The 72,089-nt window shown below is 44.6% G+C and overlaps 1 protein-coding gene across 3 annotated transcripts; it reads right to left on the bottom strand.

Moving 5' to 3' along the window:
* Positions 1 to 31,645: 31,645 nt before the first annotated feature.
* On the bottom strand, positions 31,646 to 61,190 carry GATA6 (GATA binding protein 6). Of its 3 annotated transcripts, none has more exons than XM_056138393.1 (7): positions 60,921 to 61,190; positions 58,387 to 59,555; positions 53,669 to 53,835; positions 50,056 to 50,181; positions 48,559 to 48,646; positions 48,362 to 48,465; positions 31,646 to 32,996 (listed from the first exon to the last, which is right to left on the bottom strand). In XM_056138393.1, the coding sequence occupies exons 2-7, from the start codon at positions 59,516 to 59,518 to the stop codon at positions 32,829 to 32,831; spliced, it is 1,785 nt and encodes a 594-aa protein (XP_055994368.1). In that variant the 5' UTR covers positions 59,519 to 59,555; positions 60,921 to 61,190; the 3' UTR covers positions 31,646 to 32,828. The 3 variants fall into 3 exon arrangements, with proteins under 3 accessions (XP_055994368.1, XP_055994369.1, XP_055994370.1); XM_056138394.1 differs by lacking the exon at positions 60,921 to 61,190 and adding an exon at positions 60,138 to 60,234; XM_056138395.1 differs by lacking the exon at positions 60,921 to 61,190 and adding an exon at positions 59,630 to 59,661.
* Between the last annotated feature and the right edge of the window lie 10,899 nt (positions 61,191 to 72,089).

Raw genomic sequence — 72,089 nt, 5'->3', positions numbered from 1 at the left:
ACAGACAACAGCACACAGAGCCTACAAAAACCAAAAGTAGAATTACCACTTGCTACAGCAATAACTCCACCTCTGCCTATCTGAAGGAATATATCCCTTATAAATAGCCCACAGAAATACTTGTACTTCAATGTTCATTTTAGCATGACATAAAACAGTTGAGACACAAAAACAACCCCAGAGTTCATCAAGGGATGAATATATGAAGAGTATGTGCTACAGAATGTAGAATATTACTAATTTATAGAAAAGGAAACCATGCCATTTGTAACAACTTGGATAAACCTTAAGGGCAGTAAATCCTGCTTGCTCAATAAAATAAGTCCTACAAGAGAAAGGTAACTCTTATAGAATCTTACTAAAAATTCAATTATAAGTAATCAAATTTGTAGAAACAAAGAATAGATTTGTGGCTCCTAAGGGTGGGGAACAGGAATAGGGAAATGGCTAAAAGAATAAAGGGTGAAAACACAGGTATAAGATTAGTCAATTCTGGAGCTGGGACATAGAGGATGGTGGCTCTAGTTAACAATACTACATTGTATACTGCAAAGTGGCTGAAAAAGTCCATTTTAAACATTACCAATTCACACTCAAAAATTGTGTGACATGACAGACATGAACTCACTTTACTTGATTATCATTTTGCAACATAGTCATGCACCAAGCACAAGGTTGTATACCATGAACTGACACAAAGTCACATGTCCACTCGATCTCCAGGAGCTGGGGGAAAGGATGTGAAAATATCTAGATGGCTGCATCGGCTCTACCACACAGAACCTTTCAGGCACCAGTAATTTCCTTTTTGAGCTCTCTGTAAGGATGGAAGCAGTCAGGTGGGAGATAGTACATGTTCACTGATCAGTAGTCTGTCTATCTGCATTCACTCATCATTACAAGAGCATGCATCTGCTTCTCTGTAAAAACATGCAGTCACCAGAAAAAGGAGCAGAATGTGGAAAGGGGACATGATGACAGTGGGGATACAAACAATGGAACTGTGGTGGTGGGAGCAGAAAGACCTGCATAGAAAGATGTGAAGCAATACTCCAGTAATGTTACAGTATTATAAACCAATGATAGATGGATAAAATTTAATTAAAAAAAAAAGTTGGGCCAGAGCAATAGTGCAGTGGATAGGGCACTTGTTTTGGATGTAGCTGACCTGGGTTTGATATCTAGTATCCCATGCAGTCCCCCAAGCACTACAAGGAGTAATTCCTGGGTGCAGAGCCAGGAGTAACCACTGAACATTGCTGGGTGTTGTAAGAAAATATTTCTTTTAAATAAAAAAGTAAAGCTAGGGGCTGGAGCAATAGCACAGCAGGTAGGGTGTTTGCCTTGCACACAGTCAACCCGGGTTTGATTCCCAGCATCCCATATGGTTCCTGAGCACCGCCAGGGGTAATCCCTGAGTGCAAAGCCAGGAATAATCCCTGTGCATCACCGGGTGTGACCCAAAAAGCAAAACAAAAAAACGAACAAAAAAAAAGTAAAGCTAAAACAGGTGAAATAATCCATGTAAGGCCACAAATCTTTGAAGGAGCAGAATAGTTACTGGGGGCCAGAAACTGCTCTTTGATGCCTAGAATATGTGTAACAGAACACAACACTTCAGGCTCAACTGCAAATAATTCCATAAGTGATAAAGCAACACAACGTCAAAAAACCACAAACCTCTGAGATTTGAGCTGCTTTTGAAATGTTCACAGATCCTTCTACACAGAGGCCCTTTGCATTTTGGTTGGGTTTGGTTTTGGGGTGTGGTAGGTGGTACATGGTGGTGGTGCTCAGGAATCACTCCCAGTAGTGCTCATGGGACCATGTGGTGTTTATGGGACCACTTGGTGCCTAGATCAAACCCAGGTCCGTCCCTGGCAAAGCCTGCACTCCAGAAATTTGAGCTCTCACTGTACCCCATATGTTTTCTATGATCTTTACTCTTTCCTTTGCTCTCTCTTTCTTTCCTCTCTCTGTCTCTGTCTCTCTGTCTCTCTGCCTCTCTCTCTCTTTCTTTCTCTGTCTCTCTGTCTCTCTCTCTCTCTCTCTCTCCTATTTCTGTCTGTTTTACATGTGCAAGCCACACAGGCCCAGAAGAATTAAGTAACAAATTCATCGTTGGGTACAGCAGGTGTTGACATTAGAAACTTCTTTTCATAAAATCTTTTCTGGGGGGAAGATGACACGCTTTTCAAGTAGGCTTCCTGTGAGCACACAATTTCTACCACATCTTCAATATCTGTGTGTGGCAAGAGCACATGAAAGGATAAATAAATTTCAAACCACCTCTAGGAGATGGAATCTGCAGACACATAAGCCAAGGTTCAGGTAAGTTGCTTTGTCAGCTACTTAAAACGCTTTATGGCACCACCAATTTGAAGAAATAATTGACTCAGAGGGGGTGGGATGCAGGCTTCCCACTTTTATTAAAATCTATTCATTCTCACATCCTCATGTCTTTCAGATCCTGACCCACTAAACTTCCGGCCTTGTCCATTTCAAAGGCTGCATTAAAAGCATTTGTTGAGTTCCACACTTAACCTAAATGGTTGAGAAGATGTGAGTCATGAATCTCTAACCGTGGCACATGGGACTTCTAAACGGCTCTCTCAGTTGCTGATTTGCTGGTATTTTAGACAAATGGCATCTACAAAATGGATCTAAATCCAGACCTTGCCTTCCCCGGGTCACAAAACAGACTGAGGAAAAGAATCCAATGAAGTGAAGAAAAACCAGCATTTGGACAAGAACTGAGTATTTAAACCGGGTAAAGGAATATTCCTGATAACCTATCAGTACCTGTATTGCAAACCACGATGCCCAAAGAAAAGAGAGAGAGAGAGAGAGAGAGAGAGAGAGAGAGAGAGAGAGTGAACAGAGACAGAGACAAAGAGAGACAGAGAGACTGAGACAGAGACAGAGAGACAGAGACAGAGACAGAGAAGTGTCTGCCATAGAGGCAGGCTGGGGCAGGATGTGATGGGAGGGAAACTAGGGACAATGGTGCTGGGAAGTGTACACTGGTGAAGGGATGGGTGTTGGAACACTGTATGACTGAAGCCTCATCATGAACAGCTTTGTAAGATTCTATCTCACAGTGACTCAATAAAAATTTTAAGAAGAAAGAAAGAAAGAGAGAGAAAGAGAGAGAGGAAGGAAGGAAGGAAGAAGAGAAGAGAAGAGAAGAGAAGAGAAGAGAAGAGAAGAGAAGAGAAGAGAAGAGAAGAGAAGAGAAGAGAAAAACCAGCAGAGAGCGAACCCAACATCCTTGCTGGAGTCTCAACCTCACAGTTGCCACAGAACAGTGCGATTAAGGTTGCCTGGCTCAGCACAGGGCCTGTGTGCATGGCTCGCCCACCCTGCTGTGTGGAGCCAGGGAGGGTACCCAGTCACACTCACTGCCAACACTGCAAGTCCAGCTCCCACACAGTCCTCGCCTCAGAAGAAACACTCAGCCAATAGTGTGAATATACTTACTGCCATAGTCCATGAGCTGAAACCCAAGAAAAATGATCCTCTTTATGTTTAGTGCATTTCACCACACTTCTAAGTTTAGAAAGAAAGCGTGGGACCAGGAGCCAGTACAGCATGATGGGCATGTGCCTGACCCAGGTTCGATTCTCAGACCCGCAGGCCCTCCCCCAAGCCCCAGCATTACTGAATGCAGCCCTGTAGGTCCTTCAGCCCTGCTGGTGTGGTTTCAGACATCCCCAGCACTGTAGAGTCCAGGAAGCAATGCATCCTCGGGCCTTTACACTGAACCAACTAGCATGCTTGGTCAAGAATCTCATAAATGAGGAAACTGAGGCAAAGAGATAAAGTCACTTTCTCAAAGTCACATGGTAGTAACAGTGGGTGTAATAGAGACCTGAAAGAAATAGTTAACTGATCTAATTGCATTAAGCCCATAGTTATATATTGGCAGGACACAAAATAGTTCTGTTCTGGTAGCGTTCAAGAACGTAGATCAGGAGACGTACATTGCTGAAGGTTCAGATGGGCATGTCACAATGCCTTCATGGCATTGCTGGCACTGCATAAAGGAATTAGAAGCTCCATCCCCCAAACCTACACAGCAAAATATTTTAGCTTAAATGCATCATGTGGACTTCAAAGGTGTCTAGAAGGAGAGAAGGCTGAACCCTCCTTGCCCCTCATTCAGCTGTTTCCTGAAACTATCTGGCCATGTGTGGCCTCAGGTATTGACTATTTCACCAATACAAAGTCCAGTGGGTTCTCTGGAATTTTAACTACTCAAGAAGGATACCCACAAGACAGAGGTTGATAAGAGACAATGAGGGCAGATCACAAGATACTCATAAAAAAAGTGGTGGTGGGGGGGATAAAGTTACACCAGAAATTACCCTATCAGAGAGATAGCACCACACTGGACAAATGCTGAGTTAAATTCTGACTTATTATCAAGCAACTGGGGGGGAGGAGGAGAGGTGGAAGGTGGCTAGAAGTGACACAGGGTCCCATGGTGGGGACTGGGAGGCACTGCAGTGGTGAAGGTGCTGAGACTGTACATCAAAACTATAAACATTAACACTATTGAAACCATGTTACCTAACCTACAATAAAATATTTTTAATTATTAACCTAAAAAATTAATAAAATTCTGACTCATCAACTTACAGATGGAAGGTCTTCACTGCTCTTGTTCCTACCTCTAAAAATGGAAGCAGACCTGCTGCTACTACACAAGTTGTCATGAGATTAAAGAAACATGTATCCACACTGCTGAACTACAGAGCAATACATAAATAGATCTCTGGGCATCCTGTGCAAAACATATAGAAAAGGAACAACCAGAAACAGCAGCAACACAGTTTAAATAAAGACTCTGCAATACAAGGTACCAATTTGTAGAAAAATCCTGCTCATTTGTATTTTATTTATTTTGGTTTTTGAGTCACACCTGGTGATGTTCAGGGATTACTCCTGGCTCTGCACTCAGGAATCACTCCTGGTGGTGCTCTGGGGACCATATGGGGTTTCAGGGATCAAACCCAGGTCAGTTGCATGTAAGGCAAGCGCTCTACCCACAGTGCTATCACTCCAACCCCACATCTGTGTTTTAAAATCTAATATGAAAAACCTTTCATCAGATAGAATTTTTTTATCCTACTTGTTATGTTTCTTTCATGAAAGATCTTAGCTAAATTATCAGGCAGGATGGGAATCTTTCACTTATATCTTAGATGACTATGTCCCAAAAGATACATTTTTACTCTTTGCTGATGTCACAGAGAATGGACGGTCCCACTGGCTTTATCCCATAGGAGATTTTCATACTTGAGAAGCCCTGTCTAAAGCCTGACATCTAGTCAGAAACTTCAAATATTAAGCTATAGAAATTGTCGGGGAGTTCCAGCCTCAAGGTTCAATGTCAGCGAAGAGTAATCCCAAAGCTGTGTGCATATCACTCCCTGTGGATGGTCCAAAATTCAACTTGGCAGGTCCTTGGAGTTCCAGTGAACAATGCTATCCTTTTTAGTGAACATTCTGTCCCGAGGGTTCTTCCCAAGAAGCCACACTCATTTATAGCACGGGCTCTACCTCCCCAGAACATCAACTCTCATCTTCAATTAGTAACACTTTGCAAAGACAACACTCCACCATTGCCAAGTGCCAGTACAACTCTCTGCTTTCCATGGCACATGTAAAGACAGAGCCTTTGCCTAGAGGACTTGTGATGTAATAGGACAAGAAATAATATTTAGATAAGACATACACTGGTGAAGCCGATAAGATTCAAAAGTATGCTGTTTCCCTCCCCTCGCCATCCCTCTGAGGGAAAAGCTTCAGGAAGGAGCCAAGAGTGCAGGTCCATTCAGAAGAGACCCAACCAAGATGAAAAGAAATGTGTGGAGGAATCCAGAAAGCCAACTTGGGCTGAGGAAAAACAAAAAGGAAGTAAGGGAGGAAAGAGAGGCAGAAGAGTATGCAGAACTAAGAGAGATTGTAAAGAAACTGAGAAAGCACTTCAGAGAACATCCATAGAAGAGTATGAACAGCACTGAGGGCCCCACACATACTCAAAGTGGGGACAGAAGCCAGGAATGGCATAGTCTCCCCAGCTCCAATAGAGGCTATTTCATAGAAGACTGAGCAGCATACGTGAAACGTTCCTGGCCACATTGGTTCACAGAAACCTGGAAATAACCTGAATGCCCAACAAAGGAACATACACTGAGGATTATAATCATGAGGAATACTGTGTAGACAGTGAATATCATCATTATGAAGACAATGCAAAAACACATATATTACTATACTACTACACATGTATGTATATTATACAGATAGTAATATTGCATATGTAGAACATAATTAGGTGAAAAGAAGCACAATACGAAATGAACATGTGACAACTGAGTTTCCTCAAGACTCATATGCATATAAGTCGACTCATATGCATATGAGTAGACAGAAACTGAAAATATGCCAATACAAAAAAAAATACTGCCATTACCTTAGAATGGGAGTGTTATGGGGCTTGGTGTTTTTTTGGTTTTTTTTTTTTTTCAGACATTTTAGCTTTTGTACTCTTTTTTAGCTTTCTTTTTTAGCCTTCTTATCCATTTAAAAAAATCTTTCATGTGGGGACAATGGAGTTATGACACGCGACCTCCTGGTACATGAAGAAGAAGGAGGGAAGAAGCAATCAGCTGACATCAAGCTGCTGGAGTCCAGTTACAAAGGCCTCGTGGGAAGTATCTGAAATGAGGAGGAGCATGAATGACTCCACGTATTTGTCAGGCACCCAGACCAAGTAAACAAGTTCTCACTTGACCCCATAGATTGGTTCTTAGAAACTAACTCTAAATAAGACTGCACCAAAGGAAACAAAATTTGCTCAGAAAAAAATTGACATAACAAGAATTAAGTTCCTAAAATAATGATTTCTGATCCCCAAAACATCCCTGAACTTGTGAAAAAAAAGACCCCAAAGACTTAGGTAAAAAAAAAAAAGAATAAAGTTTATGCTATGGTGTTTCGCTTAATGGAAACATCATCCAGTGTCAGCTTAGTGTCTCAGAAAGAGAGAGAAGGGATGAGGCATAGCTTTCCTTGACCTACAACCTACAGGGCTAGAACACAGTAGAGGGGTGCTAATTAGTCATTTCTCACATTTGCTAATGAATAAGCCACCTCCAGAATGACTGGAGGTGTGGAACACAGATCACTGCGGGGCCCCTGGGATGGGTTATTGACTTGAAATGGAAGCTGTGAAAGCTGAAAATGCTAAACAACCACTTGGACCATTTGCCTCAAATTCTGATGAACTATCTTGTCAGAAACACAGGAGCCCTGAAGGCATCAGGGTTTCACCCATTTCCTCTGAGTTCCAGAGCAGAGTTCAGCAGTCCCTAAATCAATCCCACCTATTGGGACAGTCCTTGTCTTCCTGGGCATTTTGTTTCATCAAACTGAGTCCTATAGAGAAAAACAGAAAAGACTTACTTAAGTGCCAGACTACAATAGCACAGTGAAATGATGGGGAGGAGAGTAGGAGGGATGGAGAAGAGACTTTCAACCATCTTTGACATATTGTTTTCCACCCTAATCCCGAATCTCCTGCGGAAGTGCTAACTGTGGGGAAATTGTGCAAAAGCAGGCACACACAGGTTTAATCTTCTCCCAGAATAGCTAACATGCAAAGCATCACCTATTTGCTGACTTATAATTTAAGCTGCATGAGTGGGACTCTGGAGCTCAGAAGACCAAAGATACACCTTGGGTGCAAAGCATGAGGAAGCATCTTCAGATGTCAGCCCTGCAACCCACATCGCCCACCAGCATGGAGCAGAGGCCAGCTACTGTACTCACCCATTGTTTCTTCATTCTCTGGTGGATAGGCAACACCCACCAGCTTCCTGAATTCTGTTCTTCACCCTGCCATTAACATACACTTTCAGGAAAGGCAAATGAGATTCAGAAATGAGTGGTTTTAAAAGCTTTAAATATATGCTAGTAAGATACTTACTGGTTGGTTGTTTAGGGGACACATTCAGCAGTGCTTGGGAATGACTCACAGATTGTCCCTTGAGTGGGCCACTCTTCATGGTACGTGGGATCAAATCTGGTGCTCCCATATGAAAAGCATCGGCTCCAGCCCTTTGAGTCATTTCCCAACCCACTAATAAATAATAGTATTAAATGAACCATGGGGTTTGAGCCATAGTATAGCAGGCAGGGCACTTGCCTTGCACATGGCTAACCCGTGTTCAATCTCCAGTACCACATATGGTCCATAGAACCTCATCAGGATTGATCCCTGAGCACAGTAAACTGCCTTGCAAGCATCCAACTTGGGTGTGATCCTCAGCATCCCATATCGATGCAGAGTATATGGTCCTGAGCTTGCTAGGAGTGATCCCTGAGTGCAGAGTCCAGTAGTTAGCCCTGAGCATAGCCAGGTATGGCCCCAAAACAAAAGCCAGAAACAAAATAAATAAACAAATGAACCCAAATAAAACACACACAAGAATGCATTTCAGGCATATGAACTGTCCCAAACTGAAGACACAGCTTGGGGAATCGCCTGAGCATCTGTAAACCAGGGTCCAGAGTTTAAACTCAGTGATCTTAGAGCCCTTAAAAGAGTCGCCATGATCTAGTGGAAGGACACAGCAGGAGGGCCAGAGAGATGGGGCAAATGGCTCCAGCACGTGCTTTGCATGTGGGATCCCCAAGTTTGACACCCCTACTTCAACACACACCACATGGTCACCCTAGTGTTGCTGGGTGTGACCCATAAACCAAAACAAAAGGACATTGGGGAATAGCCGAGAGGTCTCAGGAGAAGGAAGGAAGAGCAGAGCACTTCTGGGCAAGCAGGAGCCCACAGCATGAGCCCCAGGCTCTCGCTGCAGATGGGCATAGCCTGCCCCCTCCCACCAACTTCAGCCCGGGGCTGCTCACTGTCAGTGTTGCAGCCCTGAGTCACCCACACGTCAACACCCTGGGTTTCCCTTGGATCCTCTCCCACCGGTGTTGCCAGATAATGAGATCATGGCACTTGACAAACCTTCTTTCAAAAGCACCTTTTATCCAAATAAATGGAAAAAAAAGAATTTAGCGGGTTTTATCTTACTGATTGTTCCATTTTTGGCAAGACACAAAGCTCAAATTCAATTGTTGTTTTCGTTTAGGTTTTAAAGCAGTTTTAGGTTCACAGCAAAATGGAATGAGAAGTACAAAGACTTGGACAAGAGAAATAGTACAGCAGGTAAGGTGTTTGCCTTTCATGTGGCCAACCCTAGGTCAATTCCCAGCACCCCATATAGTCCCGTGAGTACCACCAGGAGTGACCCCTAATCCCAGAGATAGAAGTAAGCCCTGAGCATTAATTAGTCTTCAAGAAAAGAAACAGGCAAGAGAGTCACAAATTCACAAACCAAGTAAGCAAGGACTCTGCACTTCATTCTGCCTCATACTTAGTGTGACAGGGTTTTTTCCACCCATCAATGAGATAACACTTGATACACACATTAATGTGTGGGATGGGGTTTTTGGGAAAAAAAAATTATCTAGGGCCCAAAGCAGAGGCATGGCTCTATGGTTAAAATCATGTCTCCTAAGTTTTTGATCCCCAGCACCACAAATATAATGTTAATACATAAATTGTTTCAAAGTCATCCAAATAAGTGTTTCTTACATTTCCATGGAGCATATATTCTGAAGGTCTGTGAAATTCAAATTTTGCTTGAAACTGGAATGGAGCCCATCCAATCCAACAAGATTTTAGGTGAAGCCTGAATTGCCCAACATCAGACCACACTTTGAAAAGCAACACCAGAGTTTCAGGCTAAAGAGTTCAAGAAGCTGAGCTCATGATTTGCACATGGAAGTCTGGGTTCAATTCCCATACTGCATGGTTCCTCCAAGCAACACCAGGAGTGATGCCCCAGCACAGAGTCAGGAGTAGGCTTCAAGCACCTCTAAATATATCCCCACCCTCCCAAAAGAGCTCTAGCTTCAAGATGTCTGCAGATGAATGGAAATTTCCAAGGCAAGTTGAGTTGGGTCCCAATCATAGCCCTTTGGCTGACTAGCTTCCCAGAGAGTGGCTCCATTAGATGGGAAGATCGAACCAACCTTGTAGGTGTCAAGGAGATAAAGAATGCAAAGTTCAGTTCAAAGTTGACAGGCAAGGAACTGCTGGTAATTATTACTATTGTTCTTTTGTTTTGTTTTGGGGTAACACCCAGCAGTATCCTGGCTCTGTGCTTAGGAGTCACTCCTAAGTGACCTTAGAGTGGTGCTCTAGTGGCCATATGGTATGATTCTATGTATTAATATTTTCTTTTTTGTTATTTCTGATTTTTGATGTTTCTCCTTTACCCATTTAAAATAAAAAAGTATACTGACCATTTTTAGTCAAGAGTTTTATACACACACACACATTTTACATTTGAAAATTATTCACTTTTATTCTAAAAACACATTGTAAAACTAAATTAGCAAATGAGTTAAAAGAATCACGTAATCTAAAATTTCAGAATTTCAGGTACACTACAAAATTTTTCCTTCCACTCTGATTTTTATGAAAAATCAGGAAAAAGGGGGTCACCATCTACTCCCCTCTCACCCTCTCCTGGCTCCTCCAACCCTCCCATTCTTCTTGCTACACCTTTGATCTTCTCCCTGAAGTGTCCAATCTGGTCTTCAACATTTCCCAACTAGTATTACTGTATTCATTTTAATGTGAGTTTTTTTGGTTTTTTTTTCTTTTTTGGTTTTGGGTTTGTTTGTTTGTGTTTGTTTGTCACAGCCAGCTGTGTTCAAGTTTACTCTTGGCTCTGGGCTCAGGAATTACTCCTGACAGTGCTCAGGGGACCATATGTGGTGCCAGAGATCGAACCTGGGTCAGCCTCATGCAAGACAAGCGCCCTAGCTGTTGTATTATCTCTCTCATCCTTCAATTTAATTATTTCATATTAGACTTGGACAGAACTTTGAGTGATAGAAGCCCAATTTCTCTCACCTTAATTTGAAAATTAAGGCCCAAGAATATTAAGTGATTGCCAAAAGGAATCTGTGGAATCAGAAGTTGAGTTAACACGTGTTCAATTAACCTAACTAGGAAACTAGTGCATAAGCATCTTAGCTAAGCAAATTCAGATGGATATTATGAAGTACTAAGTGACAAAAACTTAAGAATAACCAATCACAAGTAGCAAGAAGAGAATGCAACTGCTTAAATCACAGCCAACCCATTTGCTTTTAAAGTCCCAGGCCCAGAAGTTCCTTTGGGTTCAGGACCAAAAAGCTCCACCTGGTGGAATAAGGTTTGGAGCCTGTGGAAAACTGAGCAGAGAAGGCCACTGTTCCAGGGTCTCATTCTATAAACATGAGTTGTATCAATATTTATGTTGACATAGGGCTGGAGTGATAGCACAGCAGGTAGGCCATTTGCCTTGCACGCAGTCAACCTGGGTTTGATTTCTCCGTCCCTCTCAGAGAGAGCCCAGCAATTTACCAAGAGTATCCCACCCATACAGCAGAGCCAGCCTGGCAAGCTCCCCATGATGTATTCGATATGCCAAAAACAGTAACAACAAGTCTCACAATGGAGATGTTACTGGTGCCCACTGGAGCAAATCGATGAACAGAGGACAGTGCTACAGTGCAACACTGATATTGCACCACATCCACCACCAAAAAAGCAATATCCGTCCACCACTGTGCCTTGGTCCCTTCTCACCTACCGTTACCCCACCCCACTTGGCTTTGAGAAGGGTCTGAGTATAACTTCATCTTCTCACATCAGAGCCTTCTGAATTCTGACTGAGAGAGGTAACAAAAGGCAGGGAAGCTAAAACTGGGTCCGGGTTCAGCCCAGGGGCAGGAACCCTAAAAGTTCTAGAAGCAGTGTTAAGCAAAGGCTAGAAAATGACAGGTTGACAGGTCCCCATGAACCATGATGCATGTGGGTCGCAGTATCCTCACAGTCTGCTTTTGAGTGATGAGAAGGGGTCAGATGCCTCTTGAGCTGAGAGGCAGGTAGACACTGGTGCTACTCCCACAGGCATCTCTGTCTAAAAGTGATCAAACGCACCTGCAACCAAGCACCCATCTAAGTGGTAGATCCCAAAGTCACTGTCACAGAATATAGAAAGTCACACTCCAACAGGAGAGAGCTCAGGAGTGATGGCACTTGCCTTGCATACAACTGACCCCAATTATACAGTCCCCTGAGCACTGCAAGGAGTGGTCCCTGAGGTGGTCCCTGAGCACACAGCCAGGAGAAAACTCTGAGCACCATCCACAGGTGTGGCCCAAACTGTCCACACCCACACCCAGAAAAATCCTTGTAGAAAAGATCAGACAAGGAAGACAGAGATCTGTGTGGTCAGTCTCAGTGTCTGCATATCCAAAGAAAAATCAGACTTGCAATCTACCCATCCATTCCCTCTCCTGAGAGGCCTGAAAGCAACATATACCATATATGTGCTGCAGAAAAGGGCATTTGTTGCTTCCTTATATCTGAAATCTTCCAAGTTTAGGCATATTGGAGTACCTACATGGATATTAGTCATAGAAGTAGGTAACCCCATGTGGATTCTCAGCCCACGTTTTTGTTTTGGTTTTGGCAGACAAACGTTGGGGGAAATTCTGAATGGTAGCTGGGTTGGCAGAGGGCGTTATGAGAAGGCTTGGGGAAGGGAAATCGTAAAGAATCCTTTAAATCAATAAAACCAATTCTTATCTGGAGAATGCCATTTTTTTAAAGGTAGTAATTTGACATAATTTAATATAAACATATGGCGAATACAGACATTTGGCTGTGGACTGAGTAGGCATAGATAACAAATTTGAACTCCCAACATGGGGTTCAAAGTTACTGTTAATGCTCTATTTTTTTTGTAGGGGGTAGGAAGTGTTGGGCTAGACCCAAAGGTAGTCAGGGTTTATTTCGGACTTTGTGTTCAGGAATCACTTCTAGTGGGACTTAGGAGACCATAAGTGGTGCCAATGATCAAACCAGGGTTGGCTGCAAGCCAAGCAAGCTCTTTAACTCCTGTACTATCTCTCTAGTCCAATGCTCTGTATCTTAAACATGTAGATACCTGGATATTTACATCATTGTTGTTATTTAATCAAGTATGTGCAAAAGATATGACTTTTTATTGGTATATTTTATTAAAATAAAAATACCAAATTTTGGGGGGCTGGAGTGGGTAGAGCATTTGCCTTGCATGTGGCCAATTCTGGTTCAATTCCCAGCATCCCATATGGTCTCCCAAGCACCACCAGGAGTAATTCCTGAGTGCATGAGCGAGGAGTAACCCCTGTGTATCACCAGGTATAACCCAAAAAGAAAAAAAATTAAAGTCTGCTTGGGGTCTAGGTGGATGGCTCAGTAGCAGAGCACGTGCTTTGTGGGCATAAGACCTTGAGTGCAATACTCAGCATCACCCCCTTTGCTGAGCACCATCCCCGGTGAGCACTGTAGTCAAGTGTGTGAGATCAATACATCGCACCAATAGCACAGAAAAGAGAAGGGGGAGGGGGAGGAGTAGAAACATTGAGTAATTTAATTCAGTTACAGGTCTTCTCTATTCCCCTTGCCTATTCTATCTAATGTCAACAGAAGGAGCCGTTTCTGGGTCCGGGTTGGGAGCATGTCTATGCTGGTCTATGGCTCCATCCTCTGGGTACCACATTGCTTCAGGTGGCTTCCCATTTCCAGACCCCACTTTTAGGTGAGCAGTGAACAGTCGAGAAGAGTTTGAACAGGACTTGGACCTGCTCAAATAGTGCTGAGTCTTCACCCTCCCTAAAGGAAGAGGCAGATCAGGTGAGGAGGAAAGTCTTTCACAAGACCAAACGTAGAGTCACCAGTCCACAACCAGCACGAATGGTGAGAAGAGTATGGCTAAGGAAACGCTCTCACACTCCTCCCTTCTCTCCATCAGTTCCAAAAGAGCTGCTTCGTTTGAGGCACAGGAAAGCACCTTTCCACTCTGGCAAAGAGGAAGGAGCACGCCCACAGACCCTATGCCCTTGGTTTCAAGCTTCACCAATTCCACAGGAAAGTGGAATTGGGAGAAGTGGTTGTGTGGTTCTGCCTAGTTCAAAGAAGACAACCCAAGGAAGAGAGGCAACTGAGGGCAGAATGACCCCCAGACCTGACTACAGTAAATGAGAAATATCAATAAAAATATAGTACATGGCACATGGGAGATAGTATAGGGGTGAGCGTGGTTGCCCTGAATGTGGTTGATCCTGGTTTGATTCCCAGACCGCACTATGATCCCCTGAACACTTCCAGGAATGATCCCTGAGTACAGAGGCAGAAACAAACCTTGAGCACCACTGGATGTGGCAAACAAAGACACAAACAAAGGTTATATGAATCTGGTCTCTCTGGTTCTCCAAATATCTTAGGATATTTTCAGGTTATGCCTGACTCTTGGTGACTGACACTAGAAAACACGCGATCTCAGAGAAAGGGACACTTCTGCAATTTTAAGGAAGTGGTATCAGAGAGATAGGTGCTTGCTTTGCATGTGGCCAGCCCGAGTTTGATCCCCAGCACTGCATGGTCTCCTCCTCCCCAGCACAAAGCTAGAAGTAGCCCTGGAGTACCCGCAGATGTGACCCCAAAACACAAAACAAAAATAAAACAAAGAATGTGGCGAAGTGACCCTCACCCACATTTATTATTTTGATTTGTTTGAGGGCTACACTCATTTATGCTCAGCGGTTACTCCTAGCTCTGCACTCAGAAATTACTCAGGGGACTCAGTGCTCAGGGGACCATATGGGATGCTGGGAATCCAACCTAGATTACCTGCAAGCAAACACCCGCCCTGCTGCACTATGGCTGCAGCCCCTCAACCACATTTAAAGAAAAGAATGATTTAAAACCTTATTTTCTTGGGAGAGCAGAAGAGTTGGAAAAAAATAGATTAGTGACCATGAACAACTATTAGGAACAAATTGAGTTTGTGGCAAACAAATAAACAAACAAAGGTTAGATGAATCTGGCCTCTCTGGCTCTCCAAATATCTTAGAATATTTTCAGGTTATTCCTGACTCTTGGTGACTGACACTAAAAAACATGCAATCAGAGAAAGGGGCACTTCTACAATTTTAAAGAAGTGGGATCAGAGAGATAGGTGCTTGCTTTGCATGTGGCCAACCCCAGTTTGATCCCCAGCACTGCATGGTCTACCCCTCCCCAGAACAAAGGACACTCCCTGAGCCTGTGCCGACCATATACCTGCAGGACAGTGAGGCTGCCTTGGTCTTCTGAGTGGCCTCACACGTCCCTGGCTCTTTTATCATGGAAAAGAGCTTTTCTCCTGTGAGCTACCCTTGGTGAGTTCATTATTTACCAATATTGATATCACTGCTGCTTTTCTAAATCTTTGATATAGCCCTTTTTGGGTGTTTGTTGTTGTTGTTGGTTGGTTGGGTTGTTTTTTATTTTATTTTATTTTATTTTATTTTTTGCTTTTTGGGTCACACCTAATGATTGTCATGGGTCACTCCTGGCTCTGCATCCCTGGCAGTGCTTGGGGGAGCATAGGAGATGCCAGGGATTGAACTTGGGTCAGCTGCGTGCAAGGCAAACACCCTACCTGCTGTACTATCTGGCCCCTGATCACTTGTATCACTTGTCATCCTGTTGATCATCTATTTGCTTGAGCGGGCACCAGTAATGTCTCCATTCGTCCCTGTGATGTGCTAGTGTAACCCAATGGCATCTGCTCGCTCCAGGAACACGAAGAGCCTCAAATCATTTGTTCAGAGTTTTGGCAAAGAAGTCTGACCATCTTGTAGGTGGGCGTCCTTTTGATGTCCTGTGGAATTTAGTCGGCCCCTGATATAGCCTTTTAATTATATATTTCCCATTAGCCAAGGTTATTAGAGACAAAGAGACAGGGATTAAACCAGGACTGGCCCAGGGGGATGACTCCAAGGAATGGGGCACACTCATTGTATGTGAGGCCCCTATGTTTAGTCCTGTGCACCATAAGATCCCCTGCATCCTACCAAGAGTGGTCTCAGAGCACTGCTGAATATGACCCCAAACAAAAACAATATCCACAAGAACAAGATCAAAACTAACTCACTTGAAGACCTTGGCACACATCTGCACTTTGATTCATCCCAAAACTGTTCTCAATGGAACACTTTTGTTTTGGTGTGTTTTGGTTTGGTTTGAGGGCCACAGACAGCAATAATTAAGAATTACTCCTGGATCTTACTTCTGGAGGTGCTTGGGGACCATATTGTGTACAAGGATCAAACCCAGGTCTGCTGAGTGCAATGTAAACACTCAACCCTCTGTACTATCACTCTGGACCCAAGGAACATCCTATTTTTAATGAGTTTCATTGGTAAGATATTTGAGGGGGAAAAAAACCCAAGACTTCCTGTCATGATTCATCACTTCTTCCTAGAATGGAAAAATTGCCAATTCCTAGAGTACAGACTATCTATTTTAAAAGCAAAAAACTCCCTGACCTCCCCTCCCCTTTCATATTTGCTCCTGTCACTTAGTAGCCACACCCTGATATGGTTAAAAAAAATCTAGGGGTTCAGATAAATTCTTTGACACCCTGAGATTGAGCCTCTGGCCTCACTTCCTAGTGGCCCTGCAGGTCACTGGACCTTCAGAAGCAATGACTGGAAAAGAAAGAAGCACATTTGCTTCAAGTTTTCTATGGCAAGCCTTATGCTTGGCAGTCCACATACTGCATCTCACCCAGTTTGCAGCCACCCTGTGAGAGCTCCTATTACTCCCATTTTACAAATAAATAAACTGTCAGTTGGGGGAATTTAAATATTATGACAAAACTTGCACAGCTGAAATATAAGAGTCAGAATTCATGTCCAGATCTTTACATTCAAAAGCCTTGGTTCTTTCTAGTCTCCTCTTCAAGAAAGCTAATACAGACTATCATTGTACCTCTCATTATACTTCAGATTCTGCTGTGAACACATATTTTTAATAAGACATATTTCTTTTTTTTAAAAAATGTTCATTTGTTTATGGGTTATACTTGGTTCTGCTGGGCCTTATTCCTGGCTTTGCACTCAGGGATTACTCCTAGCAGTGCTCAGAAGACTGTAAGAGGTGCTGGAGTCAAACCTGGGTCAGTCACATGGCTTACCTGCTACACAATCTCTCTTGCCCCTAAAATAGTTTTTAACCCAAAACTCATCTATGTAGCACTCACTACATAAATAACATTATCACAGTGATTAAAAAGGACAATCCACAAAATGTCAATTGTTGTTGTTGTTGTTGTTTGGGGGGCCATACCCAGTGTGCTCAGGAGTTACTCCTGGTTCTGCACTCAGGAATTATTCCAGATAATCCTCAGGAGGCCTGTATGGAATTCCAGGAATAGAACTCACATTGGCCATATGCAAGGCCAACACCCTACCCATTCCAAATCTTAATGATATTTGAAAATATGGAACCATCCCCAAAATACAATGCAATCATAGGCTATATGTTCCTTATAAATGTCTTCAAGTTTTACATCAAGGGAATGTGAAGGAAGAAGGAGCTCACAGAACATCAGAAACAGCAGCGGTGGGGTGGAGGGTGGGGCATAAAAGTAAGGGGTGGGGAGCTGTCATTCACTGTTGGAGGGAATATAAACTGGTTCAGCCTCTATGGAAAGAAGCCAAGATCTGTAAACAACCCAAGTACCTAAGGATAGATGAGCAGGTAAAGAAGTTGTGGGTGAAAAAGACTCTTCTACACTACTGGTGGGAATGTCTACTGGTCCAGCCTTTTTGGAAAACAATATGGATGTCTCTCAAAAAACTAGAAATCAAGCTCCCATTTGACCCAGCAAAACCACTTCTGGGAATATAACTCAGAGATGTAAAAAAGTGCAGTAGAAATGACATCTGCACTTGTATGTTTATTGCAGCAGTATTTACAATAGCCAGAATCTGGGGGGAGGGGAAGTGTGCCCAAGAACAGACAACTGGTTAAAGAAATTTTTGTACATATACACAATGGAATACTATGCAGCTGTTAGAAAAGATGAAACCATGAAATTTGCATATAAGTGGATCAACATGGAGAGTGTCATCCTAAGCAAAATGAGTCAGAAAGTGCAGGACAGATGCAGAATGACTGCACCCATTTGTGGAAGATCAAGTAACATAATAGAAGAATAACACCTAAGGATAGTAGAGATAAGGGCCAGGAGGATCACCTCACAGTTTGAAAGCCAATCTCGAGCTGAGGGAAAAGGCAGATGGGAGGGAGAAGAGACCACTAAGTAAATGATGGTTGAGGGATCACTCAGGATGGTAGATGTGTGCTGAAAGTAGACTATGGCTGTTTAATGCCTATATAGCAAACCGTAACACCCAAAAGAAGAGAGAGAGAGTAAGAAGAAATGTGTCTGTCACAGAGGCAGGGGGAGAGAAGGGGTAGGGTGGCAGGAGGGCACTGGTGGAGAGATGGGTACTCAAACATTGTTTTATTGAAATGTAATCACGAAAATTTGTGAGTCTGTAACTGTGTTTCATGGTGATTCACTAAAATAAGAAAATTTTTTAAAAAGAAGTTGTGGTATATATACACTATGAAATACTAGTCAGCAATAAGAAAAGATAAAATTTTGTCTTTTACTATAACATGGTTGGAAGTGGAGGGTATAATGCTAAGTGAAACAAGTTAAAGGGAGAAAGGCAAATACTGAATGGTCAATACCCAAATGGTCTCACTCATAGGTTGTATACAAAGAAACAGCAAGGGAACAAAAAGCAGTGAAAACAACTCCTTAAACTCTGACAACAGAACTGAGACTACCAAAATCAGGGACCTAGTGAACTGGAAGGAAAGGCTCCTCCGAAGAGTGAAGGAGGAAAACTGGCATTTTGGTGGCGGAAGTGTTGTATAACAGTGCACCACTAAGGCACAAAAATTTGTACACATAATTGCAAGCAAATTACCTCAATAATTTTTTTAAATAAAAGGTGACTCCCAATCAATGCTTAAGGGGCCTTGTAGTACATGAATCAAACCTGACATACCTGACATACCATCTCCCAATCCTTCAATAAAATTTATTTTTAAAGTGCAACATGAGACTATAATATACTTCAATAAAGTGTATGAAGAGACAGAGAAAGAAAGAAAGCACTCAATAGGCTGAAGCACATGCCTTATTCGCAGGGGATCTGGGTTTAATTTCCCAGGCTCCCAAGGATCTCCCAGTGCCTCAAGGGAAGCTAGGAGTAGCCCCTGAGTATCTCCAGGTATGGCCCAAAAAACCAGCAAATAGTGTGCCAAATGGGCTAGGCTATGGCACCGAGTTATTTAGTGCCAGCCTCTAGATATGAGTCTAGAAGTTGTCATGAAGTTATATTTTCAAGACATGATTAACATTTAAACAGTAGACTAAGTAAAACAGAATGTCCTTATAGCATAACTGGGTATCAGTCAATTACTGTTAGGCCCTATGAAGTAAAGACTGAGATTTCCCAAAGGAAAAATTCAGCCTCAAGAAAGCAACAGGTCTATAGACCGAACATGACTGCCACTCAATGCCTCTTTTGCAAACCACAACACCCAAAAGGAGAGAGAGAACAAAAGGGAATTCCCTGCCACAGAGGCAGGGTGGGATGGGGGGATGGAGGGGTGGAGGGATACTGGGATCCATGGTGGTGGAAAATGGGCAGTGGTGGAGGGATAGGTATTTGATCATTGAAACACAAGCACAAAAATTTGTAAGTCTACAACTGTACCTCATGGTGTCTCACTAATAAAAATTTAAAAAAGAAAAAAAAAAAAAGAAACGAAAGCAACACGGCCAGACAGTTACCTTGCATATGGCCCACCATGGTTGAATTCCCAGACTACATGGCTCCCAAGAACTTCTTGGAGCAACTCCTGAACAAAGAACAAGGATTAGCCTACGAGCACTTCTGGGTATGACCCAAAACCTACACATCCCACCACACACAAAAAATAAAATGTCACATAAAAATCCTGTCTGAGTGTCTAGCCTCCTAGCTTGCAAAATTCATTCAAGATGCCAATATCTACTTAGATCTGGAACCATCAACTTGCTGACCTGCCCGGTGGATTTCAGACTTGCCAGCACACATTAGCATCAAATGAACAAATTTCTTAAAAATAAATCTAGGGACTGGAGTGATAGCACAGTGGGTAGGGCGTTTGCCTTGCACGCGGCTAACTCAGGTTCTATTCCCAGCATCCCATATGGTCCCCTGAGCACCTCCAGGAATAATTCCTGAATGCAGAGCCAGGAGTAACCCTTGAGCATCGCCGGGTGTGACCCAAAAAGCAAAAATAAATAAATAAATAAATAAATCTAGATGTGGGACTGGAGCAATAACACAGCAGGTAGTGTGTTTGCCTTGTATGCAGCCGACCCAGGTTTGATTCCCAGCATCCCATATGGTCCCCCAAGCACCACCAGGGGTAATTCCTGAGTGCAAAGCCAGGAATAACCCCCTGTGCATAGCTGGGTGTGACCCAAAAAAAGTAAAAAAAAAAAATCTAGATGAGGCTGGAGAGATAATGGATTTGGACAGTGAATATGGTGCCTTGCATGTGGCCCACCTGGATTTGATCCCCAGCATCCCATATGGTCCCTCAAGCACCACCAGAAATAATTCATGAGTGCAGAGTCAGGAGTAACATCTGAACATTGATAGGTGTAACCCAAAAACCAAAATAACAATAATAATAATAATAATTCTATATAGGAACCATAGGGATAGTACAGCAGGTTAGTGCTTGCCTTACACATAGCCAATAAACATATTCAATCCCTGGCATACCATATGGTCTTCTGAGCACTGCTGGGAATGTGATCCCTTGAGCACAGAGTCAGGAGTAAGTCCTGAGCACCTAAGGTGTGGTGCAAAACCAAACAAACAAATAAATCTAGATAAAGATTATAGGTATCTCTAGAGTTACAGATATATACAGTAAGTACTACAGATGATAGATATAAAACAGAACTATGAATGAGAATAGAGAAATTATATACATATACAACCAGAACCCTGACAAAGAGCTAGGACTGAAACACGTGTTTGCGTGATTCCAAAGTCCAGGGTCTTATACCTCATCACACCCTTGCCTGATCATGAAAGTCAGAGGGAATGTTTTAGGAATAAAGACAAATGACTGAAAGGAAGCAAGAGTGACTGGAGCAACATTACAGCAAGTAATATTTTGCTTGTCTTGCATGTGGCCAATCTGGGTTTAATCCCCTGAGCCCACCAGGAATAACCTTTATCATAGAGCCAGGAGTAAGCCCTAAACACAGATCAGAATGGTCCAAAAACCTAAATATAAAAATAAAATAAAAGAGTCATGAAAGGAAGGCTGAATTGGGTACCATTGCCGCAATCCAAAATAAAATCTCTAACTCCTGGTAAATTATAAATTATAGTAAATTCCAAAGTAAAGGAATTTCGAACTTATCTAATAAAAAAGAGAAGACAGTTTCAGAAATTTTTTCTGGAAGAACCTAACTACTTTACACATAGCCAATAAACATATTAGTAGTTTCAAAGAACCAGGTATGTTAGACTCAGAAATTGACAAAATAAGGAAATATTTTTTGATCATCTGTTAGCAAATTATTGATAACAAGCAATATAAAGTAAATTATTGAGGGCCTGCAATGAGAACAGTTTTAAGGGGTGATTGTGGAGGGAAGGTTTAATAGTGGTTGCTATTGCTGTTGGAATATTGAATACCTGGAACAAATAATGAACAACTTTGTAAACCAGAGTGTTTATTTAGAGCATAAGGGGAAATTTTTTTAAATAAATAAGAATTAAAAAAAAGAAATTAACAAAATGAGAACGGAAGAACAGGAAGAACAGAAAGGAAGTCTTGGTAAAATTGCAAAACTGTAATGAGTGGAAGAATGAGTAAACAGGAAGAAATCAGTTGTAGAAATATTAGATACTGTGTAAGCTATCCCAGCATGATACACAGCGGTATTTAGGATGGCTTTATAAATGACAAATAATACAAATGCTCCCCACATGATTTTTAATGAAAATTTGCTTTGTGACTTGAAATACAAGATGCTCTGAATTAAGAAGAATGAGCTATCAGTGAGAGAGTCAGCCTCACTCTCCCCCAGACAGCCCAGTTGCTGGTCATTGCCCAGCTAACTGAAGCCAGAGATCTTTTCTCTGCCAGATTCAGCAAGAAGAGCGCATGAAGAATGCAGTCTCTTATTTACAAGCTGTGAAGTCTGCAAAAACTTTGCTGTCTATCTGTCCATTTGGTGATAACCGATCCCCAGAGTCTCAGAAAGGGAAGTTGTTTGAGTTAGCAAGTAGAGGTGTTTGTCCTGATTTCCTGTTCTCACAATGCTTTCATTTATTCCAACAAATGCAGCCTGATGATTCACTGGGGACCAATGGTCATTTGTGCTACTCCTTGGAGGTAACACAGAGCTGATGTTTGGGGACATTCGCTATCTTTAAAGGACTGTACTGAGCCAAGTCTCAGTCGCTTGTTAATTCCTGAAAGGATTAATCACGTAGAGTACAAAGAAGTTACAACAGCTGCTAAAGGCCAAGGTTGGCTCTCAGTATTTGGTTCTCAAGTTCCATTTAGTGACTTCATAGCTATGTCCACGCCAAGGCCATCAAGACAGGAGCCTCGAACCCAGGTTCCACACTGACCAGGAAGACTAAAACTCTCTGCCAGACTCCAGCAGGGATAGTCCCCTCCCAAAATGCATATAAATTCACATTTTAAGTGAGTAAGTGCCCTTGGGTGGTATGTATTCCCTATTCACACAACACCAAGAGCGGACTTTCCCACCAACCCTCCAATTACCAGCAGCACAGAGAGAAACTACACATTTCCCCAACAGATATAAGACACTCTTCTGGAGAAAAAAGAATATAAGAATATAAGAATTCATGGTGAATCTGGTAGACAAGCACACAGGGTTTGTCTACCAAGAATCACCCAGTGATGCTCAGGGCTTATTCCTGGCTCTGTGCTCGAAGATCACTCCTGGTACCAGGGATTAAACCAGAGTTGGCCATGTACAAGACAAGCACTCTTCCTGCTGTACTATCTCCCCAGCCCTCATAGCAGAGAAATCTTTCCTAATGTTAAACACGTCTAAAGCCTGAAGAGAAAATGTTGGTAGACTTAATTACCTTTAAAATTATAAAGTCATTATGACTTTTTAAAAATTATAAATCAAGGGGCTGGAGTATAGCACAGCGGGTAGGGTGTTTGCCTTGCATGCAGTCAACCCAGGTTCAATTCCCAGCATCCCACATAGTTCCCCGAGCTCTGCCAGGAGTGATTCCTGAGTGCAGAGCCAGGAGTAACCCCTGAGCATTGCTGGGTGTGACCCCAAAAGAAAAAAATCATAAATCAAGTGAAATTAAATACCAGAAAAAAAATAATAATGGAGGAGCAGACTTAGGGCCTCATCCAGCAGGAGTGGCCTGTAGTGCTCAGGGCTTAGTCCTGGCTCTACACTCATGGATCACTCCTGGTAGGCCTCAGGGACCATACGTTCTGTGAAGCATTGAACCCTGGTCAGTCACATGCAAGTCACATACAATATCCACTATACTATCACTCTGACCCTTAGAAATAATTATCATTAAAGCATATTTCAACAAAAGACTAATTTCCTCTGTATGCAAAAAACCCTTCTCAAGTCAATGAAATTAATGACCCAATAGATAAAAGTAGATCAAGAATATGAACAAAGATAGGCAGAGTTGACATAGATATTCAGATGACTCTTGATCATAAGACATACAATCTCATTCATAACAGCAAACAAAATCAAGAAATGCAAAAATAACATAAGTCAGAATGTTTGATAACACTAATTTAACCAAGGGAAAACGGGTATTTGTGTACATTGCCTATGGGAGTGCAAATTGGAACAACCTCTGGGACAGTAATTGGACAATATCTTTCAAAATTAGAAGCAGTGATACCCATGATTCAGGAATGCCACTTCTAGAAACTTATCTTCTAGGTATATTTGTATATGAGTGAATGACACAGATATGAGATAAGAATTGCAACATTGCTTGAATAGCAAAAGATAGAAAACAGATGTTCTTCAATAGGCACTGATTAAATAATGAATTACTCAAATATAGTAAGTGAAAATAAGCGAAATGCATAAGATAGAATATACATACTTGTATATGCTTGTTTTTACATTGAAAATGCATATAACCAACACAAGAAATGAGGAACTGGCAATCCTACTTGTAAGGACCCCTCTCATACAGAGGGTTTGGGAGGTTCCCTGCCCTTTTCCCTTTCTTTTCATTCTCTTAAATAAAATCTTCTTTTAGGAAAAAAAAAAGCAAGAAATAATTACTTCTGGGAGAGGAATTTAGCAGCTAGAGAACAGAGGTGTGAAGGACTGTTTTTCACTGTATTTCAATTTGCAACTTTTGAGCCTTATACTGTTTAATAAATTTTAACTAATGAAAATTTTCATTAATACAGGCTCCACAGGACCTGCAGAATCATATTTCCTAGAAGTTAGAAACTCTATAACATGTGCTCTGCGATGTACTGTGTGTAATTCTTGTGCACAAAGAAACTTGAGAATGCCTGAGAGAATATCCTGGCAATGCTCTCTTATCAAAATGATAAAGGTAGCAATGATGTAAGCAGCAATGAACACGTATGTAAAAAGACGCCAGTGCCAAAATCTTGCACAAGTTTTCCTGAAAAAAAAAATATCTTTGGCACAGCCCAGCACAGAAAGATTTTACACTGTAATAAACCTTGTTCTTGCTGGTGCTCAGTTTTAAGCACCATTAATATTTTCATCAGCTTTTTCTACTTTGTAGCCTGCAATCTTTGGAGCATAGTAAGAGCTCTACTTGAAGTTACATGTGAATTGCTCAAAAATAGCACAACCTGCATTCCAAACACTATTTCCAAGTAGCAACCAAACTCAATCTTTAACATAAAGAGTTTGGTAACTAAGAGAAACATACATATTTGCTGGGATTCTTCAATCTAGGAATACCTGAGCTACAAATCCCAAGAGGATGGAAAGGGCATACGATCAAATTGCAGACAGTTCTGGCTCCCCTCTCCACGTTGTTCAATTTCTTCCCCTTTAAATCAATATGAAAAGACAATATGGTAGAGTGATTCAGAGCATTTCCTTTGGAGCCAGCCGGGCTGGGCTCAAATCCAACTTCTACCACTGTGTAACTTGGAGCAGTTTTCTTAACTTCTCTGTGCCTCTGTAGATGCATCTGCAAAATGGAGACAGCACCACTTCCTTCACTGGGTACTAGGATCCAAAACATCAGCATATGCAGAGGATTTTGTGTAGAAAATAGTATATCGTAAGGGCTGAAGCAATAGCACAGTGGGTAAGGCGTTTGTCTTGCGCACAGCTGGCCTGGCCAAGCCGGGTTCAATTCCTCCACCCCTCTTGGAGAGCCTGACAAGCTACCGAGAGTATCTCGCCCACACAGCAAAGCCTGGCAAGCTACCTGTGATGTATTCGGTATGTCCAACACAGTAAGAACAAGTCTCACAATGGAGATGTTACTGGACCTGCTCGAGCAAATCGATGAACAATGGGAGGACAGTGCTACAAGTGCCAGTCAATATCTGTTGTAATTATTTCAGACCCTGCTTTGGAGTGTTAAACAAGTAACAAAAAAAGAGTAAAATGCAGGGAAGAGTCAGGAGGAAACACTCTAATAACTAAAGAGAAGACAATGAAGGCAAGCAACAATGAAATGTTGGTTGTTTCCAAGAACCAAAAAAATCAATTACAAGATATTGAAGCAATGGGCCAAGCAAAGCAAAGCTGTTTTTTCCTTGTTCTGCAGACTGCTCAGCTGCCAGACTTTTCCATTTTCCGGTCTGGGTCCATATCATCAGTTCACTTTTATATCAGGGGCCCCAGAGCAGCGAGATTTGGTTCTATGCGGCAGTGGCATGTCTTAGAAGGCACCCACATCATGAATATAAGCAGGCCTCTCACCCTTTATAACTCAGTGCAGTAGGTTTTGACGCCCACATATCCCGAAAAACCAAGGTAGATGTCCCTAATCAGACCCCACTCCCACTGGTTTCCATAGTCCTAGTCGGTGAGCCTTTACACCAGCACGCACCACCAGTGGCTCAAACTTGAATGTGGCTTGACACAAAATGCAACACCATCATCAATTTACTAGATACATCCCAGATTTCAAATACCCAGTTCAGATCACAGACCCATCTCACATTTTTCATTTCATTTCATTTCATCATCCTGTTATTCGTTGATTGCCTCGAGCAGGCCCCAGTAACGTCTCTTTCATCCTAACCCTGAGATTATATTCAAGACTCTTTAGGAGAATGAGACCCATCATTGTTACTGGTATTTGGCATATTGGGTACGCCATGGGGAATTTGCCAGACTCTGCCCTGTGGGCAGGCTACATTCGATAGCCTGCAAGTTTGTCCAAAGTAGGAATGAGATAATAAGATGTCATAAAAAGATGTCCTGATAAGATGTTGCGTGGCCGCAAATGCGGCCACGTGGTTCCAGGAGCTGGATTTTATAGTCTCTGAGTCTTGGCCGTTGATGGGATTACATGGCGCCAGGGGGCCAGGTGGTGGGTGTGACCCCCGCCTACTGGAATTTGGAGGATCTGGGTGGAGGATGCTCGACTCCAATCCGAGTAGTCTGGGAGATCTCGGCCCTGGAACCCGCGTGGATTTGTCCCCCTGCCAGTACCTTCATGTGTGCGGAGAGTGGTCTCAGCATGGTGGTGGCTGGTCCTGGAGTTCCAGGACCAGCCATCTCACATTATTGCACTGAATTTGTCATGGAACAGCCTAAATGCAGATGGAAGAGTCCTTCTGCACCACACTGTCTGATGTGTCTATTTCAGGGTTGCTGGGAGACAGGGAGAGAATAGTAAGAGTACCCCCAAGCTAAGGAATATCTCCAGGACTGTCTGACCACAAGGACCCACAAATAATAGCATAATAAGATTTTCTACCCAAAACAGTTTCATCTTTATTGTTGTATTTTAGCCATTTTTGAGTATTCCTTTAAAAAATATTGCCAAAAAGAATAAATGTGGAATAGTGATGCCACATCTTGCAAAACAATGTCATCAACTATGACCACTCCCTTATGTGATGGTTATTGAACAGGAAGAACCAGGAGGCACCAATTGTTCCACCAGCTCTCCAAAGTGTATGAGGAAGATGCGCTAGAGTGCTGGGTGCATCTTCAAAAGGGGATCTACCTTCAGAAGTCATACACAACAATCATTACCGGCTTATTCAGAGTACTGTGAATTTAAGGAGACCTTCAGTGTATCTATACCTCATAGTCAAACCAAGAAACCACTACGACACCTTTCCTTTGTGCTTCCTGCAGAAAGCCTTTGTCTAGCTAACCTAACTAGTCTTGCCTAACCCTCCCTACCTGAGACCATATAGCAAAAGGCACTGTTCAAAATCCAGAAGCTGCTAAATGTTCAGCCACACAGAACCCATTCTGAGGCCTCAACTGACTGAACTGTTGAAAACTTCTTTTTTTTTTTTTACTGTTACTGTTTTTGGCATAATGAACACAACACGGGTAGCTTGCCAGGCTTTGCTGTGTGGCAAAATACACTCAGTAGCTTGACAGACTCTCCTGGAGCATATACTTTATAATCAGGATACCAAAGTTGATACTGGCACTGCTTGGTCCCTGTGCTGGAGTGTCCCTTAAGTTCTCCCAAAAAGAACAACAAAAGGTTGGTTTAGGGGCAGAGAGTAGCACAGGGGTTAAAGCACTTGCCTCGCATCCTGCCAACCCCAGTTCAATTGCTGGCACTGGAAATGTCCCTTGAACAACATTAGGGGTGACCCCTAAGTAATGCCAGGTGAGGACCACAAAGTGAAAGGAACAATAAGTTGTTTTAACATATATACTAGTACTTGTTCATCACCGAAAAATAAATTCTTATCTGTTCATAGAGCTTCAAAATTATCAGAAGATAACTGTAATTGCTGAAGTGACATACTACAAAAACCTATTAATAGCAATAGCTGCCTTATAATAAAAGTTTGGTCTCTTCTTCCCATCCCTGGCCTCACACTGCTTGTTTTCTTCTCAGATTCAGACATTCAAAGACAGCATAGGCAAAGCCAAGAGAGGATCATTTTGTCTGTTTGCTGTTAGGCCATACTCACTGGAGATCACAGCTTACTCGTGGGATCACTCACTCATGGATCTCAAAGTTTCAGGAATTAAACCAGGGTAGGTTGCTTGCAAGGAAAGTACCTTCCCGCCATACAAGTTCTCTAGTCAAAAATGGAGTAGATCTAACACAAAGCACCACAGTGCCCCAAATAAACAGCAGCCCAGAATCTGGTGTGGCCATCCAAGATTTACTGTATTATTCTCCCAGCAACTAAATTATCTCTGATCTGAAAATACATCAAATTTCCAGAGACTGAGAAAAACACTTCCCATGAGCAAGAAGTTAATTTATCTGCAGTGGGAAATGAATGACTCGCTTTACTTTCCTGAAAGACACCAGGAAACACCATCAGTGATCCTACAGGAAGACCCCAGACAACCTCCAAGTATATCGAGATCCTAAAATCAGTCAGGCGGGACAGAGACATATTCTACCACCCACAACAATGGGTCTGAAGAATCCAAGTCTAGGGGCACCATTTATTTCAAAGCATTCCTCTGGGTTTTGTACCTCAAACTTTGGAGGACGGGTACTGTCACTGTGTATGTGGAACAGGCTACCAAACTTCTGCTTCAGACAATTATAAGTGAGAAAGTTATCATTTAATTGGCCACAATTAGTGTTCGTTGCTAGGGCAGGATATAAGAAACATCCTCCCCCCTTTTTCTGAACCTCATAATTCAACTAGTGAAAGTTATAATTTTCTCCATGTGTTCAAAAAAACAACAGTGGGTGGGGGGAGAGAGGAGAGGGAGAGAGAGGGACGGGGAGAGAGAGCTGGGGAAGAGAGGGAGGGATGGAGGAGAGGGGGAGGGAGGGGGAAGGGAGGGGGAGAGAGAGAGAAGGGGGTCATAGGGGAGGAAGGAAGGGGGAGGGATGGGGAGAAAGAAGGAGGGAGGAAGGAGGGGGAGAGAAGGGGAAAGGGGAGGAGGGAGGAGAGAGGGAGGGAGGGGGAGAGAGCCATGTAAAACTTAGTGGTGGCCTAGAATTCGAAGGAGCAATCTTTGTGGTCACCCTCAGAAACAAATGATCACTCGACAGTCCTTACAAGAAAAATTCATTGTCCAAAGCATAGTAACTAACAGCTCCCAACATACCAGGAAGCACTCGAAGTAATGAGAACAGTAAAGGGAGTGTGGGTGAAAATCAGTTAACAGGCATAATAGTTTCTCCCACTGTCAGACCAGCCCTATTCTATAAAGCAATCTCCCAAACTCGAGGCTCATATCAAGCACCCTCCCTTCACCTCTGCTACCCACTGTGCTTGAGGGAACCCTCCTTTCATTCTCTCCAGACCTGGTCAAGGAGTACAGGTGAGTCAAGGGACATCAGATTCTCTGATCATTTACTTCTGACACTCCAAAGGGAGTACGAAACACCCAGGTAAGTTCACACCAACCTTTTTCAAAATCAATGTGCAATACTGTATGTCAGAACTATTCTGGGATTATTTTCCTGAATCTTATAAACTTGCTAATCCTAGATGAAAATGACCAAAAGAAAAATTACCCAGGGGCTGGGGGTGGTGGGGAGGATATTGGGAACATTGGTGGAGGAGAATGGGCACCGGTGGAGGGATTGGTAAACGATTATTGTATGACTGAAATACGAAAGTTTATAAGTTTGTAAGTGTACTTACACTGTGAGCAGTGATTCACTAATAAAAATTTTTTAAATAAAATGTAGATTGATACTGAAAAAAAAACAAAACTGCATATTACAAGCATTCTAAAATAAATTTGCATACCAAAAATGGGCTGGAGAGATAGCACAGTGTGTAAGGCATTTGCTTTGCACACAGCCGACATGGCCAAAGCTGGTTCAATTCCTCCACCCCTCTGAGAGAATATCGCCCACACAGCAAAGCCTGGCAAGCTCCCTGTGATGTATTCAATATGCCAAAAACAGTAACAAGTCTCACAATTTGTTCTGAGACGTTACTGGTGTCCGCTCGAGCAAATCGATGAACAATGGGAGGACAGTGCTACCAAAACTACACATCACATATGATATTACTGTTTATATATCTGAATAAAATGAAAAGTCACTGTAAAAAAAAGTTACTCATGGGGGCTGGAGCGATAGCACAGTGGGTAGGGTGTTTGCCTTGCACACGACCAACCCGGATTCGATTCCGTCGTCCCTCTCAGAGAACCCAACAAGCTACCAAGAGTATCCCGCCCACACGGTAGAGTCTGACAAGCTCCCCGTAGCATATTTGATATGCCAAAAACACTAACAAGTCTCACAATGCAGATGTTACTGGTGCCAGCTCAAGTAAATCAATGAACAACAGGAGGACAGTGCTACAATGCTACAGTGCTACCGACGGGGGCTGGAGTGGTATGGCGTTTGCTTTGCATGAGACTGACTGGGTTCAATTCCCAGCATCCCATATGGTCCCCTGAGCACTGCCAGGAGTAATCTTGAGTGCAAAGCCAGGAGTAACCCCTGTGCATCATCGGGTGTGACCCCAAAAGCCAAAAAAAAAAAAAAAAAGAAAGAAAAAACAAAGTTACCCATGGTCGTAGAGAGCTCTGTGGAAGTTCCCAAACTTATTTGACCTACCGCTCCATTTTGAGAAAAAAATAAAAAACAGCATTCCCTAATTGCACCCAAGGTTAGTCAAGTAACCCTCCTCCTCTTGATCATTTCAGCACAGGAGGGGCACAGCCACTCTGAGAACACCGAGTAGAATCAAGCTAAGTGGTCTGACTCCCAAGTCTTTTGCTCCTGTCTGCCATACAGATGTCAAGGGGGATCATACGTACGCACCTTGCCAAACAAAGTCTGACTTCCAACACAGTCCCACCACAAAGGAAAAATTCCCCTTTCTAAGAAGATGCAATGAATGCTGTAATGCATCTAATGAGTCCTTGAAAAACTCAAAACTCCCCAACTTCAGGCAGCCAAAGTGAAATGCAACTTTTCTGTGCTGTCAGTTTCCTGGTTCCCTGAAATCCACCAATGACCATGTAAACACAAGAGTCTATTGAGATCACTTTATATCTTCTAGTAAGTAAAAGACTAAGATCTACTAGCTATTAAGATTTCATGACCCTTTGCAGAAGTAAACCATTCTATATTTGTGCTTTAGAACCTCTTTCATGCAGAAGGAAAGACACTTGACTTTTCTGGTGTTTTAAGCATTGGTCCTAAGCAGAAGGTTTATAATAATCTCAGATTATGTCATGGGAATACTGGATCTTTTTCACTCATTAAATGCATTCTTCCATGCAAATTGAAAGTGATCTCTAAAACCATATCAACCTCAAATAAACCAAGAAATAGGCAAATCCAAAAGACAATGAATTAGGAAATCTGGAAGGTAATTTGCAAAAAACAAAAACATGCTCTTGTTTTACAGAGTTATCTATAGACACATACAGTATTAAAATGGAAGTAAAAGGGAAGAAATTCACTGTACAGAAGACAAAACAATACCCTTTTTATTTTTAAAACTCTGGTGAAATAGGTTTCCATGACATCCCATTTAAAAAAAATAATGTGACCCAACCTGTTAGAGGGTTGGTCACACTAGACTTCATCATTGTGTACAGATGCCTAGAGTATTTACAAGTGTTGTCTGTTAGGTAGTAAAGGTTTGTTGCAATTTTTCCAGCACATATTCCACAGTCAAATAAAGGGATATTGGTGTCCTTGTATAAAAATTCTTAACAAATGGATAAAGGCAATTTTCCTGAGAGAAGATTTGTTCTTGAAATATTTTCTTTAACAATTGGAAATATAGAAATGGGATGTAGCTGTAAAAGAAGCTAAGAATGTCTAAGTTAACATTTTTCTTTTAAATTATTTAAGTACCATTAAGTTAAAATGTCTACATTCATTATAAAAAATGTTGTTAAATCTTATGCAAATGATTTAACACTGATTGCTGCAACGCAAATTGCACTTTTTAAAAAAATTATTGTATACATGGAAGAAAAATATCTTGTTTGCTACCCTGTTTACAAATTCCGACCGTCTCCCGATCAGTCTCATAATGCGAACTTTGAGAAGCATCAGTCACAGTGTGGAGAGTTAGGATGCAGTCTCGCAAACTTGAGAGCCGGTTGACAAGACCTCAGGAACTGACTCAGCCTCCGAAGGTGTGTGTGGACCAAATGGCCTAGAATGATCTTCTCCATGAAAGCATGTGGAATTTGGACGTGGAAAATGTATGAGAAAATCCTGGAATAACCAAAACCGAGCAAAAGTACATGATTTGGGGCAATACACATAAAATCTTTTTTTTTTTTAATTGCTGGCAATAATCTTTAGCAGTCAAGTTCCCGGTTCTAGACCCAGTTCTTGGAGGCGGCTCAGCATCTAGATTCCCCTGGTGGTGCAGGCTGGCTGGAGCTGGCCAAAGAGTGGGCAGCAGGCAACCCCTCAGGCCCTTCCCAGGAGGCACTCAATCTTCTCCCTCTTCAGAGTCACATGGCAAGGCAGAGCGAGCCTCTTGGGAAATACATTTTTCAAAAGAAAGGCACAGAAATCACGTGTCAGAAGAACGTTCTGTCAGCATCTTGGCACCAGTGTGGACTGGTTGGCAAAATCAGAGCAGGTCCTGTAGGCCCGGTAGTTTCTCTGCTCCCTGCAGTGGCTCAGGCCAAGGCCAGGGCGCACCAGGAATCCTGTCTCACCGAAGATGTGACTTCTGCTGGGGAGGCCAGGCTAACGCCGATGTAGAGCCCATCTTGACCTGAGTACTTGAGCTCACTATTCTCGGGGTTAGTGTTCTCGCCTGCTGTAGACATCACCGAGGCGCCCGCCTGGCCAAAGATGGGGGCAGAGAAAAGGAAGAGAAAAGGAGACAGTTATCAATCAATTTGCCTAGTGGCACAGTTCCACAACGCAAACACATGAAGGCCAATGAGATGGGCCAACTGGTCAGGGCAGTGCCATTGCCTGACACACCCTACTGCTTATCGGAGAACTCTTGGCCATCTCCACCCCCACAAGATGCACAACTGGACAAAAGTCAGGAGCAGGGACTAGAAGAAGCCTATTTGTAAAAAGGAACAAACCCTCAGATCTCTGATAGTGAAATAAATCATAACACATAGGTTAACAGGCCTTACTGATGCCCAAACAATTTAAGCATTTCAAAAAAGAAAATGCAGAGCCCTGTGCATGTATGCACAACACACACACACACACACACACACACACACAACAACAACAACAGCAAACCACAAGATTTAACCATTATGCCAAAGTCAGAAAGGAGAGCTATGGCAGTACAGCAGAGCTTGATAAATGAAATTTTTGAGCACTGACTTCATGGAAATTTAGAAAATTAACCCACACATACACAGGTTTTACTATCCACCTCATTTACCTAATTCTTTCCAAGGACAGACCATGTTTGAAAGACACCACATTACCAAGAAAATGTTTCATCATAATCATGGCAATTATTTCTAGAAGGAAATGGTCATCTTCCTCTTAATTCCTTCTTTCCCATTCAAATGAGCAAAGGCAGACAGAAACATTATATGATCGAGCAAAATCAAACCAAAATAATGAAACTCATGTTTTGAGCATGGTTTGAAAAGATAGCTGCATTTGACATTTTAAAATCCTGACCATTTTTTTTTTATCTCTTCTAAAAGCTCTAAAGCCTAAGCTTCCAGGAGACCATTCCATAAGTTACTAGAAATTTGGTTCTAAACTCAAGTGGAACCTGTATTTTTCTAAGCATTCCTTTTCACATGCACAACTCCATTAAATCCTCAAAATGTCCATTTATACAACTGAGTTGATGTTCCAGTTCAGAGAAACACAAAGTACCATATTTAGACTAAACTATATGGAAAGACCACAGGGATATCTGAAAGTAAATGTGGTCCCATTTTTCTCTGGATGAAGCCTGAATCATCTCTCCATCCTCACAACAAAGCTGGAAAGAGCTCAACAGACTAAGGCATACATGAAACCAGGTTTGACCCCTTCACCTTGTAGTTTCTTAACCGTGACCAGGAGTGAGGACTGAGCACAGAATTGTAAGCAGCCACATGGTATGACCCAAAAACAAAGTTGTATCTGGAAGCAAAATGAAGTTTTGGATCCTCACAATAACTGCATGATGGGTGGGTGGGGGAGGAAGACAGGGTCCAGGAAGTGCAATCACTGCATTCTACCTGCCAGTCCCAAACTTTCTCCCAACTCCTAACTGAGGAGACTGAATTTAGCCCGCAGCTAAGTAGTAATTTTTCTTTCTAGCAAAAATGAAAGTTTGTGAAAATCCAGCAACAGTGCCCACACCCAGTTTTAAATACAAATTTAGAAGCCAGAGCGATAGCTCAATGGGCTAAGTGCATGCTTTACAAAATGCAGGTGGCCCAGACAGCACAACCTGGTCCCTCTAAATACTGCTGGAAGTCATAACCCAGCAATAAGCCACGAGTGACTCCAAAAATCAAAATAAAAACAAAACAAAACAACACACGCAAAATGTTAGAGATTTACTCTGAGGGATCAGAGATAGTACCTTGGGTAAGTCACTTGCCCTGCACAAGGCTGACCCAAGTTTTAGTCCCGGCATTCTATGGTTCCCCCAAGCATGGACAGGAGTGATTCCTAAACTAGGAGTAATCACCGGGAGTAGCCCTGAGGCCAAATAAATGAAAGTTAGAACTTAAGCTGAGGGCTTTGTGACAGCAAAACAAATTTGAGACGAGAGGGCTGGAGATGTGGCTCACTGGGACAGTATAATACTTGCATGTGTAAGGTCCCGCCCCACAAAAAGCCTGGCCAATCTGTGATTATCTTCCGTACTAACTACAGAATCACCATTCCAAGCAAACCCAACATGGGTGAACACCTAATCCCAAAGAAAGAAAGAAAAGAAAAATCAATTACAGGAGTATTTTTCATTTTAAAGGAAACAGATCATATAACAGAATGAACTCTCTTACAAATGATTAACAAATTGTTTTGTTTCTGCCTATTTCTTTTTAAATTTTCATTGATTAAATGACTTTACTACAAGTACTGTTGTTTTCACAAGTCATCATGAAACTCCCAAGTGCTAGAGACTGGAACTATCTCCCCCAGGAGACAGGCCTGCCCTTGGAAGCAGTCTCGGACCACATGAGGAACCAGGACAAGCACACGCTCAAAAGCAAGCTACTCAAAGATCTACTCTGGGGCAAAGAGAAGGTACAGCATGTGCCTTGCCCACAATCAACCTGGGTTTTGGTCCCTGGGACTACATATGATTCTCTGAGCCCTTCCAGGAGTGATCCTTGAGGACAGAAACAGGAGTAAATCCTGAGCAGTGCAGCTAAGTGTGGCCCTAAAACTAAATAGAACCAGTCGACTGGGTGACAGGCAATGGAATAAGGGGGTCACCATCAGCCTGGTGGCTTGCCACACTCACACACTCAGGCTTCCTCAGTCAAGTCTGGCCTGTGGTTCCTCCTCAAGCACCATGGTGTTTTTACAGAGCATGGCCCTCATTTAATCTTCCTGTTTCATCCTTTAGCCTAGGTGAGATGCCATCATTCTTAGGTGAAAAAGACACTCACCCAGAGCAAATGAAAATCTCTCTAACTCAGCCTTTCCCTGACCGCAGGGTCGGGCAGGGAGGAGAGATGGGACAGGGCTGTAGTAGTCTCAGGAGCAACTAGGGGCACTATCAGTTTCCCAGACAAGGGCACTCTGATATTGCTTCTGAAAAAGGGGCAGTAGATGTGTCTGGGGAATCGTTGCTCAATTTGTTACAGACTCTGCCGTTTGGGTGCTCTGCAATCCTTCAGCAGTTTATTAGCTGGTCGTTCATTTTTCCTCTAAGCTATGTCAAGGTCTATTTTGAGGGTTCAAAGAGATAATTCAGCAGGTAGGGCACCATCCTTGCACAGCTTATCCAGCACCCCATAGGTCTCCTGGGCCCGACCTGGATCCCTGAAGAGATCCAGGAGCAAGCCCTGAGCACCTTCAGGTGTGGCCCAAAAAAGAATACCTGAAATAGTTTTCCTCACACTTCAACAACAGTCCCCGGAAACTGCTGAAATGCCCATTACCTTCTTTATTGAGAGAATAATATTAAGCTGGAAGGAAAAAGTTAAGCTCTATGGTGGCCAGAGTCCTACTATGAATGGACAGGCGGGCAGACCCCAAATCACAGGAGTGATGAACTCCTGGAACAAGGACTGTTCATCTGTAAAAGGCAGCTCTGAGTCAGATAAAAACAGGACAAGAACTTGCCTCACCCAAGGTATGAGAGCCCTATTTTCAAACTGGGATACATTATTTAAATATGAAATAGTATGCTAAAAAACTTTATGATAATTATCTCAGTGAAAAATAAAAAATTTCACTTAACAATACATAATGAGATCTGAAGGAACCTCACAAGACTGTGGTAATCCAGGAATACTCACTCGTGAGGAACGGACAGTGGGCTTGGGGCAGGGATGGGGGTGGGGGAGTGTGACTATATTTTAATGCATATCTTTAAAAGAAGTCAGCAGAGCCGAGAACTTTATATCCTACTTAACTATAATTTCACGTCTGGAAATGTATTCCAAGGAAAGAATTTAAAGGAAGGAAAAGGTTCCACATAAGATACTCATTGTAGGGTCACTTGTGATAGTGGAAACCATAGAAATAATCTAATGTCAAATAATATAGGGATGCAAGGCACATTCGCTGAAAATATTATGCAATTATTAGAAATAATATGTTGGAGAATGGAAAATGTAATGTAAGCGGAAAAAAGCAAAACAAATTCTGTCATACTTATAACACGTCTGTACACACACAAAAGTACTTGGCTTACTCTTTCAGGCCTGTGTTCCTCCCTGAACATGTATCTCTCTCTCTTCCCTTGCTTGCTTGCGTATTCTTTTAAGGCTCCGCTCTGCCTTGAACACACATTTCTCTCTTTCTGCCTTTTTCTACTCTTGAGAAGGCTGTGTTCTCTTCTGAACACATACTCCTTTCTTTCTCTCCCTTCCAATATTTCTAAGTTAATTTCTTTCAGTAAAAAATACATTGCGGGGGCTGGAGAGACAGCACAGCAGGTAGGGTGTTTGCCTTGCACACGGCCAACCCAGTTTCGATTGCCAGCATCCCATATGGTCCCCTGAGCACCGCGAGGGGTGATTCCTGAGTGCAGAGCCAGGAGTGACCCCTGTGCATTCCCCCCCTACACACACACACACACACACACACACACACACACACACACACACACACAGAGTACTTAGAGGGAACCCACGAAGGGCTGGAAGAACAACATCATCTGAGAGGGTCTGCTATCTGCCACCTATACTTTTCTTTGAATATTCTCATTGAAAGGTGCAGCCCCATCTAACCAGAATACATCTGCATTAGCACTTGAGGGGAAGCAATCCTGGAGAGTCAAAGTAGAACAAGAAAACCAGAGGAATGAATAGAGGCTAACAAAGAGGAGAGGGTCATAAGGGACCCCCACGGACACTCCTGAAAGTGACCCCCAGGCCATGAGGCACAGACTGGTTCCAAGTAAGTTCAAATACCAAGGCACATAACAAGGCTTCACTGGTAGGTATTACAAATGTGGAGAGTCTAGAATTGGCACAGCTCTCTTGGAGAACCCTGGCTTAGGGCTCAAGAGCATGCAGGTGAGCTGGAAATTGCCCCTAGCACCACTGGGTATGACTCAAAATGAAACAACAACAAAAATGATTGTCACGTTATTACTTAGCTTAAGTACTTTCTCCTTCCTTTTGGTGACCTTAATAAAAATCAGCACAATAGTGGAGAGAGGGGAATCAGAGAAAATTTATTTACAACTTAGCTATAAAAACAAAAGCGACTAAAAATTCAGTATGCGATGTCAACTAGTTCATGGTTTTCCACATATAGCGAAATCCTTGAATGGACTTGAGTTCAGACATCCATCCTTGCATGGCCAAAGCAGCCACCTGACTTAAATCAACCAATGTCCCTTGAAGCAAACCAAAGGAGAGGAAAGTGCTTTGGAATGCTGGGCACAGTCACTGAAACATCCTTCCTCCTCTCCACCGGAGCTCAGGCAGGGTCCTCTGATCAAAGGGCAATATGAGGGTGGGGCAGAAATCTGTCCTGTGTTTCCATTCCCAGCTTATCTGCCCTCCACCCTCCCACAGACAACTGAAAATGGAGGCACTTCCTGTTGAAAGAATGTGTTATCAGCAACAGACCCAGCTTGAGCCCAGCACTAAAAGCAAGCCAGACTAGATGGGAGCGCCACTGGTCTGGAAATCTCTCTCCTGAAGGAATAAATGACTTCAGGGACAACTCAGACTGCTGCAGTCTGGGACATGGAAAATCTCCACAACTCTGAAGTGGTAGGCCCAGTTCATCTTGAGATGGCTGAAATTTTTTCCTGTGAGAATAAGCCTTCACTGGCTGCGGAGAATTCTTAGTTCATTAAGCCAAGGATTCTGATCTGATGCCTCAGCGTCCCCAGCCCCAACAGCTTCATCAAGTCTCTTCTTTCCCCTGACTCCACAGACCCTATAATAAATAGGTGGCCCAAAGACTGTTTCTCACACAGCCCCAAGCAGTTCTGGAAAGGTGGGAGATCAAAGCAAAGAAATTCCTCAAAGGTCTCAACTTAAGGGACATGCAGATTCTCTGGCTCATGAGCTCATGGCTCATGAGTTAAAAACATGAATTTCACTTTTAGGGAAAAAAATAACCAGGAGTCAACAGCAGAACTCTCTGCTAAGACATCATAACACAATCTCATTCTGAAATAGTAAAGCCCAGAGATTTTGAGAGGTGAGTGTGGCTCTTTCTCAGAAGGAACATGCATCTCTGATGATGACAGTGCCTCCTTAAGCTCACATTCGGACCATCCACTTCCAGGGTCCTTGACCTGTCCCTTCCTCAGTATCCAAGTATGTCAAGTTTACTTTTTCATTTTTTTCTCGTGTAGGAAAAAAATAGGGATGTAGGGATGGACCTTAGTCATCCCTCACAGCCAAAAACTCTCCTTTGCTTTTTTACCCCTTCTCAGTTAAGATTCTGCAAATGTTTTCCAGCAGACTTCCTCACAAGAAATTTTTAATCATGTATATGTTCCCAAAAAGGAGAAATGTTTGCAGATAGGGCTTCTTAGTCTATTATAAAAGATTCATTTCATGTACATGGAGGTAATAGGATCAGACACAAAATTCTCTCAGTAACAGTTAAGAGATGTGACAGAGGGCTGGAGTGATAGCACAGCGGGTAGCGCATTTGTCTTGCACATGCCAACCAGGGTTTGATGTCCAGCATCCCATATGGTCCCCTGAGCACTGTCAGGAGTAATTCCTGAGTGCAAAGCCAGGTGTAAACCCCTGTGCATCTCCAAATGTGACCCAAAAAAAAAAAATGGTGACACAAAAGCAGATACACAAACACACGAGGCCAGCCTCCACCAGGACCTTTTTTCATTCACAGAAAACCCTCTACGTATAACTGCTTGAAAAAGCAAGCAATAAAAAGAACCTTCTCTCATCAGGAAGAATCATGGTCATTTTCTAATGATGACATAATTCGGTTTATAGTAAAAGTTTAGCAATATTATGTTAACAAACAAATTCCTTACTTGGACACTTGGGAGCTATCCCTGTCACCCTGCCAAGACACCCCGAAATCCCACCTTGCCTTTTATGGAAAGATTAAATTCATCTCTATGGATGCTGCCCCTTTTAAAGGATGGAAGAATAATTCTTTGCACAATCTATCCTAGGTAATTCACTCATACATCCATAACAATCCAACAGCAAGCATATGTGGTGGAAAAAGGCACAGTCAGAGTTCCCTCAAATTATCAGCAAAAACTTCTATCTTATGCAGGGGGAGGGCCTGCCCCCAAACTTTAAATCATAAGCATGCTAAAGAATGAGTGTGTCCACTGTAGACTTCAATTAAAGTGATTCAAGGATTCAGAGGCAGGATTTAAAACTTGGTGAATTACAATTCTAATTTTCAAAAGTCAGCTTTTAGAAAATTGGATGAGCATGTTACTCTGGAGGGGGAAAGTTAGGGTGAAGATTTGTATCACAGTCACTGGTGCTCAAGGTCTTCTGTGCTCAAGGAATCATTTAGTGCTGGGAATAAAACTAGAGTCTGGACATGGACAGTATCATGCTGAGTGCAATGAGTCAGAAGGAAGAGGGACAGATATAGAATGACTGCATTCATTCGTGATATATATACATATATGCATATGTATGTATATATATATTAGAAGAATAATATCCATGACCAGAAAAACAGGGGTTAGGAGGACTGGTCAATGGTTGGAACTAAATACAAGTATGTGGGGGGGGGGGGGGGGGCGGGGCGGGGCTGAGGTTAGGTAAGATAGAGAAGAAACTGCTATAACAATAATAGCTGGGAATGATCACACTGGACAAGATCTGAGGGTTAAAGGTAGGTAAGGGATATTCTTGATAACCTCTTGGTATCAGTATTGCAAACCACAATGCCGAAAGGAGAGGGTGCTGGAATACTGTATGAATGTAATCCAATCACGAACAGCTTTGTAAGCGTTTATCTCATAGTGATTCAATAAAAAAGTTAAAAAAAAAAAAAAAGAACTGTGTGCAAGGCACACCTCTTATCACCCATACTGTCTCTCTGGCTAAGCATCTTAATATTAGTTTTTAAACTTAAAAGAAACACTATGAGAGCCAGAGATATAGTATAAGGGTTAAGGCACTTGACTTGCATGTAGTTTACCCTGGTTCATCTCCAGACACCACATGATGGTCTCCTAAGGACAATTGTCCAACTCCCTGCCAAAAAAAGAACAGTACGAAGCAAGCAGGATTTATAAGATAGCAATAGGATCTACTAAGTATCACACGGAATGAAACATTGCTATCTGAAAACAAAGTATTTAAAGTATTGTTGCTTTAACACAATAGCTCTCTATCAACACAAATTTCCAACATCAGAGAGTAAAATTTATTTCTAATCAAGTAAGACTTCATTATTGGGAGAGAGAAAAATGCATGGCACTATTATCTTTCAAGATTTGTTGCTACTCTTGGGCTTCAACAACTTCGCCCCTTTATCCTAAGAACCAGAAGGCAGCAGTTACTTTTCCCCTTCAGGTGAAGAATAAAAGTGAGGTGTTGCAAACCCTAACCACAGAATTCTAAGACCACCTAATCTGTTTCTTGCAGTTGTTGATCCACAACCCCCCAGAAAAAAACTTCTCCATTATGGCTTCACCATGAGCCAAGTGACTTAAGGAAAAGAAAGCTCAATGGGCTTTGATGCAGTAGGCACAGGTTCAATCCCTGTAACCACATGGAATTCCAGCACCAAGACAGGAGTAGCCCCAGAACTACTGGGTGTAACCCAAAAACAAAAAACAAAAGTCTTGCCAGCTAACAACTAACCAATATGACCCTACACCAAGTAAATCATTTACAGGTTCCTAGACTTGGAATTGTTTACTCATAGCAAAAAATGAGATCAGTAACACTTTCTGTTGATGTTATTTTTCAAAATCTTTCCTAAAATTAAAGTCAATCAAATAGTCACTTTGTAGCTAGTTTCCGATTCTAACTATTAGGCCTGATGTGGTAGCTGAATTGTGACTTATCTCATATGCCAACACCTGCCTTTGATGATGCTTTTTAGAATTATTAAAATTTCAGAGGAAGTTAACAGATCGAAACAAGAACAGAGCTAACAGATTATATTTAATTCATATCCATTAGATCTTCATATTGCTAGTAACTCTTTTGGCAGACACCCATGAAATGCATAATAAATTACTTTTGTTCCAGTAAAAGAATTCATTTTCTTCAAAGATTCATTTAGCAATAACATTTCAGAGCATTCTAAGCCAGATTTTTTTTTTAATTTGGCCATGTTTTCCAGTAACATTATTTCATGTTGTGACAATTTTGTGTATTCTTATGAGGCAAAGGAAAAACTAAAAAACTTTTAATCCAGAAAAAAAAAGTTAATTTCTGAATTAAAGCCTTCTAACCTCAGACCATATGAAAAGGTGAAAGACCATTTTGATGTTTAGTCTTTACTAAGTAGTCTTGTCAGATTGTGATAGAGTCACTTGTTAAATAAACCTCAATTCTGTGATAAATTGGGTGGACACTATTTATAGAACAATGCAGCTTTACTAATATAAATGCAAAGATATTGAGTATTAGTTTGATCAAGGCATTTCTAATTTCTACTTATCCTTCTACACAGAGAAAGAGAAAGGAAGAGCCAGAGAGAGAGAGAGAGAGAGAGAGAGAGAGAGAGAGAGAGAGAGAGACTAAAGGAAAGGCCTTGAACATAGGCAAACTCCAACAGGCTCAAATGATCCTTGCCAGGGTGACGTGTGACTCTCATGAAGGCCAATGTGGTCAGACAGGAACGTGAGTTATTAGAAGGGGCTGTGAAAGAAGAAAGGAGCCTGGCACACAGGGAGCATGAAGATAAAATGCCAACAAAATATTTATGCTCATGGCTTGTAGCAAGCAGCAAGTGGGATATTAATAACTGTGATGATTGGTCAACTCCCAGGAGTGGTAACAGCCCTGGCTGGGGAGGCAGGAGACATCGGTTCCAGTCCCGGCTTCAGCGCAGGATTGTTTTGTGACCTTACAGAGTCGCTCTGATCCTGCTTTATAAATGAGGCAATAATAATACCTAACCGCAACCCTCACAGCCCCTTGTTGGAGATTAATGACTTTTTAACTCTTTCTTGCTTATTCATTTGGAAAAGAGCATCTTTAGACTATAAATTCCCTTGAGGGAAATTGGATACTTGTTTGATACAAAATTCTTTTTTAATGATTTAAAAGTTAATTCAAGGCAATTTAAACATTCTGAAGTTTCCACTAACATAGATATGTATGACTTTAAAAATCAAAGCATTTGAAGAATTCTAGTCCTTCAAGCTCATATTTAATATTAAGAGCCATTTTAAATAATCACGTTTCTCATTATTTAACCACCAATTACTTTTTCTTTTACCCAACAAGAAGGCTTACTACTGCTATAATACATTTTATTAGTAAGTATAACATTAACAGGAAAATATGAACAATGTGCCTTATATTTATGAGCAAATCACTTCTCTGCTGCTGTTGTGTTTCAATGGGCTGATACCAGATGCTGAAACTACTCAAAGATTTAGCAAATTTTTTTAAAGGAAATGTATCATTGTAAAGACTCCTTTCTCCATCACAAGTGACCACAACATGGGACTATAGCCACAGATACAAGCCCTGCCTCTTAACCTGATACAAAACCTTGGGCCTATTGTTTACCTGGAGTAGTCTCACTACTCCAAAAGGAAAATAGAAATAATGTCCACACATATGTTAAGTCATGATTAGGAATTAAAAAAGAAAATGTACATAAAACATCCAGCATATAAAAGGTTCAATCTCTAGCACCCATACGGTCTCGAGCAATAGCACAGCGGTAGGGCGTTTGCCTTGCACGCAGCCAACATGGCCAACCTGAGTTCGATTCCTCCACCCCTCTCAGAGAGCCCGGCAAGCTACCGAGAGTATCTCGCCGGCACAGCAGAGCCTGGCAAGCTCCCCATGACGTATTTGATATGCCAAACACAGTAACAACAAAGTCTCCAATGGAGACGTTACTGGGCCCGCTCGAGCAAATCAATGATCAATGGGAGGGCCTTTACTTTACTTATAAAAGGTACTTGAGAAAAGCTAGTTTCCTGCCTCTCTGTGTCCTCTAGCCATGTATAAGAAAGTATGGGGAAGGGAGATGAATGTCAGAAAAGAACATGTATGATGACAAAATACAAAAAAATTCCACTGTTGCTAGGTTCTCGATCATCTTCTGGAGGATTCAAGTCAAGAGTTAAGTCATTTTTTGTCTAAGCTCCAACAGCCTCTTGAATCAGAGTTCCTCTTTAGTCAAACTCCACCACATAAAAAGCAAGAATTGCCTCTGAGCACTGCCGAACACACACACACACACACGCACACACACGCACACACACACCCTCCTAAATAATTTCGTCACTAAATTAAATTTCCTATCTTTAAGAAGATTATGAGGAAACACTGCGTTCGCATATACGAACTTCATAGGCTAGTGCCCCAGTCTCTAGATTTGGAAGTATAGACAAAAACAAATGTATACCAAAAAAAATGTAAGAGTACAAAATATATTTTACCCAGTCAATAAATGGAATATAAGATTGAAAACACTTCCTTAATGAACACAAAGAATTCCAAAGGATGAAAACTAGGGCCATTTCATTACTGGCATATATGGTCATACTATTTGGTCTTCCTGGTCTTCCTACAGAAACAAACTCTCCCTCTCACCTTCTATATCACACATACTGCACATACACAACCAAAGACAAAGAGAAACTGAATCATAAGATAAGTCACCCCCCTTGGTGAAGTCTCCCTTATTCCCAGAGACTAGGTTGAATAAGACATAAATTAGCAACAAGCACATCACATTAAAACATGCAAAGAGATCAAAGACATTAGGTTTTAGAGGAGCACAGAATTCCTTTTTATGGCACTTTGACACCCCTGGAAGAATGCTGATGGCCAATCAGCATTGATTATTCTGTGCCCCAGAAATCCTGCTGGGGAAGGAACCCTGGAGGTCTGCGCACTAGAGTGGACAGAAAAGAAGCCCACCCACCTGCTGAGTTCCTGCCAGGCCTGCTCAGGAGCTAGGCCCTGATAGGGATCTGGAACCACCAACTGCTCAGGGCTGGACAGAAACATCGGGACTTGGAAGAAGCCTGCTAGGAGTGCACACTGGCAATGTCTTTCAGCTGACATCTTGCGGGAAATCAAACGACAGCCCCTGCAGCAGCTTTCTGCTTCTCGCTGTACCTCAGAATCATTAAACCAAAATGGACAGGCAGTTCCATAGCAACTGACATTTTTACATGGCAGAATGTGTGGCACCAAGTTGTTGCTGTCACTGCGAGTAGGAACAAGAATGTCAGCCCTAGTAAATGGACAGAGGACAGAGGTTCCCAGCTTTTAGCACCTTCCATCCCCCTTTTCAGGAAAACATTTAAAACAGTGCTCCCCTGCAAAGCTACCTTTAAGGAAGCAAGCAAAAAAATACCCAGTTGCATGGAGGCTACTATCCAGCCTCCTCTCCACCCCACCCCCAACACACTCAGGGAAAGACTGAACTAAGATAACCCTGCAATACTCACTCCCGCTGGAGATCAATGAACAAGCCCATATCAACACCGGCAGCCTGAACGCCGGGCAGTCAGCGTCCTGTGGAACACAGACCCCCTCAACACCTACAGCACTTCCCAAAATCCTCTATGTAGTCCTAACATCAACTATTCTCCAGCACCAAGCACACACCAGGACCTACTAGAAGACTGGCCTATGTTTGTTACCAGGGGATTTTCACAAATGCTCTGAAGAACAGCTCACAGAAAATGTCTCCAGCCAAGCTCTTCCCAGCAGCCTAGCTGCCACACTGGAACAAAGTGATGGTTCAGGGATAAGCTCTTCCTTGCATACTGCCAACCAGTGTTTGATCCCCAACACCACATCCCACCCCCACCCCCAGCACTGCCAGTGATGATCCCTGAGGACAAGCCATGAGTAAGCCTGAGCACAATTGGGTGTGGTCCCAAAACAAAAAAAGAAGTAAAACTCTTTTTTCTTTTTAAAAAGAGAAAGTCTCAGCCAAGGCCTAAGGAAACAAGAGCATATAGTGGCTCTCCCTTATACAGAAGAGTCCCACAGGCCTGGTTTCCTAAAACAGCCTCATCAGGAAGGAACTAGGAATATCCCCAAAGAGCTGAACAGCAGAGGTAACCCCTGGATAGGTGGGAACAGGAGTGTGTCCATGCAAGGAAAGAAGCAAGCAAGTCCCTCCCAGGGGGAAAGCTTACTGGAAGCAGCCAAATCATGGAACACCTCACCCACACTCTCAAATCCCCATTTCTGACGCCCTGAGAACAATACTTCTCCTGAAGGGCTTGTTGGGCCTTAGCTACCACAGAAGTCAAAGGACTCCTGGGTCCTTTCTCTGGATAAGGTTGGCTTACCTCCTGGCTCTACCACTCCTCGCCTCCAGGGCAATTCACAGGACTTGCAAATAGCCCAACTTGGGCATTTTACATTACAAAAACCCAAAACAGACTCCACCTTCCAAGGATCATAGTCCCCAAGGCCCTCTGATTCTCTATTTTAGAGCCATTCATCATTCAAATTTAGGGCTGGAGAGATAGCACACGCAGCCAACATGGCCGACCCGAGTTCGATTCCTCCGCCCCTCTCGGAGAGCCCGGCAAGCTACCGAGAGTATTCGATATGCCAGACACAGTAACAACAAAGTCTCCAATGGAGACGTTACTGGGCCTGCTTGAGCAAATCGATGATCAACGGGAGGGCCTTTACTTTACTTTACTAGGCAGAAACTGGACTACAATCACCAACAGAAGTGACTGGGAGCTGCCGTTTAGAGCTCAGAAATCAGGAGACCCCAGAGGTCTCAGTATCAGCTACTCATCTCAAGTTTTGGAAAATATGATTTTGACTTAGGAGCAACATAAATGCTTCTAAGAAATGAAGACATAATAAATATTTTTAAATAATATGGATCTTTTAATCTCTCAGAGTACATCCCTAAAGTCTAACTGGAGTTTCCAGCTCACCTGATCCCGGCACCTGTTTTCAAAGTCACATTTCTAAACCCCACCCCTAAGGACTCAGACTCAGAAAATCCAGGGTGGGGTCGAGGAATTTGCAGAATTTTATTTTTATTTTTTTTCCAACATATATGGCACTTTTTTAAAAAAATGTAGGAGTACAGCTATTTATTCAGCCACTGATTAGCTGATTGAATTGAGCATGAACTCCACTATTTGCAGAATTTTAAAGTACCCCAAACAGGGCAAAACTAAATACAGAAAACTATTTTTTTTCCCTTTTCTGTTTCTTCAACCACACCTGGAAGTGCTCAGGGCTTACTCCTGGCTCTGCATTCAGGAATTCTGAGGGATCATCTGGGGTCAAACCCAACTAGGACTTTTGCAAGGCAAGCGCTCTACCCTCTTCAGCCCCTTGAAAACAGTTCTTAAGGAAACATCTAATTTTAATGCTGGTGCTTCTTCCCTAAAATACAGCCACAGCATGACCAAAACATCACCCTGCCCCTATCTAGTCTGATGATAAAGTTCCCTTGGGCCCTCAGTCCTCACTCCCTATCTCATGATAACTAAGTCCTAGCTTCTTAATAAGTTGGTGGCCGCAAAAACTCTCAAGAATGTTTTAAAATTGACTGTTTACCGGTTATGTATCTATATAACCAGAATGTGTGAAATTCTTGGGCAATAAAGGGTGGAAGTGGAAAAAGAACAATCCCTAGTGAAGATTGAGGCCTACTCATTTTTCAAAGAACATTCCAGGTAAAATTTTAAATCACAGTTTTGCAGAAACTAGCTCTGAGACCATCAAAAATACTGTTCCACGGCCTCAGGAATGGAGGCAGGAATGACTCCAAACCGTGCTACTCACAGAAATAAGCAAAAAGACACTTGAGGAAGCAGGGAATCCTAGCAAGACAGTTGGGTGAAGATCAGTGAGAGAACAGCACAGATTAGTCTGCAATGAGCTATGATTGGAGTAGGTAGAGGAGAAGAGAGAAGGGAAGGGAAGGGGGAGAAGTTGCTATAAGTAATTTAAATACCCTGGGTACCAGGGTAGTGAAAACACTGAAATGGCAGTTTTTCTGATCTACATTCTTCATTGCAAATACATATCTACCAATTTAGATACAAACCTGGAAATAAACTAATTTAAAACATCTCAAACTAAACTTTTTTGCTTGTTTTGGTTTTAATTTCACCATTAAAAATGACATGAAATCTTGTGCTGGAGAGATATATAAAGGTTGGAGGCTCAGGTTTCATTCCGGCACCTCCTGGAAGAACCTCCAGCAATGACCTGGGCATAGTCCTTCATTCCCATCACTGCTGGCCGTGCCCCCCAACCCCTTTAGTCTTAATTAAGGTTTGTAACATAGTTAAGTTTGTTATTTTGAAACTATCAGTTAACTAAACTCAACAGTAAGTTTAGATTATTGTACTGCCAGATAAGATAAAATTTGACATAACAGAGCAACCCAGTAGCTCAGTAGGAGTCTATAGTGTTCTAACACTTACCCCTGAGGCTGTAGGTTGTGTTGTAGGGGAAGTATTTTTGCTGCAATCATCAGAATTCGAAGAGGTGGAAGTTGGAGTCATAGGAACGGAATTATTGCTATTACCTGCAACAGTCAAAATTAACCTCATAAATATACTCCACTGCTATGGTTGGTTGATAAGAACCTTACAATCAAATACACTTCAATATTATTTACCAGAGCAAGTCTTTGACTTATTTATGTTCTTAGGTTTTCGTTTCCTGGTTTGAATTCCCTCTTTTTTCATTGCAAGTGGTCTAGGCACCTACAAAAAAAAAATTCATATAGGCTATGAGTTTATTAAATAGACTGAAAAAATACAAACTCTGAAGTCTCAGTAATGGTATCAAAAGCTTATTATAAAAAAAGTGTGCAAACTTGACACACTTTTTTTTAAACTGTCAAAGAGATTATATGCTCTCTTCCTCTAACATGTACCCGAATTATCTGTCTTTATTTGGGATGCCAAGTGGACCTCAGGGGTCACTGCTAGAGCCCCAGGATGTAGTGCTGCTCAGGAACTGTGGTGCCAGGGCCTACCAGGGCACCAAAGTGGTGCTTAGTTGCCCCAAGGCCACACAATGGATATTTGGGGGACCAAGGGGTGCAGAGGAGTTAAGCAGGGTCAGTGGCAAGCAAAGAATATGCCTAAGCTCCTGTCTGTATGATATCTCTAGTTCCTAAAAGCACAATTTTTTAAAAAGGATTATTACTATGTTGTTCACTCTAAAATGCATTTCTCACATTTTAATTAAATTTTAATAATTTACCATTGGCTGAACAGTATATATATTTGAGGGTCACATTTCATATTTCTAAAAACTGGGAATGCGGTGGGAAGGAACATGGGGATACTGAAGGAAGGAAGTTGACGCACTCGGTGGGATTGGTTTTGAAACATTGTATAACTGAAACTCAACTAAGAATAACTGTGTAAATCACAATGCTTAAATAGCACTATAGCACTGTCCTCCCACCGTTCATTGATTTGCTCCAGTAGGCACCAGTAACATCTCCACTGTGAGACTTGTTACTGTTTTTGGTATATGGAATATGTCACAGGTAGCTTGCCAGGCTTTGCTGTGCAGGCAAGATACTCTCGGTAGCTTGCCAGGCTCTCCGAGAGGGGTGGAGGAATCGAACCCGCGTCAGCCGCGTGCAAGGCAAACATCCTACCCACTGTGCTATCAATCCAGTCCAGTGCTTAAAAATACAATGAAGTGTTGGGTCCAGGACGTAGTTCTAACAACTAATGCATGCAAGAGACTTGATAAATTCCATCCCAGCGCTGCTTGTTCCCCCACGCACCATCAGGATCAAGTCCAAAGCACTGAGCCTGAAGTAGTCCATGAGCATTGCAAAGTGTACCCCCAAAATATAAAAAAAAAAAATGAAAATCAAATGAATCCGGGCTGTCTTAAAATGGATGTCTGCTAATTTATGACACTGGCAGTATTTTGCTTGCTTCTTTCTAGTAGGGAGAGATCTATATTATCATTAATGGCGACCTAGCTTCATAAAGTACACAGAGAACACAGATGTTTGTTTTCATCCTTCCTCCTTTGCTAACTTTTTAAGAAACTGAAATCAGGTTTTAGGAGAAAAAGACAGAGAAATGGAAACCAGTTGCAAAGAGGGACTACAAATTAGTGAAGGGCAAGGCAGAAGACGCACCCCATGGAGCTTCATGTAGAGTCCACAAGCATTACACACGGGTTCACCCTCAGCATTCCTGCGCCACAAGGTGGTGGTTGTGGTGTGACAGTTGGCACAGGACAATCCAAGCCTCCGGGAGGAAGGCTAGAAATGAAGCACAGAAACAAATTATTTTATGTTTATGAACATGAGTAAGTTATGTCCCTGTCATCAACAAGCATCTACCTGGTTAAAAAGAAAAGTTCCCTAAAGGAAAAAAATTAAAGTGCAAAAGATTGACAAGAGTGAAACTCCTAGAGTTCCACATGGTATGTTCAAGCCCCTAAATGTGCGTTTATCTGCTCAGCAAATTACTATCGATTATAAAATAGTTGGGCAGTTGTCATAATTATGGCATTTAACTCCACTCACAGTGGTCAGACCTGAGATTTGTAAGAGTAATCAGCCTGCCAGCGGGCAGTAAGCAGCTCTGAACAGTCTCCACCTCAACTCAAAACTGGGCAAACTCTCAGCTATGTATAGAATAAACTAAAAACTTGAGAGGGTCTATGTAACAAAATTGGAACTTGGAAAATTTATCAAATTTTCACAAAGATTATTATAATAATTTTGTAAGTGACATTATCATCTGCTGCCTGAATGTTTGCATTATCCATTTTACGAACAATGCACAATTTCTTTGGCATTTAGTGCCGACATTGACTTAGATGCAGTGACATTAATATTTGCTCTATTAGCAAAATATTCAACTTTCAATCATACAAAGGGTTAAGTGGTATTAAAAGAAAATGCTTCTTGTAAGGCACTAGCACTCTGATTCCAGATTCCCATTTCCATGTTCTCTTTATGCTCGAATAGAAATTATTTTGGAGGTGCTGGGAATTGAGCCATATCAGTGGATCCTGTAACATCCTTAAAGATCATCTATTTTCTCTATATATTGTGAATTTCTAAAAAATAAATTCCCTCCCAAAACAATAAATATAAATTTCTTTTAAATTACCTAAATAAGCAACACTTTAAAAGAAAAAATGTTATTAGAGAATCTAGGGACGAAAGCAAAATCAAAGTTCCAGAATTTGGAAAGTTAGTTGCACCAATTGATTTAAGAAAAGAAGTTGTAAATAATGAACAACAAAAACATAAACTGAACTTATCTTAAACAGCAGAGAGAATTATGCATTTTTAGAAATCAAACTGCTGGCAAATTCAAAAGATGACTAATTTTGCATTTACATTTCACATCCTGTTGTATTACTTTAGCATTTGTTTTTTACAGACAAGTAATAAAAACCAAGAGGCACTGGCACACCTCTTAGCATGACAATGACAATACTTCTAAGAGGTCAGTGCTAAGAATCAATTTGACTCTGGGTTGAAATGGTATTTCTGGCTAACAATGTTATTGGGGAAATGACTGCTACTGCTAAAATGAAAACAAAATCCTGAATTTCTTTTCTTTTTATGGTTAGAAAATAATTTAGAACACTCCTTTCTCTTTATAACTGTGAAATCAGTAAACATGGGGCAGGAAGGTTGGTTTTATAAACAGGTCATTTATGACAGTTTCCACTGGAATTTGGAGCCAATGTGAAGCAAACTCGTTATCAGAATTTACCATTATAACAAAGAACTTTATGACTGCCAACTGCAGATCATAAGTGAAGTCAGTGCCCATAAACATGTGAAATGAAGGTGAATAGGTTATAAAAGTTCCTTGTAACAAGTGATCTCAGTTATATTCATCACTGACAAGGAATTCAAGTTACACCATAAATCTCTTATTTTGCAGAGTATTACAACTTCACATTCTTAGTGATTGGTTCTGCACTGCTGGCTAAACAAACATGGGTTCAATACTCTGAGAACTAAGCTAAATCCATCAAAACCGTAAATAAGAAGCCCATAAGGGTGAACTAATTGATAGACACACCTTTCAATTGGTATCATTTATAACCCATTTACAAAGCATATATTGGTTGACCTTGGTTACTGCCAAGACACCTGCCAGAAGGAAATCTAGTTGATTCAGCGATGTTAAAAACTGGTGTACCCCCCACCCCATCCTGGCCCTGCCCCTGGCTTTATTTTTTCTTGTTAAGTGCACAAAAACAAATGGAGTTATCTAAATGAGGATGATTGTAGATCAAATTTATAATGGCAACTGAAACCAAAAAAAGGCTACTATCAGTTTTTCCCTCAATCGAGAAAATACTACGTTTCCAAGTTCAGCTCATTCTAAGTTCAATGTGCCATTCAAATAAAAAAAAGTTTTATTACTGCTCATATGTTGGATAATGCATAAAAACACAAAACTGCCTTGGAATATTTTCTTTTGACATTGCCTTTCCTATTGATCGAATTCATCTAAGAAAAATGAAAAAAAATAGGGGAGTTGGGCTCTAAGTTAAGGATGCCCTACCCTTTGAAGAATACTTTAAACTGCAGGAGGTTGTAACAAGTTTAAAGCACATATGCTCATTAAATTAACCCCTGCCATTTTATTTTAAATGCATTAAAAACAAAACAACCATAAAACTAATTGCTTCTCTTTAAGGTGTCAGACTTACATTGTGATGCAATTTCATTCTAATCTATTTAACACAAACAATGTGTGTAGCATTTGTTCCTGCTAATTAGAGTCTAACAATTAAATAAATTACTTAGATACTTAAGATGTCTGGCATCTAACTATATAATATTTTATTCTAAAAGGTATTAGAGTATGGGTGCTTGGCTAAACAAATGTTAGCCTTACAGTGAAGGCTGGTGATTAATTTCTAATCGCCACTGCAATAAACAGTCTCTCCTAAAATACACATAACAATTACAAGGAGGCTAATGCCTGAAGAAAATCAGAATTCCTGATTTGGTGAAATCCTCCACTTGAACACACACTGCATTCTCACCCCCACCCCCATCCACAGGTCTCACATCGCTCTCTTAACGGTGAGATTTCAAAATAACAAAGGTTAGAGTAAACAAATTCTAGAAGACTCAAGGACAACCCAAGAGGTATGGAATCCGGGGCTAACCCTGTCTGAGAGAGGAGGCAGGAGCACCCAGGCTGAAGGGACAGAATAAAAGGAGTCCAGAGTAAGAATGTGAGAAGCAAAGAGAGTCATTGGGGAGTTGGCTGTCCTCCTCACTGGAGAGGGGGAAGCATGGTTTATCGAGGATAAAATCCAAACCAGGCCAAGGTCAAACAAACAAACAAACAAACAAACAACAAACTCATCTCATTTCTCCACTTGATTGGCTAGACCGTTTTCCTCCCTGAAGTTTACCACCATTCCTAATTTTCCGGCATCCTTCCATAGCTATTTCAGTGCTCTGACAAGGACATCTAGAGATAAGTATAGATTCTTTGAAAGGACAGTGGCACTGTACACCTTCCTGTTTTTCTGGACGGACGTCATTCCCTATATATAAATAAACACGGAGACAGGCTGCCTGGGTTCCCCGGACTGCAAGTTTCGGGATGACTTGCACTTGGGCGCCCGCGGGGGCTCGGTGGCGTGGCCGGGTGTCCCGGGAATGCAGGCGTGAATGCACAGCTCTAAGCCCGCGCGCCCTGGGCTCTGCTCAGCCCGGGGCAGCACTGAGGGTGGGTCCGGAGCGTTCCACTCACCACGCGCTTCTGCGGCTTTATGAGGGGCCTGCTGAGGCCGTTCATCTTGCTGTAGAGACCGCAGGCGTTGCACAGGTAGTGGCCGGTGCCGTCCCGCCGCCACAGCGGAGTCTGGATGGAGCCACAGTTCACGCACTCGCGACTCTCGGGCATGTCCTCCAGCAGGTCTAGGAGGAGAGAGTGATGAGAGGCTAAAAGCGATCGCACCGCGCGCGCCCCTCCCCGCAGCCACCCCGAAAGCCACCCCAGACCCCTAGGACCGCCGGTTCCCGGCTTCCCCGCACGCGTTCTCCCGGACGCATCTTGCCCTTGAGCGGCCAAGCCAAAAAACAGTTATTAACGTCACTAAAAATCTGCAAACCAGTAGTTCTGCGCACCCATCCCACCCCCTAAAATAAAACCCGATGAAGTTGGAGACGGGTTCGAAGCAGAGCCCAAGTTATGCGCCTTCTGCCTGCCAGGACCTCCGAGTTGAGATGAGAAAAGCTTTGGGGAGGTCGGTGTGCGTCCCGACTCCTCCTTTCCGGCTGTTCCCAAGCTTTTCAAAACTGAAATCCATCATAATCACAGGATGCCACATGCCAAAGCCCAGCAAGTTCTACAATATTAACGCTGATCACTGACACCCACCCCACCAACCTCCAGCCGCGAATATTCCGGACACATGTAGCTGCCTGACTGACACTGACTTAAAGTATCTTTTAAAAAGTATTTCCTGACACCCATTCTTCCCAATAAAAATCACAAGTTAAAATATAAAGTTGTTCTTGGGAACGCATGTCAATTAATTAAAAAGTAACCCAGTTCTCTCAGGATTAAAAGACACCAAGGAGCAGAGATAAATGCTTGTTTAAAGTCTTATTTCCATCTCAAAACAACCAAAACTGATTTCCAACTGATTTCTGATTTCCAATGTGGGCCTGTTTCTATCTGTAAAATTTCCACAAACAAGTTTTTTTTAAGACAGCCCTACTTCTAAATAAAACCACTTCCCATTTTTTATCAAAATTTTCATTTATGAAATCTATTTAAATAACTTGTATGACATTTCGCTGTATAGTTTTGGTTAACCTAAACTGCTAATATTTTAAAACCCTCAAAAGTAAGTAATTGTAATTTTCAAAGCTTCCACCAAGTTGGTTAAATGTGTAGGAGTAATATTTGTGGGCTTATTTTCTTATGCTTTTTTTTTCTGCCGTGCCAGGGCTAGAACCCAGTCTTCCACATACTTTCTACCACCAGAGGACCAACCCCATCCCCAAACAGAAACGGTTTAAATTAGATTTCAAAAATAGTTAACCAATTGAAATTATTTGTACTATAGAGGATTTAAATGTTCCAGTTTGATGTTCCGAAATGAAGTAGATAACCTGTACATTTCTGAATTTCTTTGTTGTTTGGTTTTGTTTGGGGGCCACACCCAGCGATGTTTAGAGGTTACTCCTGGCTCTGCACTCAGGAATTACTCCTGTGGTGCTCAGAGGCCCATATAGGATGGCGGGGGTCAATCCACAGTAGCAAGACAAATGCCACTACCATTGTACAATCTCTGCAGCCCCCCGAGAATCATTTCTATTCCTTGCCATTTCTTAGCCACTTAAGAGATCCAGTCTACCATTAACTGTTTGTTGTCAAGATATTTAAATGTGAAGTGGATCTCCAAGACTCCACTCCATTAATACTATTTACCCTAAAAAACAATTCTCCTCCCTCATCAGAAATTTACTGTAAAAGAAATTAGCATCCAACACAACTCAAATTCAAAGTTGTCACAAGTATACAACAACTTCCAACACATCACAAAGATTTATTCTTCTCTGCGCAAAAAGCCACTATTGACTTCGGACATCAGTAAATGCTCAGGACTTCAAGGACGCTGAAGTTAAACAAGGTATTTGTCTTTGCTGTTGACTTTAAAATGTTACCTATCAGAGCCCCTCTCAAAGGAGGAATGGGGCATTCCCTGGTGGACCCAGCCCTGGGCCTGGCCTCCGTCCCCTTGGCCAGAAACAATAAAGACTTCCAGGAGAAAACACTGCTCTCTCCAGGGAGTCAAACTGAAAACCTCCAAAACGAAACTCGCAGTCATATTCTGGATGAGGAAAAAAGTGTTAGAAGTCCTTCACCAGGCAGCTATAATCCTAAAACTGCCAAAAACTAAGGGTCTTGTTTGAAAAATAATAAATTGCAGTATCGGGTTGATTTAGTTCATTCACCCATTTAAAAATCCCTGCTCATGACCATCTACTTTTCCTCACATGACCTGGAATAAAGGCAAGGCAGGCCCGTTTATCTCAGGATCCAGAATATGAACACAGTTCAGCAGTTTTAAACTGGTAAGAGCTCAAGGACTGAAGGGCTTCGAGAATCTGGGGCTCACCTCCACCAAAACCAGGGGAGGCACATGAAAAGGGGTTCCCAGCTCTCTGTACACCAAGCAAACAAAGTTCAACACTTAGGTTTGGTCAGATTAACTAAAGAAAGCCCCAAAACAAAATGACTCACGAAAAAAAAAAAAAAAGTGTAAACACTGGGCATCTAGCTCAGAATCCTGAGAGGGGCTGAATTGTAGGTTGAGGTCTCTAGGTTGAGAGCACCAGTGAAACCTAGCAAACCTCAGGTCTTTTGCCTCCCCTACCACAGATAGGCTTATTCTCTCTGGAGCTTACAATTTTCTTTACAGATTTCCCAACTCCTTTGCATTAAAAAAACAAAACAAAATAAAGCCTAAAAAGAGTTTTGTCATTGTCACTGTCACTTAGCATGTCCTACCCAAAGGTTAAAGAGAAAAAAAAACACGAAAGGACAGGCTTTCGAAAGTTGCAAATTAAACTTGTGACCTGCCTGCAATTAACTCAATTAACTCCACTCCCAGCATTTGCAAGGACTTTCGTTACAAAACCAGTTAATGCTTTAAAAAAAAATTGAAGATTCCAGTTCTATTTTAAGCACTACTTCTTCTTGGTTGGTTGGTTTTTTTTGTTGTTGTTTGTTTGTTCATTTTTAAATTTTGGTTTGGTTTTTGGACTACCCCCAGTGGTGGTGCTCAGAACTTATTCCTGGCTCTGTGCTCAGGATTACTCCAGGTCATGCTGGAGATGGAACCAACATCAGCCTCATGCCAAGCAAAATCCTTCTCTCCTGTACCATCTCTCCTGGCCTTAGGTACTACTCATTTACTCTCCTAGTCAAATGGCTATCTAATCAAACTGTGTCCCCAATAGGCAGAGCTGCAGTCCTGTCCCACCGCTATCAAACTCTCTCTCTCTCTCTCTCTCTCTCTCTCTCTCTCTCTCTCTCTCTCTCTCTCTCTCTCATACACACACACACACACACACACACACACCACCCCTTTCAGAGTCCCTATGGAATGCCAAACTGCCAAAAGCCTCACACCACAACCAGGATCCGCTTCCGTCCATTCCCAAGCTTTGAAGATTTCCAGTCTCTCAGCTCCCAGAAACCAGACCAGTCCCTAAGCAGCTGGAAAGATGACCAGTTGCGAAGAACAGGGCAAGCAATGCCTACTCCCCAGTCTGCAAGCACAGAGAGGGGGAAATGGTCACAGGCACTCACACTCAAGCCAGATTCACAGAGAACAGGAGGGAATTTTAAGATTAAGATGTTAGATGCAGTGGAGAACAAGGACTATCTCCAGGACCTCCTCTATGCACACAGTTGGAAAAGTCTTCCTTTATCCTGACCAATAAGGGTCCCTAAGACATTGACCCTCAATGATGGGTTGGGACTTCCATTAAAAATCCCAGATCTCAGAGCAGGATCTTCATGGGGATAATGAAAAGAATTCGCCCACTCCTTTGTTGTTTAAGACTCCCTCAAGCAGCCAGCACACGGAATTTAAAAATGTGCTTCACCTTAGGAGTCTGTCAGGTTGAAGAAAAAGAGGAGGTTGGGAGAAGCTGTCTGCGTAGGCAGATTCTCAGTTCCCTGCTCCAGGGGGACAAAACACACTTTCCAAAATGGAGTATTTTCCAGGTATGCTGGCGCTTGTGTTTTCCCAGTTCACCTCAAAGCGCCCTGTGCCCTGACTCTGGAAATAAAGTACTAATAAAATTGGAAACTGAAATCTCAAGTATGGGGCCCCAGGATCCTTGGGATCCAACCTACAGCAGGCAAGGGCGACAGTTCAATCCCCTCGACAGCACCGCAGCTGCCCAGGGTTAGGCGGGGCCACCAGCGTCCCCTCTGGGGTCACAACACCCGGCCCAAGGGTTCCCGCCTTTCCTCCCCTCCCGCAGGGGAGCGGTAAGTGACAACCAGATCCCTAGGTCCTTCTCCACTGTGAGACTTTCCAACGTTCTCCTGGAAAAAGCGCGCACGACTAACTCCTGCCGCCTTTGACGAGCCTAACGGGGGGCTGAGACTGCGCGTGTATTTGAGGACAGGGTGAACCAAGAGCCCGACATGCTCCACAACTTACACTCACCCCCGCTCACGACCCATCTAGGATCGGCGCCTGGGCCCGGGCCCTGTCACTTCCCACCTGGGTGCCGCCTCTCCTCCCGGCCCAAGCCTCCTTTCACTCTGCGTCCCGTCGCGGGCGTAGCACCCCACCCACGCTCCCCCCAGGCTGATCGCCCTGCAGAACTCGGCTTCGCAAACGTCCCGGGGCCAGGGCGGTGGCGGCAGTCCTCTAGGTAGCCAGAAGAGCGGCGAGCTAACCCGCCCGCCGCGCCCCACCCGGCGGCAGCCCTTACCTGCGCTGGGGCCCCGCGGCACGGGGAGCGGGGCTCCGGCGCGACTCTGGAGGCTGTGCAGCACCGGGGGCTCGAAGGGGCCGGCGGGCCAGGCGGGGGCCAGCGGCGGCCCCACGTAGGGCGCGTAGGGGCTGGGGTGGTGGTGGTGGTGGTGGTGGTACGTCCCGTTGAGCGGCCGCGCCGTCGACAGCGAGCTGTACTGGTGCTCGCGGCCGCCCATGGTGGCCAGGCCGCCGCCCGCGCCGCCGCTCACCCCGGCCGCGGCCCCGCCGCCCGCCGCCGCGTAGCCCGCCGCGTCCCGCGCCGCGCCGTTGGCCATGGGCGGGCTGGGCGAGTAGGGGAAGCGCGCCGAGACGTGCGCGGCGGCCGAGCCCGCGCCCCCCGGCCCGGCCGCGCCGCCGCCGGCCGCGCCGCCGCCGCCGCCGCCGTACGGGGGGCTGTCGGCCGCCGCCTGCGGCCAGCCGGGGTGCGCGGCCCCGCCGCCCGCGTGGTTGGCGGCGCCGCTGCCCGCGCCCTGCAGGTAGGGCAGGCCCGACAGCATGGAGCTCACGCGCGTCGTGGGCACGTAGACGGGCGAGCTGGCCGCGGCGGCGGCGGCGGCGGCGGCGGCCGCCGAGTGCACGAAGCCCCCGGGCGCGCCGTCGTAGGCCGTCGGGCCCTGGCTGGAGAGGGCGGCGAGGGTCTGGTACATCTCCTCGGGCTGCTCGGGCGCGAACGGGCTCAGCTTGGCGCCGCGGCTCGACCACAGCAGCTTGCCGGCGGTCGCGGCCTGGTCGAGGTCAGTGAAGAGCAGCAAGTCCTCCCAGCTCGACAGGGCGCTCCCGGGGCCCGCGACCCCGGGCGCCGAGGGTCCGTGCGGAGCCCCGAAGGGATGCGAGGCGTAGGGGCCGAGCAGCAGCGAGCGAGCCGGGGGTCCCGCCGCGGCCTCCGTGTCGAGCTTCGGCGTCCTGCAGGGGCCGGCGCCGCCCGGGCCGCGCTCCCCGCCCCGGGAGCAGCAGGACGACGACGACGACGAGATCGGGGACGGCGGCGTGGACGGGTCCCGCTCGGGAAAGGCTCCGGAGTCGCCGACGTCCGTGCCCGCGGCCCCGAAGCGCTTCGGCAGACACCAGCCGCCGTCAGTCAAGGCCATCCACGGTCCGGCGCCGCTCGCAGCTGACTTCTAGTTCCTGAGATGGGGAGACGCGGTCAGAAGAAACAAACACAAAAAAAAGGGGTAACCACACACGCACACTGGCCGCACCTCACTCCCACTTCCCCTTCCTAGCAGACGCGACTCCTGGTAGATCCCGCTTCAGCCCAGGGCACGGGGGCTAGACGGGGGGTGGGGGGTGACCCAACCCACGTAGCTGCTCCCGCGTCCCCACCCCCAAGAACCCGGCTCCCCGCCCTCCGCTTCCAGCCGCTCCGCGGGGTCCCCGTGCCCTCCCCGCCCACCCGCCCCGCAGCATCCTTCCTTAGCGCACGAGCGCGATTCCGAGGTGACCGTGAGGCGGGCCGAGGTTTTCCTTCCGCCTCACAGCACATCCCCTCCACACTCCCCCCACCCCCGGCGATGACCCACAGAAGAACTTTGCAACTAGCTGAGCGCCTACGCGGCGCCTCATCCCGCCTCCCCGCGGGTCCCCCCGAGGCTTCGAGGGGTGGTGCGTTCGCGAGGAACCAGGGGCGTCAGGGAAGGCAACCTGTCCCCCGAAAACGAAACCGCTGCGTTCTCGCAGACGGGCTTCTTCTCCCCGAGCTTCCCGTACTTGCGCTGACGAAACGCAACACGAGTCCCAGAGACGCGCGACTCAGCCCGGGAAAGGTGGGACGCCCGGGCGCCGAGACCGCGGGCTCGGACCTTCCCCGGGCAGGGCCGGCCGCCCGCACCCACCCGCGTCCCCGCGCACCTTAGGCGCCGCTCGCGTCTGCAACCACCAGCGCGTGGGCCCACCCCAAGCCCTGGAAAGGCCAGATCGTTCCGGAATCGGACGTCGCGGGGTGGAGCGGAGCACAGGGAAGGGGGGGGGGGATCACAAAGGGGAGGGGAGGGGGACGTGAGACCGCCCCGGAGCCGAGGCCACCCCAAAGGGGAAGGCAGGAGGAATGACAGGGAGACTCGGAGGGGGTGGGGAAGGGAGGCGAATGCTGCCGGGGCTGGCCTCTTCCAGGCTGCCCTTCCAAATCGCTTCGGCTCATAGGAGATAACCATACTAAAATTAATGCCCACACACAGACCTGAGCTAGATAGCGAGAAATCAAGCCTCTTTGCCCGCCTGACTCCCGCCCCTTTGCGCCGAGATAACTCGGAGATAAGGCGGAGCGCAGATAAGCGCTTCGGGGAGAGGAAAGATACCAGAAGTTGGTCCGCAGCGTCCCGGGAACCTGGGAACCGCTACTACAGCCGGCCCGGAGAGGAGAAAGCAGTCCCGCTCGGAGCCGATCGCGGCCCGGCCGGAGCTGGCGAGACAAGGCCACGGGGCGCGCCACTGGTTGCGGGGTGGAAGGGAAGAAAGTAAAGGAGCCCGAGCAAGGGAAGGAAGCAGGCGAACCTCGGGTGGGCGCAGCGCATGGAGAACGGCCGCGGCGGCGGTCCTGCTGCGGGACGCGAGGAGAGGCCGAGGGCGCCGGCGAGCGAGCGCGAGTCCGGGGTCGGCGCGGCGCGGCTGGTGAATAAAAAGGAGAGAGGAGGCGCCTCTTACTGCTCCGCCGGAAAACTGCAGCCTGCGCTCCTGATTGGACTCACCGAGCCCTAAACAAACAGCGCTCGCCGAAGGGTGCCAGGCTGTGGGTCGGAACTGCGCTCTGCGAGCAGCTGGGCGCTAGAGGTGAAGAGGAGGAGGAGGGAGCGAGGGGAGGAGAGAAAAGAGGGTGGGGAGGGGATGGCGGGCGGGGTGGGGGAGGGGAGCGCGCCGCCCCGGCAGACAATGAGCGCCAGGCAGCCCGCGGGTGTGGGCCGAGCCGCTAGGACGGTCCGGGGAGGGGGGGGGAGGCGGGGAGGAGAGTCCATCCACCGGGCGCCCGGCCCAGGGACGCCGGGGGAGGGGCGGAGGTGGCAGAACGCCTGACCTGGCTGGCGACCCACACCCATCCTGCGGAGCGGCGCTTCCCTCCGCCCCCAGTTACACACGCACTCCTGGGGGCGGAGGGAAGGGGGTGCTGGAGGCGTGGACAGCGCTGGCCCGCGCGGCCCGGCGCCGGGAGGGACGCGCCCGCTCCCCGGGTCAGCGCGCCCCCAGAATGAGGGGGAAAGTGCTTTGCTCCGCTGGCCTTCCCCGCTCCTCCCTGCACATTAATTGAGCGGAGTTTTTTTCTCCCTTTTGGGGGCGATTTTATTTTCCTCCGTTGTTGTGTGTAACCGACCTTAAACTTTACCCGACCTCTTCTCGAGACCCTGGAGCACAGGTCGTGGAGGACCCGGCCGTCGGGAGTGGACGCTTCTGTGATAGGGGAAAGAAGGAACTCGATCCCCAGCTCCCTATAGCTGCCTGGATTTATAATAATAATAATTATTATTATTATCATTATCATTATTTTAAATAAATCAAATTCTGGGGACATTTTCAGGAAGTTCACCTTTGGGAATCAGCTAACCTTTGAGAACTTTTAATGGGGCGGGGGGGGGGGGGGCGACTCCTGGGCCCTAAGGAATTTTTTCACTTGAGTGGCAATGCAGAGGTGTCAGAATTTTTGGTATCCTGATTACTCTGAGCTTTCCCTGAAGAATTTCAGGTAAGTCTCAGACGAGAGGTTGGAGTCGGGTGAAGGTGTGGGAGAGGGGCGGGGGTTACCTGTCCTGGAACCAGCGCGAAGCGAGGCTTCCCCACCTCCACTCTTACACACACCCCTTCTCCGCTCCCTCCAGTTATCACAACTGTGTACAAACCTTCGCCTGCGAAGGGTTTGGAAATGAACGTCGCGGGGTTATCAGCGCCGATCTGTCAGCAGCGAGCAGAGCCGCAAGTTCGTCCCCAGCGGGAGCGGTGATGTATGTCTTGCTCCCTTTCGCTCACACGCGGGAAAGGGAGAATTCTTCCAACAGACGTCTGAGGAACGAGGGCCAGAGGGGTAGTTCATAAAGGAATGGGCTTGTATCTTCCCTCCCGCCCCGCAGGTAAATCCAAGTAAATGACTTTTTAAAGGTCTGACTCCCTGAAAGCGTTTGGGTTTTGTTTTGTCATTGTCGTCGTGGTGTTTCTTCCAGGTGGGGGAGGAAAAGAAGCCCAAGTCGAGTTGAACCGGTGGGTGGGGGTACGGAACCCTTGGATTTGAGGGTTTACGAGCCTAAGTGTGTGTTTCCTTGCCACATAACTGGGGACTGTGAACCTGTGTATCTTAGGGTGGGAGGAAGAAGGCGGGCCTGTCAGCGCCAGTCGGGGAAGCGGACTCCCTCCGAATGGAGGAAGTTGGCAGTATTTTTTTTTAATTCTTCGTTGTGAATTGCTACTAAACACTTACTAATTTCTAAATACCAGTGAGAAGGTCCATAAAGCGTTCTTGTCCAATCCAGCCACTTTTATTACATTCTTCTCTGCCTCCCCCAAGCACTGTGGTGGCTTCCAGTTTTCAGTGTGGACACATTTTCCGGAAAAAAAAAAAAAAAGACTGAAGGCGGAAAACTCTGGAACCGGGGACTGCCCGTTGGAGCAGAATCCAGGAGCTTTAAATGTTAACCTGAGTTCGATCAATCGAATACTAGGACCGGAAGAGAAAGTCTGCGTTTGCCTCCAGCTGGCCTTTCAGTGCCTTTCTTTTGGCGTTTTGCTCAGTAGCCTGAGTTTTACCAAAGCTCATTTTTTGCAAGCAGTTTACAGAAATACAGACCATTTGATTTCCTTTGCGTCCCACTGTTCAGAAACGATTCATGGATTTGCTCTGAAAAACAATTTTTCAAAATTCCCATGTCAGGAAGGTAATTTTTGACGAAGAGGAGTTACAAATCAATCCTTTGGGTAAACTGGAGTCCAGGCTGGCAGCGGCCTCCAAACCTGAGCGTCTAGGAGACTGAGCCCCAACTCTAACCTGGCTTGGCAGCAATATTGAGAAGGTGCGCCTGACCCCCAAAACACGCTGGGACTAGGGTGAGGCCAGGACAGACACAGACCAATCCCAGCGAGTTCTAAGGGCTCCAGAACGTCCTGACCTTTCCCTTCTTGATTCCTAGTTTCTCCATAACCTTATCTAAGAGAAAGGGGTCTTTTGACTGTCCCCCACCTTCACCCCACTACTTCCAGGGTTGACGGTTGTTTTCCAACCGAAGGAGGGAGTCGAGAGGAGAGTGAATCGGTTTTCTTGTCAGGTAACTTAGAAATATAACAAAACTTGTTTTCCCGTGGAGTTGATTCAGACAAATTTCTCCAGGCGGCCTGGCTTGCAGCTCGCAGTACCTAACCCTCCAGCTGCGGCCCTGGGGACACTTGCCTGGGACAGTCACCCCATGGGCTCCTAGGCCCGACGCTCTGAGCTTTCTGGGATTAACACAGCTGGTCCATGGCAGAAGGCACAAGAGGAGGTTCGGAAGACAGAAGTGCACCCCGAATTAGTGGGAATCGAGCTGAAGAAGTACTCCACCCACACCCCCGAGTGCCTCATAGAGGCAGAAGCAGACTCGGCCATTTTTGCTCTTTTTTTTTCGTGGTTTCTTTTCTTACTTCTCTTCCTACCCCTTTCGCCTTTTTCTCCTCTGGGATCTGCGACTCGGAAACGAAATCTCTGCTCTCCGGGCTCTTCGGACCCAAGAAGCGGGTCCTCGGGAGCGAGCCGGTCCTCCCCAGACGCCCGGCTGGCCCGCGGCGGGGAGCCGGCCCGGGGGCGCGGTGTGTCCCCGGGGCTGCTTTATTCGGGCCCCGCCACTCCACTTTTCACGATTCCCAGCGAGCCGGAACCCCGCGGCCAATCGGCAGGGGGCGGGGGCTCTGCTGCCAAACGGGAGAGGGTGTCTGAGGACCCAGCGGCCAGCCGTTTCCGGGGGAGCCGCGGGATGCATATGCCTTGGGCCCCCAGCAAGCTGTCGCTCTTTTTCTACGGCCACCGCACGAAAGCTCCCGGGACTTCCAGCGACGTTGCAAAAGGGGGGGGAAAACATTTCTGACTTCAAACGCAGCCTTGAGGTTAAAACAGGAACAAATTGACGGCGCCTTCTCGCTTAATAACCTATCTCTTTCCCTTGGGGGAGGGGGGGTACCCGCTGGCCCAAGTCCCCCGGGTCGCCTCGGCGCCCCCACCACCCCTCTCGCGGCCCTGGCGTCGGGATCCGGGTGTCGGCTACAGGCTCACGAGAAGTGTCAGGTGGCGGCGGCGGCGGCGGCGCCGCGCGGGAAGTGCGCAGCCTAGAGGTGTCCCACGCGGCTCCCCGCGGTCCGGGCCGCGGCCGCCCGCACGACGCGGAGGTGGGCTCGGGGGTCACGGCGGCGGCACGGCGGCCGCGCCCTGTTTACGCGACTTAATGTACTGGATGCGCCGCGGGTCCGGGAGGGCCGCGATAAGGGGCGGCCCGGGAGGGTCCCGGTAAAAGCCGCCCTCATCCATTAACCTTTTTACTTTCTTCTTCCCTCTCCCCTTTAAAGCCTGTTATCTGGGCCACCCAATGACCGACGACAGATTTTCCTCCCTGCTTCCCCCAAGGCCGCTTTAAACCAAATAAATGCAGCTATTAGGCCCAAGATGTCTGACCAGAGACCGAGACGTGTCTCCGGGTGATCGCTTAAAGCCGCGAAGGCGAAGCCCGTGCTCTCGGGGTCCCGATAAAGACATTCCACGCCGGCGCCGGGCGCCCCCGTGCGCCCCGACACCCCGGGGAGCGCCTCCTGTGGCCTCCACTTAGGGGGTGCAGACGGCTTCGGGCTGCCTGGGGGAAGGGGGTGGGTTGTGCCAGGCTCGGGGTGGGGGGAGGGAGTCTCTAAAACTGCGGGACACCCGGGCCAGAGCTGAGCTCCGCCCCAGCCCACCGCCGTCCTCTGCACGTCGCGGGAAAACGGAGCTCGGGGACGCAGCCGTGGCCCTTCAACCCTCGGGCTGCGGCGGTCACAGACGCCCTGCTCCCCGCATCCCCCGCCCCGCAGCCTGCCCGCCCGGCTCCCCGCATACCCCGGACTGCAGAACGGACGCGCCCTCGAACCCTCGTTGCTCAGGGAGGCGCACGCAGGTGGGAGGGAAGTCGACCCCGGGCCCGGGTGTATTTCAGAAGTGCGGTTCTTTATTGACGTTCAGCGCTGCTCGCTGCACAAGGGCCCGGGCGCCAGTGCGGGGAGACGCTATCCCTGGGGATCGCTTCCCCTTCACCAAGCATGAAGCAGGGAACAGGCTCTCCTGCCGCAAAACTGAAGCGTGGGCTTGGGTGCCCCGATGCCACGTTTTCCCTCCCCGATGAAATTCATCTCTCCTTCAGTTCCGTAGACAAGCAGTTTCTCAGCCTCTCTCCATGTCACAGACCATTACGATCACTTAAAAGTGGAGGAGGAGGGTGATAAGATGATCTGGAGGTGACTGAGAAGACCCCTTAGCTCCCAACGGTGGGACCTTTTCTTTTCCTTTATTTCTTTCGTTGTTACTTGTTTATTACTCAGGGCTTATTACTGACTGTTCTCAAGGATCACTCCCAGAAGGGATGGGAGACCATATGCGATGCTAGGGACCTAACCGAGGTCAGCAGCATGCAAGACAATTTAACCCGGTGCTATCTTTCCGGGTGTTACCTCTTCTGCCGTCTCACTCAATTCCTTGGCTGTGCTGGAGACAGGACTCCAAATTCCAAAAAGCAATCTAGTATCTTCTGCATCTATCACCTCAGGCTGGACACTAGAAGTTAAAGCTGCCTCTCTCCCCGTGGTTCCCTCCAAATAAGGTTCTATTACCAATCCTTCAGTACTGCTACCCCCCCCCCCCCCCCATCCAGCCTCAGGGAATCCGTGTCTGTGCCTACCGGCGCCAGAGAGAATTTCTAGTAAGAGATGGAAGATCATTTCTGCCCTCAGAAGATGACAGTGATGCAGCCCTTTCCAGCCTGGATCTTTTTGGTCTCAGTAGGAGTGTGGGCAGTGCCAGTTCTAGGATCAGGGTCCAGATGCCATTGACTCAGAGCTGTCTCAGTGAAGTGTGTGTGTGTGTGTGTGTGTGTGTCTGTGTGTCTGTGTGTCTGTGTGTCTGTGTGTGTGTGTGTTGCTAAAGAGAAGCAGCAGAAGAAGGTGGTAGACTTTTGGAGATTGTTAAGTAACTCTCCTCCATTGGTCAAGTAAAGGGGTGGGGGGTGGGGATTTGTCCAGAATTTTTTTTTTTTAAGGAGCCGAGTTTGCCACCCAGAAATATGACCTCTCCCTCTCTGTTAAGCTATGCAGAGAATTAGGACCAAAGAGTTGCCTGCACCCTCTGCAGCCCTCTCCTGCTTGCACCCTACAGGGCTGAGTATGCATTGCGCTGTGCTGCGCAGACTCCCATGCTGGAGTGTTTACAGTCTAGAAGCTGGCACTTCTGTCAAGCTGATTGGGCAGAGCACCACCCCCAACTCAGCCTAGATGGAGATCTAGGCTCTTTGATTTTTATTTTTCCCTCCCTTTCTAGCAAAGTCCACAGGCACAGACTGCTCAGGTTCACAGTAATATGATAGAAAAAAGGGGGAGTGGAGGAGTCTCCCACTCACATACTGAGTTTTGGGGATCAGAGACTCCAGGTCAACCTGACTTGGAATCCTGACTCCACTACAGTGGGGCTGTGTGACCAGGATGAGATGCCTGACCTCTCTCTGTCTCTCTCTCTTTTTTTTTTATCTGCAAAATAAGGATGCTAAAAGTATCTTCCTTGCAGGATTGTTGAATGGACTGAAAAAGTTCTTAATGTAAGAAACAGTAAGCACTCTCTGTATGAACTGTTGCATTCAATTACACCTATTGTAACAGTTACATTGCAAAGTGTTATGTTGTATTGGTAACACATGCAGGTATTATATTACTAATACCTACAATATAGATATTACTAATACCTATATTCAAATCAGCTCATATCTTCTATAATCTATTTCAGTTTCTTCTATGACCCAGCTGAAACCCAAGGCTAAATTAATTCCTAGAAAAGAAGTTCTTTAGGTACTAAAGAAATAGTTCAATGAACTGAGCACATGCTTTGCCTGTGTAAAGCCGGGGTTGGATCCTGGCACTGCCCAAGCACAGAACCAGGAGGAGACCCACACACACTCCCCTAGTATAGCTGGATGTGACCCTCCTCCCCCCCAAAAGAGAATGCTTTTAGCACTTATTCAAGTTTGAAACTGGCTGTTAATCACTAGCGGTCTTGGTTTTATCTCCACAGTGAGCAGAAGTGAGGACTTTAAATTTTTTGATAGGAAATTACAAACTCTGTCTTGTATTTGGCTTTGGTTACTTTGAAGGGAAAACACTCCTTGTTCTCCTTGCATACACAAACTACAGACTCCAAATTCTATAGGACAAAGATCATCTTGAGGCTCAACCTCTGCTCCATGACAAGAATTCCAGTCCCCAGTAGCACCCCTTCCTGGAAAGTAGATAGGAATGAATTGGAGTTGGGAGAATCATCAGGGCTGGTTAATTGGATCTGGGCAGGGGAGGGGAGAGGAGGTGGTAAATAACTAAGCTGACTTGATCATCTGTACACACAGACATGCTTTTAACCTGTCATTTTGGTATCACTCTTTATTCAGGAAAAATTCGACTTTCATCACATTTTATGTGAATTTTTTATTCCATTTTATTCACACATGCTTTAGGTGAATATTATTAAAATATAGAAATCTCTGGGAAATGATGGGACATATTATTGCTAAAAGAAAATCTAGTTCATTTCAGACCATTTTTAGTAGTTTCCCTTGTTTTATTTCTTGTAGTCACCCATCTTCTAAAACAAGATCAAAACATCAATAGTGAAAACTTTCTAAAGATCACGGGACATAACAAAGTACTGTTTGTTGTTGAAAGAAAATGACATTGGGGCAAGATAGATAGTACATTGAGTAAGTCACTTGCTGACCCAGGTTTGATCCCTGGCATCTCATATGGTCCCCCTGAACACCACCAGGAGCGATTTCTGAGTGTAGAGACAGGAGTAAGCCCTGAGTATCACTGAGTGTGGTCCAAAATACAAAAACCAAGATGACAGAAGAAGGAGATTGTTTCCAACTAGGCAGAGTGAGTATGTGTGTGTGAGGGAAGGACTCAGTTTCCCCCTCCCTACAGGTTTCCAATGGGGTTTATGCCCTGAGCCTGTTTTTCTCTTGCCTCTGACAGTTCTGATCTTCTCTATGTTTGATTTACTGAGTGCTGTCATTTCTCTGCTCTTTACTTTCACAATCACACATTCAAACCTGATAAAGTTCAAGACCCTGAATACTTGCAGCTTTCCCAGATTTACAGTCCTTCTGCGCCCCCTCCCTGGTCAGCAGTCTGAGGCTGATTGAATCCTCATGGACAGAAGCCATAAGGAATCAGCAGAGAGTAGTGGGGGATGGGGGGGATGGAGGGGTCTGGAAGATTAGGGTCCAGAGAAAGTATTAGCCCAATGTCAGTCCTAATAGTCAAAACATACCTCTGTAGCTTCCCCTAGAAAGCTATGGTCAATATCCTGGTATTTTTGTTCCAACTTCCAGCTCATAACCTGCCTGTGGGCAGGTCCAAGAACTGTAACTCACCACGTTAAGAATTAGAGGCAAAACACCACAGTCAGCTTGTGCTCTATGAGGGCCTGAGTTTCCTGGGTCTACTAAACAGACTTGCAGTTGAAGAAAACCACTTAACCCCTCAGTGCCTCGGCTGCTTCATCCATAGAATGGTAGAAATATTACTTTCTATAAACATTAATCACAAACTAATGGCCGAGTCCTTCTTCCTGCCTGTAGTTCTGTCAGAGTCCAGGGAAGACCAGGAGCATGTGTCTGATCTGGCTTTTAAAATTTGTCAAGTTAAATACAAACCTCCAAGTTAATCTAAATACTATACCAATGGGTTAAACAAAAGGAATGATTAATCTCCAACGCCCGAGTAGCTTATTTAGGCTCAAATTTGCAACCCCCCCCCCCACGAAATATCTTACAATGGGACATGTTATTGAAATAATCTAGTCTTTGCCTATAAATGTTAATGTGTTAATTAAATCACAGATTTAATTAACACATTAAAAAGATCATCAATGGTGAATACCCTTATTTCCAATTTGGCTACTTTGTGTGAAATTTATATGAATTATTTAACATGAATGAATGTTTTCACTTATCTTGAACTACCAGAGTTTTCTAAGTAACCTAACATTTTGGGGAGCCAAGGTTTAAATAGGTCTTTTTTTTTTTTAATCTCTTCCAAGAGCATGAACTAAGAGGTGTGATTTTTTTTTCCCCTTTTAAAATTTATATTCTAAAGAAAGCTAAAGTGTCATTACCTGATGTGGGGGAAGGAAAAATTGTCCCTACCATCTTCAGAAGATTTTTTTCCCTCAACCATTTCTGTCTCAAGACCTATATTCAAGTATGTTACAATGTTGCCTTTTCCTGCCCTTAATATATATACACCTCTACTGAGGGAATAAAAATAGGAATCGACTTAATGGATATCAAATAACTGTTTTTTAGCTACTCCAGAACCAGATTACTGCTCTGTTTATAATACCACAAATTAAAGACATGCAATTATCCAACAAAGCCGGTGTGAATATAACACCATTTTTAAAGACTGACTATCTGGAGCCTGTGCCCAGCAGATGCTAGCCAAAACCACAGAGTGGATCCACAAATAAAGCTGTCAACCTTTGCATTTCAAAGGCATCTCTCTCTCTAGAGGGCTCAGCAGGCTCCAAGCAGAAGTGAAAACACCGTGGAGAATAAGGTAGGAGGCAACTTGAAAGGGTGGGCTAGCAACCTCAGCAGTAACAGATTAAACACCCACTTCGGGAGGTTGAGAGCAGGGAGGTCTGGGTTCAAATCCCTGCTCTGAAGCTAACAGTCTCTCTCTGGCCGCATGCAAGTGTTTTAATATTTCAACATCCATATTTCTGTTTTCTTGATATGTAAAAGAGGGGGTGCCCATAAACAGTAGATACCTCAAAGAATTGTGAAGACTAGATCAGTTGATACTTATAAAGTACTTAAGAGAATGAAAACGCTTGCCTTAGAGGCAGGCGGGGGGGGGGGGGATGGGGGCAGGGATACTAGGGACATTAGTGGTGGAAAATGTACACTGGTGGAGGGATGGGTATTTAATCATTGTATGACTGAAATTCAAACATGAAATCTTGTAACTATATCTCACGGTGATTCCATGAGAGAGAGACAGAGAGAAAGAAAGAGAGAGTCTGTGGCTGAACTCTTAGGTAAATAGACTTTTAAATTCTTTTTAGGGAAAAAGAAAAGAGGTGCTTTCAAGGAAGGCTGGAGAAGAGTGTGCAGAGGTATAAAGAGTTGCTGTGGGGTGGCACAACGGGGAGCCTTTGGGGATTTAAGGTATTTTCCTATTGAGAATTATTTAAGATCCTTCCCATTGTAGCACCTTCCCTTGTTGCTTCTTGACAATGATAAATGTGCTCATAACTTAATCTGTGAATAGAGCTATAGCAGAGGTAAATAGCAGAAGGTTATAGAGGCAAATAAACTTTTCCAGGGTTCATATATTTAGCATCTAATGAAGGTGAAAGACTGTTCCTTGGGGCATATGGATTACCTTTTTTTCTTAAAAAGCTCTGCTGGAGGATACTTACAACTCCACAAGGGCTGGCAGCCATGATTCAGACCTGGGGGTTTCTAGTGTTGTCCATGTGACTTGCTCATGTGACTCATTTAGCTAATGCCTGTAAAATCCCTTCACCAAACCAGCAGGGGCACTTACAACTTGGCTCCCTCATACAATAACCCTCCTCATTCTCCAGCCACCCCAGCATCCCCGCGCTCTGCTGCTCTGGGAGAATTGACGGATGAGAGAATCTCTGTTCATGCTTTTCTGTATCCAGTTCATACTCTCACTTACCCTCGTTTAGTGCTTACTGGAGAAGGTGAATTTTATTGAAAGTTTTAGATACGATGCTGCAAGCCCAAAGCAAAACCTCCACTACTACCAGCATCACATAATTTCACACCAAAGACAGTCATCACTTTGTCTTTTTTTTCTTTAACTTCAACTTTTCCTCCTCAATCTTCTCAAATAGAATCTTGGTTTGAATACGAACTTGGAAGGGAGAGGGGGGATTTTATATAAAATAGAATTGTCAACTTATATGATTGTAGACCCCTCGGATCCAATAATCCTAATTCAAATAAATCCTAACTATAGACTCTGGCACTAGAAACTGACTTGTCTGTAAAGCAATTATTGTGAGACAGAGTATTGTGAGATAGAATATTGAGAGATAGGACATTGTTCCCGTGCTTCTCAGATTCGTCTCTAATTTTCTTGAAATTTTACTGCATTGCACTACTTTCAGCTTCAGAATTCTCTCCGATTTTTCCCTTTCTAATTCAGCCACTTAAGGGGCAGACCAGATAGTACAGCAAGTAAGACCTTGTCTTGCAGGTGACTGAGCCAGGTTTTATTCCTGGCATCCCATGTGGTTCCCCAAGCCCCACCAGGAATAAGCCCTGAGCACTGCTAGGTATGGCTTCAAAACCAATAAAATGTTGGCACTTTGGTGATGGTGAAGATGTTGCAGTAACTGTACATCTAAATCATAAACAGGGCCCAAGAGTGCAATGCACTGGAGCATTTGCTCTGCATGCA

This window comes from Sorex fumeus, unplaced genomic scaffold, assembly GCF_029834395.1.
Source record: "Sorex fumeus unplaced genomic scaffold, SorFum_2.1 ptg000128l, whole genome shotgun sequence".
Classification (NCBI taxonomy): domain Eukaryota; kingdom Metazoa; phylum Chordata; class Mammalia; order Eulipotyphla; family Soricidae; genus Sorex; species Sorex fumeus.
This window is presented reverse-complemented; position numbering and strand designations above follow the sequence as displayed.

What these genes read in the sequence shown, in the direction of transcription:
- GATA6 (XM_056138393.1), bottom strand. Translation starts at nt 59,518, where the DNA reads ATGGCCTTGACTGACGGCGGCTGGTGTCTGCCGAAGCGCTTCGGGGCC. An exon ending in GCCGCGGGGCCCCAGCGCAG is followed by an intron (nt 53,836 to 58,386) that starts GTAAGGGCTGCC and finishes CTCTCCTCCTAG; the next exon opens with ACCTGCTGGAGGACATGCCC. An exon ending in TCTACATGAAGCTCCATGGG is followed by an intron (nt 48,647 to 50,055) that starts GTGCGTCTTCTG and finishes TTTTTTTTGTAG; the next exon opens with GTGCCTAGACCACTTGCAAT.